Below are 72,089 nucleotides of genomic sequence, written 5' to 3' on the forward strand. Positions count from 1 at the left end.
TCATCTTCTTCCATTTTCAGATTTTCATACTTGACTTAGAAGCATTCCAGTTTTGCAATTTTGACTGTGGTATCACCTTCATTCAATGTTTCCAATTTATCCAAAATAGCTTTAGCAGTAGATCTATCTGATAATCCCATGATTTGCTGATTTGACAATGCACTCAAAGCTGCTTCTCTTACTTTGCAATCATTTTACTCATCTTTAGCCAAGGTTGGTGGATTAGGTTGACCTTGAGTAGGAATAGTATAGCCATTCTTTGTAACATCCCATATGTCCTTTCCAATGCAATTCAGGTGTGTCTCCATCCTAATCTTCCATATACCATAGTTGGTTCCATCAAGCTTCGGACTATCCTTCCTGAAATAGTTAGTAGACATTGGATCTTCTCAATTTGTTAAACTTCTATAAAAAGAGAACTAGGCTCTGATACCAATTATTAGGTCCCAGAGGCAACTGAGGGGGGGGGGATGAATCAGTTGTCCAATAAATACAAATCAAAACTAACTTAACCAAACTTTAATGTTGGTAGACAGTTTAATAGTTAATTGCAGTACCGGTAAAGTTTAATGCATGAAACAGAAAGACAAATAACATACACAACACATAACATAGTTATTTGTACGTGGAAACCCTGTAAGGGGAAAAACCACGGTGGGAAACCTTACCCACAATTAGATGATACTACAACAGATAGTATGTGTGTACAATATGGAGTCTGCACATGCAGAAAGGCCAACTGCCTAGAGCTCACTGCTTAATCACAAAATGGGAGTCAGACTGACTACAATTGGATGGTTAAATCCAATGATAATGTACTGCTCAAAATAGCATCTTCATATGTTGGATTCAGTACCGGTTAAGCTCTGATTTGCCTTCTTCAAATCTTCCTTCAATTTTGAATGATGTTTGCGTGTATAGCTCTACTTATATTCGCATATACCTTATTAAAATCCTTTTCCACACTCTCACACATAATCTCATAAATGAGATCTTACATATATACCAAAAGCTAAGACCAAATGAGTAGGTCGACTCACTAAGATATTACAATAAAATCAATTAAAAATGAATCAATATGTGATGCATGATGTTGACTCAATGCATTTACAATAATAATAAATAATCTTCATGATGTGTCATACTGATCTTGAATAGATAAGCTTGCCAGTGCATATCCTGGACCTATTTGCCAGTAACAACAAATATGCAAACCCGATTAGATCAATAATCAAATCACCAAGACCAAGTGTCCAAACGATGTGTTTGACATAACCAAGTAATCTTTAGATGATAACAGATCATCCTTAGTGTCGATGAACAATATAATCTTGCCGGTTAACTAGATACCGGTGACTATGGATAAGTCATTGATCATGTCGGTGAACATAACCAAAGATCTCCAAGTGTTCTCAAGTATTTGACAAGTGTTGACAAGTGTTGATATCAATGACAAAACCATATCAACATATCCAAAATAGCAACATGTTCTCTGTCTCAGTTAGCTACCGGATCAAGAATGTGCATGTGAAACTATGCCAAAATAGATTCTCAATCACCTCTCGCTCGCACACAATCACATCATACACCAAAAAGATCATCCAAACCAAACTTATATACTGACAATCAAAAAATAGGTCATACATGATGTCGGTTTGCAAGTGTAACTTGTATTCACATGTCGGCTTGACCGGCTAACCAAGGATAAATGTGGATCACTAAAATAATAATATAATTATGTGTCTAAGTTGGCCCAATCTTCCCAAACACATTTCAATACACCAAAATCACCAGAAAGATTCCGGACCCAAAGATGTTTTGTTCTTCCTGAAATATTGGTTAATCAGCTATCGGTTAACACCCACTTCTAGATAAAAAGAATTATGATCACCAGATCAAATCTCCATGAAGAGTTACCATCAATGAAAACCCTAAACCAATATTCAGCCACTAAAAATAACCAAAAACTACTGGATGAGTGTCAATTGCCAACATTCTCCCCCTTTGGCATTGATGGCAACACTTGTGAAAAATGACTAAGTCTTGGGTGTTGTACACCGGTTCAAAAGAGCCAAAAGAATTTCTAAGGCTCCCCCTTAGATAAATAATTCCACTCTTCAATATTGTACATTTTTTTCTGTACTTATCCCCCTTTGACAACAATGCCAAAGATGGGGTGTTGTCCAAAATTTATATACAGAGATATTTGTCAAAGGATTTACAAATACTTGAAGATGTCAGCATTAATAGTCTTCAACAATCCTAGGTGAGTATCCCACCCACTCTTCAAGTTAACCAAAACTATGATAAAACACTAAATATAGTTGTATGAATTTCTAATTCTTTTAGATCATATGGCACAGGTCGGGCCATTTCCTTCACACAATCTACCTTATTACTCAACATGATGTCCAACTAGGGGGCAATCAAGTTTCATAGTTCACCAACTTCTCTCAAAATCTTGTCCTTGTCCACTTGGAGGCTTGAGATTTGATCATTTAAAGCCATAATCTTTCGTTCAACACTGCTTTTTAGAGATACATTTGGATCAAAGGACTGTGAAATACTTATAAGCTTGTCTTGGCAAACACCTATCTGCTTGTTTATGTCTACAGTGAATTTGGACAAAATTAGACAAGACTTGTACAATTTTTTTCCTTCTGAAAATACATCAGAAATAATCAGTAGTCTATTATTTAGCCTCACTCTATCATCCCCAATCATCTTTCAAAATGCCTACATCCTAAAATCCTTAAATCTATCCAAAACTTTCTAAGTAGTAGACTTCTCTAAGGAATCAAAACTGGTATTCACATTGTTAATTAATTGCAACAATTTATCAGAGGGGCTATTATTGGAATCCAACTATACATCTAGAGCCACCTTGTGCAAAACATCTACTGACATCAAAATTATCTTCTTGTCCTCAAATTCAGACTCCACCAAATCCTGGCTAGCCTGATCTTGCACAATAGCTACGAGAAATGAGCTTTTCTACAAGAGACATTTGTCCAAGGCTCAGAAAAGCATATAGATTTATAGGGATTTGAGGTGGGGTCCCTATAATCAGAGGAGTGACAATTTTTGGATCAACTACATCTTTTCCCTTGTTAGACTCTCCAACCTTTGCCTCTACAGTCTCAGCATCCTTCTTCTTTTAACCACCCCCTTTATCTTTTGCACCGATGTTGCCACTTGGTGCAGCATCAACCTATTGGATCTTAGGGGATGTAGACTTTTCCACCACCCAAGGGGTATCACTGGTCTCACCATTAAATGTAGTGTTATCTTGATCTTTCAGATGATCCTCAGTCTGAGTTTCATCTTTCTGACCATCGAAAACACCTTTCTTTTCTTTTGGCTGAGACAACTTAAATTCATCCTTGTATAGGGGATCATGTTGAATGATATTTCTCCATATTGATGAATAATGATGAAAAGTAAATACCCAACAGATACTGAGAGGGGGGGTGAATCAATATGGACAAAAACTTCTTCAATAACTTAAACTACGAATACTGCACTAACTGGTAAACAATATCACCAATCTAAATCAAGGCACTACCGATAAAACACAATATGACTGTAAAAGACATAAACCGATAACATCTAGATCTTCTCAAAACCTAATATCTCATCTCAAATTCACCCATATGCTTAAGAAACTAATACATCAAAAATACAATGACCATTGGATCAGCTTGCATTACCACTTAATAGAAAATAATAAAACATCACATGAAAAAGTATCACACATAACACACTGGTTTTTCACGTGGAAACCCAACTGGGAAAAACCACGGTGGGGATGAATACCCACAAGTTATTCTTGAACTCTTCTGAAGTTCACTTTTTTAGGAGCCTAGTCTGGTTAAAGACTTTACAACTAGTTTTGCTAGGAACCAATCTTGCTAGGGATCACCCAATTAAGGGATGGCTAAATACCCAGTTAGAGGTTAAAACCCTGTTAAAGGTTACCTTGTAAGAGGATTTGAAGAACTCAATGATTTTGAGTCACCCTATTAAAGGATTTACAAAAAGTTTGTTAAAGCTACCCGATAAAGGGATTTTCCATTTGCTAAAATGGTTATAAGTCAATAGGTAATACACTGATATGATACCAACACTTAATGCCAAGGCAAATCCACTTTAGTTTTTTTACATCGGCAATCACACTCTATAGATCTCTGCTTACTCCTTAGGTCTAGCAAGAATCACCTCTCATACATTCATTTTCCAACAACTTCAAATAAAAATCATCATCGACCTTATAGACAACAATTAGGTTGGTGGCCAAAACCTAAAACCCTAAGCATCTAGGTTAACAATACAGTCAGTCCAATCCTGACTGTTTAAACACATTGCATACGGTAAAACAATCTTGAACAAATCTCAAGACGTTCTCCATCATCTGTTCTTCACTGCTTCTGGAAGTTGATAACCCATCACGCGCTCTCCACCATTTACTAAGATTTTGCACATTCCCGAGGTAAATAGAATCAATCTTCTTCATGCAAGATCCTTAAGGAGATCCTTCATGCGCACAAGGCTGATGTGGCAATGCAATCTAATCTTCATTTCAATGCTAACTCATCACAGGATGTCATCGTTCAAATCACATAGACTTGGAATGCATCAACCAGAAACCCTGAAGCTGAGACTACCAACCGGTAGTCATATCAAATGAAACCCCGATACAAACTTTGCATATACATGTTCACACTCCAACATACCAGTTCACTTTTTTCATATACCGGTTCATACCATCATACTAGTTCACTTGCTAGTTTGCTTACGTCAATATACCAGTTCATACTTCAGCATATTGATATCAATGACAACATGTAATCCCATCATGTCATCAAACTCTGTATATATGCCAACAATCTCCCCCTTTGGCATTTATGGCAATACACAAAGATATATCTACATCTTCTTCCATATTATATGTATTCAATACTGTAGATATCTTCTCTACTTCACATCTTCTTCCCCTTTGATAGCAATGCCAAAGTGGAGGCACAAGCATCCATGATCTACTATGTTGCTCCCCTTGAGGAGTAGTATCCTTCAACACATCAATCCTAAAAATATTTGATAATGTAATACCTAACTAATGTGGAGCATATACCTTTAGTTCACCTCTTAAAGGGGCAACACCCCTAATTCACCTCTTAAATAAGTAAATGTAGCCTTCAATAGAGGCTTAGTGAATATATCTACTAACTCCTCTTTACTGGAAACATGTTCCAATACAACCTCTTCATTCTGAACTTTCTCCCTCAAGAAATGATACTTGAGCTCGAAGTGCTTGGTTCTAGCATGCAATACCGGATTCTTGGAAATATTAATTGCACTTGTGTTATCCTAAAATATACTCACCGGTTCAGATACAGGGACTTTGAAACCACTTAATACATGCTTCATCCAAATTGTCTGAGTGTAGTTCATAAATGCTCCTACATATTCTGCTTATGATGTTGACTGAGAGCTACAACTCTGCTTCTTGCTCATCCATGAGACTAGTCTACCACCGAGAAAGAATGCACCACCGGTTGTGCTCTTCCAGTCATCCACATTACTAGCCCAATCAGCATCAGTAAACACTTTGAGATTCAAATCATTATTGTATGGATACCACAATCCATAATCTATAGTTCCCTTTAGATATCTAAGAATCTGCTTGACTGCTACAAAGTGGGATTCTCTTGGACTTTTCTAGAAACGTGCAGCAATGCCCACTGCATGTGCAATGTCCGATCTGCTATGTACTACATAGTGCAACTTACCAATCATTGACCGGTATTCCTTCTCATTCACCAACGCTGAGTCATCTTCTTTTGACAATTTACAACCGGTCATCATCGGTGTACCAACCAGTTTGTTGTCTTCCATGCCAAAGGTCTTCAACACCTCTCTGACATACTTGGACTGAGTGATAAAGATACCATCTTTCATTTGTTGAATCTATAGTCCAATGAAGAACTTAATCTCTCCAATTAGTGACATCTCGAATTCCTTCTTCATTTCATCTGCAAATGCATGGCTCATCTTGTCATCTCCACCAAAAATTATGTCATTAACAAACACTTCACAGATCAGAATCTGATCTCCTTCTATCTTCAGATAGATATTTCTATCTTCACTTGTTCTTTCAAATCCAATCTTCCCAAGATGGGAGTGTAAACGTTCATACCATGCTCTAGGTGCTTGCTTCAATCCATACAAGGCTTTATGTATCCTACACACCATATCACCATATTTTGATAGGGCAAACCCATCTGGTTGGTCTATATACATTACCTCTTCAAGTATTCCATTAAGGAATGCAGATTTTACTTCCATCTGATACACTTTGAATCCCTTGAAGGCTGCATATGCAAGTAGCATTTGAACTCCTTCCAATCGAGCTACTGGAGAAAAGGTTTCTCCATAGTCTTCTCCTTCTTGAGCATATCCCTTACATACCAATCTTTCTTTGTTTCTTACCACTGTGCCATCTTCATTCAGCTTGTTTCTAAAAACCCATTTGGTGCCAATAACATTTTTGTGCTCAAGTCTGGGTACCAAAGACCATGTACCACTCTTTTCTATCTAGTCAAGTTCCTCTTCCATAGCCTTAATCCAGTCTTCATCTTTGTGTGCCTCTTTAAATGTTTTGGGCTCAAATTCAAAAATCATGCAAGAATTCTCTCTGACCTTTCTTCTTGTAAGTATTCCTACATCCTTATCCCCTATGATCTACTTTGGATCATGATGCAACTTTACATACCTAGGAATGATCTTAACTGATTCCTCTTGATTTTCCTCTTCATCCTCATCTTCATCAGCATTCAATGGTGTAGGATCACTCTTACTTGTACTTGGTTGTTTTGCAACCGATTCCTAGAAGGTTACATCGGTTCATCTACCACTCGCTCGCTACTAGTTTCTCAGGTTTCTCAGAGGTTTCGTCAACTCTAACATTGCTACTTTCAACAATTCTCTGAGTCCTATTGTTAAAACACTTGAGAGCTTTGCTCTTGGTTGAATACCCTAGGAATATTCCCTCATCACATTTTCCATCAAACTTTCTTTGGTATTCACTTCTCTTGATATAACAGTTGCTACCAAACACTCTAAAGTAACTTACTATGAGAGTTTTACTGGTCCAATACTCATAAGGAGTTTTATCCTTACCTTTCTTGATGAGTACCCGGTTCATAGTGTAGACTGTAGTGCTCATCGCTTCTCTCCAAAATGTGTGAGCAACCTTCCCTTGAATCAACATCATTTTGGTAGCTTCAACTACAGTCCTGTTGTTCCTTTTTGCTAGGTCTTTCTGCTGTGGATTCCAGGGGGAAGATAGTTGCCTCTTGATGTTGTTCTCTTTACAGTACTTATTGAATTCACCAGAAGTGAACTCACCTCCTTGGTCGGTTCTAAGGCATTTAATCCTCTTACTATTTTCCTTTTCAACTAGTGCTTTGAAGGCTTTAAACTTTCCAAAATCTTGAGACTTGTCTTTCAAGAATGTGACCCACATCATTCTTGAGCAATCATCAGTAAGAATCATAAAGTACCTATCTCTCTGAACACTCCTATTTTTCATAGGACCACACAAATCAGTGTGCACAAGATCAAGTAAATTATCTACTATGAAAGATTTACCTTTGAAGGTTGAGGAAGACATTTTCTCTAGTTGACATTCTCTACACAAAGGATTCTCTGGTTTGTTTAGCACATGCAATACTCTAAGTGCCTTGATCTTACTGGCCTTCACAATATTATCAAAATTTACATGGCAGAGTCTCTTATGCCATATCCAACTGTCATCAAACTTAGCCATTAGACATTGACTGATATTTGCATTTAATTGAAATAAATTACCTTTGGTATACATACCAGTGGCCATCAGTTCACCACTCTTTCCTTTTATTTTGCATACTCCATCTTTGAATTCCAGAGTGAGTCCTTTATCATTCAGCTGGGCAACACTCAAAAGGTTATGCCTAAGACCTTCTACCCAATACACATTATCAGCACTACCTTTTCCATTTAGAGAGATGGACCCTTTGCCTTTTACCATACATGGTTCATCATTACCAAATCGGACTACACCTCCATCGTACTCTTCAAGAGATAGAAACTTCCTCCCATCACCAGTCATGTGGTGAGAACATCCACTATCAATAATCCACTCATTAGAATTATCAAAGTGGGAGACAAGAGCCTTCTTGTCTGACACATCTTCCTTAATGGCTACAAACACTATGTCTTCGCTTTCTTCATCTTTTGATACATCATCAGTGACACCTTCATCGACTGCAACATGACAATTTCTCCTATTTCCTCCTTTGAACTTCTAAAACTTCTCTAATTTGTCCTTATTATCACTGTTGGGACAGTTGACAACAATGTGTCCTATCCTATTGCAAGAAAAACATTTCAAAGGGAGCTTACCTCTATATTTTCCAGTTCCCTTAGGAAGTCTCTTGGCAAGAAGAGCTTCAAACTCCATCAAGATCTCCTCATCATCCATATCCCTACTTTGTTTGGGTTCACAGCTGGTACCAACCTCTTTTCCCTTTCTAGATAGTGCAGCAGATGCTCTAAAGGCTAATTCAGTCTTCTAAACACTTCCATCGTAATTGTTTAGCTCATATGTGGTCAACTTAGCAATGATGGAATCTAGGGATACCTTTGTCTTGTCAATAGATCTCAACTCCTGAATAGCGGCAACCCTTATTACATAGACCGGTAATAAGGATCTCAAAAATTTGCTAAAAATGGTGGAATTATCCATTGTACCTCTTGCACTCTTGATGTCTCCTACAACAGTTTTAATTCTTATCCCATATTGTTGAATGGTCTCTCCTTCAACCATCCGCATGTCTTCAAATTTTCCCCTAAGGCTCTCTTCCTTAGCTTGCTTCACATGCTCATCACCACCATAGATAGTCTCTAGGGTATCCCATACATCTTTGGGATTGTCTTTGTCTTGAACATCTATAAAATCAATATCAAATAGACTACTGATAAGAGCTTCCATGACTTGCCCATTCTCCTAAATTTCTCTTCTTTGATCATCAGTGAGAGTACCAGTAGGGACAACATAATTATTCTCAACATAGTTCCAGTGTTGAGCACCCATGCTTTTAATGTAGATCTTCATTCTATCCTTCCATATCTTAAAGCTATCTCTATTGAACTTAGGACCTCCCCTCTTCATCATTAGAATAAGATCTTTTCCTCAAGAGGTTAAGCTTATAACACAAAGGACCTAGAGGATGCTCTGATACCAATTGATGAATAATGATGAATAGTAAATACCCAATAGATACTAAGAGGGGGCGTGAATTAGTATGGACAAAAACTTCTTCAACAACTTAAACTGCAAAGACTGCACTAACTGGCAAACAATATCACCAATCTAAATCAAGGTACTACCAGTAAAACATAGTATGACTGTAAAAGACATAGACCAGTAACATCTAGATCTTCTCAAAACCTAATATCTCATCTCAAATTCACCCATATGCTTAAGCAAGTAATACATTAGAAATACAATGACCATTGGATCAGCTTGCATTACCGCTTAACAGAAAACACTAAAACATCACATGAAAAAGCATCACACATAACACACTGATTTTTCACATAGAAACCCAACTAGGAAAAACCACGGTGGGGATGAATACCCACAAGTTGTTCTTGAACTCTTCTAAAGTTCGCTCTGTTAGGAGCCTAGTTCGGTTAAAAACTTTACAACTGGTTCTGCTAGGAACCGATCCTACTAGGGATCACCTGGTCAAGGGATGGCTAAATACCCGGTTAGAGGTTAAAACCCTATTAAAGATTAACTTGTAAGAGGATTTGAAGAACTCAATGATTTTGAGTCACCTTGTTAAAGGATTTACAAAAAGCCTATTAAAGCTACCTGGTAAAGGGATTTTCCATCTGCTGAAATGGTTAGAAGTCAACAGGTAATACATTGATCTGATAACAACACTTAATGCCAAGGTAGACTTGCTTCTGTTTCTTTACATCTGCAATCACACTCTGCAGATCTCTGCTTATTCTTTAGGTCTGGCAAGAATCACCTCTCATACAATCATTTGCCAACAACTTCAAATAAAAATCATCATCGACCTTATAGACAACAATTAGGTCGGTGGCCAAAACCTAAAACCCTAAGCATCTAGGTTAACAATACAGTTGGTCCAATCCTAACCATTTAAACACATTACATAGGGTAAAATAATCTTGAACAAATCTCAAGATGTTCTCCATCATCCATTCTTCACAAGTTGATAACCCATCACGCACTCTCCACCGTTTACTAAGATTTTGCACATTCTTGAGGTAGATAGAATCAATCTTCTTCATGCAAGATCCTCAAGGAGATCCTTCATGCGCACAAGGCTGACATGGCAACATGATCTAATCTTCATTTCAATGCTAACTCATCACAAGATGTTGTCGATCAAATCACACAGACATGGAATGCATCAACCAGAAACCCTGAAGCTGAGACTACCAACTGGTAGTCATATCAAATGAAACCCCGATACAAACTTTGCATATACCAGTTCACACTCCAACATACCAGTTCACTTTTTGCATATACCAGTTCATACCATCATATTGATTCACTTGCTAGTTTGCTTACTTCAATATACCGATTCATACTTCAGCATATTGACATCAATGACTGTAGATGTCTAAAAATGGTCAACGCTTGCAAAGTCATACTTTAACATCTGCGCATTGCCTTATTTTAGGGTTTTTGCGTCACATTAACATTTCTCCTATGTTACGCACTTGGTCTTTATCATTTGCGAGCATCAAGTACTTCTTTTGCATTCTTCATTTGTCTCGCTTTCAAATTTGGTCTTATCGATAACAATCTTCAGTCATAATTTTGATCGATCTTATCCTATCGCATCAATGTGCATGCTCATTTGTCATCATTTTGGACATCGTCAAATCCTAATTAGGGTTTTGTCCTCTTTTCAATCCTGTCATTTTGTGATTGATTTGTCATTGATCATTGTCCTCTTTTCAATCTTGTCAACTTGCGATCGATTTGTCATCGATCATTGTTGTTTTCAATCTTGTCATCTTGCGATCAATTTGTCATCGATCCTTGTCTTTGTCAATCTCGTCAATTTTGCGATCGATTTGTCATCGATCCTTTTCCTCTTCAATCATGTTAATTGGCGCATATCAATTTGGTCTCTTTATCAATATTGGTCAATTTGTCAACCAATTTCAATTGTTTATCAATCAAATCATTTATCAAGTCAGAATCATGATTAAATCGAATCAACATCAAATCAATCTTACATCAAGACCTAATTGTCGTCCTTGCATTTCTAATTTATCTTCTAGGGTTTCATGATTTATTCATTTAACCTTGTTTGTCATTTTCTCTCCATTTTCTCTCTAGGTTAAATAATTTATTTATTTATCCTAAGTCTTCTTGTCACAATTAAATGTTTATTTAATTGGCTAATTAATTCCTCCTCTTTTTGTAAATTAATTAATGAAGGAGAAATTATTAATTAATTTACCTAATTTGCATCAATTTCCTAATTTCCAAGTCATCATTTCTAACTTAATTTTCTAATTTCTCCTAAATTCCTCAATGTCTATTTCTATTTCAAATTCTTGTCATAAATCCTTGCATGGCAATTTGTCATAAATTGTCATAAATTGTCATAAATCCTTGCATAGCAATTTGTCATAAATTGTCATAAATCCTTGCATAGTAATTTGTCATACACTTGTCATAATTTTGCTATTCCTGATTTGAATTTCCATTCGAATCATCTTCATGCTAATCTTTTCTTTTCTCCAATTTGTCTATAAATTGGATGAATTTCTTCAATCAAAGCCCCTGATCAAATCAATCACGCTTCTAGTACCCTTATGCTGTCGTCTCATCTTGTCTACTTGCTTTCACATCATGCTTATGCACTAGTAGGTGAGATCCACAAACAAAGCTATTTGAAGGAGAAAGAAGGACAATGGAGCCACATGAAGGATACATTCAAGTTTGCAATGGTTTGCGTTTGAATTGATGTCTTGTTTTCATGTCTTTATTGAGTGTTTTTAGGATTGTTATCACTGCATTTTAGTTTTCGTGATTGAACTAGGCTAATGTTTATCTTGCTTTGATGATTTCTAGATTCCTATCTACATTAATTGGTGAACCCAATGTGAACTAACCCCCTAACCATGCTTTTGAGTGCTTTTGAGATGATTTGCAGGTGAAAAACCCAAGAAACAGGGTAATGCAGGGCTTTCTGGGCACTTCTGCGCCTGTGTAGGAGAGTTTTGCACCTGTGTCAAGAAATATGCGCCTATGTCAAGGACTTTTGCACCTGTGTCAAAGGGATCTGTGCTTGTGTTACTACATTCTATGCCTGTGTTACTGCATTCTGCGCCTGTGTGAGACATTCTGCGCCTGTGTAAGGCCAGAAACAGAGGTAAAAGGCACTGTTTTTACTTGCAAATTGCTTTGTTTTGCATTATGTTTCTACTTTTTAGTTTTTTCTTTGGTATTGATTCTCTGTGTAGAACCTTGGCATTACACATGACAAAGACAACAAATGAAACTACTAACACATTGTATGCAGGTTCGCTAGTTAAAGATCAAACAAATCAAACTTCTGACTTGGTGGTTTTGCAGGTTGCCTTGGACTCCAACTAAACTTTGTGTTTGTAATTCCTAATCAGGCACCTAGTATGATTGCTAAATAGGATGGAATGAACATGTGTTTTCTTTGATTTTTGAGTTTGACATTGGAGTAGGAGAGTATGCTCTCATCCTTCTTCGGGTGATCAGAAATCCAGATCTTCGATACCATTCTCTTGGTTCAGATTGTTTGTTACCTTTAGAAGGCCTGCCTTCCCAACCATTTGCTTTCTTTTGCAAGCAAGTGACAATCATGAGAAGGGAACGACCCAAAGTGAGTAGGGCCTCATGGTCTAAATCATGCTTGTGAGACTACATTTGTTTGGTATCTTGGTGGGCTTAATGTCTCAATCACGCTTGCGTGACACCAAGGAGTAATGCTTAACAGAAATCCTTACTAAACACCTTGTATTTAGAGGCCAAAAATCCTTCTAGTTGCTTGAGAAGGACAAGTTCAGATACTTGGAAGAGATACTAAGTTTTCCAGGGGGAGATTTCCATGGGGACTGATGCTTGGCTGCCTTGAGAAGTGAGTGCCATGGAGGGGAGCCTGTGGGGTCAAGCATCTATGTATTCTCCTTGAATCTCATAACGAGTCTACCTCTCAAGTACCTACTGTCCTTACTTACCATAAGAAGTGTGTGAATGAGCATGATTGTTTTGAGTCTAAGTTAAAATATCTTGTCTTCTTTACTTGTCAAAAGTTGAGTTGTGTCTCATTTCAAAAAACAAGACAAATTGATTCAAAACAAGGTTAAACACAGGAGTATTTCATCCAACAAATTTCAAAACACCTTCAAACATGGTTGTCAAACATTTTTCAAAATCTTGTCTCAACATTCATGTCACTTAGGTGTCATATTGCATGTCCAACATTAGGTTCATCCTAGGTTTGCATTTTGCAAATTCATTGTCAACTACCAAGGTTAGGTTTCACCTAGGTCATACTCCTTTGCATATCAATAAGGGTCATCCATTTGCATGTGTCCTCTTGCATTAGAGTAATACCATTTCCTAATTCAACCTTAGGTTTTGTCTTAGGTTGGCATTGTCATACATTTTCATTTGCATCTTTGTCCTCATAACATTAGGTCACATTTGCATACCCTAGGTCTCTTCATTAAGCTTAGGTCATTATCATATCATATTAGGGTAATTTGTATAGTAATTGTCCCTTTGCATATAGTGTCAAAACTACGTTTTGTCATACTTGAGTAATGCAAATCTTTGATAAACCCTAAGTTATTGTTAGGAAGTCTTGACCTTATCAAACTTTTGTCTTTTTGTCATCAATGTCATTTGGTCAAACCTAGCTTAGTATCCAAGCATATTGGGGAGACATTGTCAATTTTTCCTATTGTCATTTGCTCCTTTGTCCTTTAAGGTCTTGGCTTCATTTCAACTTCCCAAGGTTGTGTCTTTAGCTTTGCATTCCAAAAAGTTTGTCCAAATCTTGAAAAACAACAAAAACATAGGTTGCATTCTTTCCATAGATTTCATTTTCATCCTTTTAGGTTGCATTTGTCAATCCCATTAGTTGCATTGCATAGTGACATGTTTGTTGAAATGAGGTCTCAACCTTCTTATGAAGCCATGTCATCACAATTGAGAAACTAATCATGTCAATCCAATCTCTACATGTTTCAGAACTTGGATCAAACTTTTTATGATGAAACAAATGTCCAAATACAAATACTAGAGGAGAAACTAGCTCAAGAAAATGAGATTTTGGAACAAAGAGTGAAAAACATTGAGAAGAATAGATCACAAATGTCCAAAATGTTTCAAAAATTTCCAGGTCAAAATCCAAAGATTGAGCCAATTGATGTAAGATCTCTTCTTGAACGATCAGACATACCAGCTCTCCTCTCCCAAATAGAGATGATGAAACAATTTCAAGAAAAGAGACAACATCAATTTCAGCATTATGTGCCTCCACAACAAGAACAAGAAGGTGTTTACTATCAATCAGATTTTCAACCAATACAACCAATGGTTCAATCAATTGTCCAACATATACAACCAATACAACCAATGGTCCAATTTCAACAATATGTCCAACCAACTATACAATGTCCACAAATGGTTCAACCAATGGTGGAATATCAATGTCAGCAACCACAACCAAACATTCAAAAACAAAGGTTACAACACACACCAGCCCAAGTTTCAAACATGTCACAACAATTGAACCAAGACCAATATCAAAACATGACATCAGATCAGAACCAACTCCTTGCCAAACAAGTTCAAATTCTAGATACAACTATGTCAAAACCTCGAAAGAAAGGTGGCTTTATTGCAATGATCTTAAGGAAATTACCAAGTGAGTTCTTTGAGGAATATCAAAATAATACACTTATGTCTAGCAATGCCTCATCCCCTCACAAGCAAATTGACTCTCCAGTGGCATCTATCCCTACACCTCTAGAAGTTTCACAAGAACCTTCCATATTGTCCTCATCAAATAATACACCCAAGGATGAAATTACCTAGGGGCTATCCATAATTGATTGCCATGATAATCCAATTCATGATGCACATCCTTGTCATGTTTTAGAAATAAAAGACCCAATGCCACCAAGCACTTTATTGCCATTACCTATTTTAGAGGACCCCATTCGAAGTCCCTCTTCCTCATGTTCAAGCATTGATTCCTTGCCAGAATCCATCACAAATGTTAAAAGTGCATTTCCTTCATGCCAAAACATTGATTCCTTGTCAGAATCCCCCATGCATATCCAAAGTCCAACCTCATGTCAAGAGGATAATTTAGAGCACGAAGAAATGAGTCCTAAAGAAAATCAAGATCAAGATCCTGAAACCTTATCATCCCATCCAATTGTTGACCAGGACCCCATGTTCCCAGACACTCACGATGATTCCCCTATTCTTGTCCATCCTATCCAAAGTTCTATTGACACTCCACTCCTTGAGCAAGATCAAGATATCCCAGTCCATCCAATCCCAAACGATCCCCTTCCATTTCATGAAAAAAATGTCCTTTCAAATCCCATTGACATTCTAGATATCCCTTCCATCTTTTCCGATGATCCCATTAAAAGTCCAGAGAAAAGAAACTTTAAAGAGGATTCCAATGATCTTCCTCCTTGTAAAGATCAAATTATTCCTTTAACTCCTCCACAAGATCCTTTTGTTCCTCCATCTCCTTGTCTTAATGCTCCATATACACTCCAAGATCGCATTTCTTTTGATGATCCCATTATTTCTCCCATTCCACCTCTTGAAGAGCCTATCATTGAACCATGTTCACTACACAATCCTAGTCCCCCTCATGATCCTAATCCCCCTCATGATTCTAACATGTCAGTGCAAGATGTTCATGAACCCTCGACATGCACAATGGGTTCTTCCACTTTGGTGCAATCCGATCCACTTCAAGATCTCATTATTTCTCTCATATCATATCCACCTCATAATGGACTCGCGTCTTCTTCCCAAAGAAAAGAGTATCCTACAAGTCAAGATATTCATAAAGGCAAAGGAGTAGATCTTCATAAGAAAGAATCCCTTCATGTTAAATAAAATATTAAGGGTCATGGCCTCAGTGAAATTCCTAAAGACATGGGTACCCCTACTAAATCCAACATCCCTTCAAAATCCAAACATATCCCTTCCCCTTCACACCTTCCATCCATCTTAGGTCCTTATATTCCTTCATCCTCTATGCAAGGTCAGAAAAGGCACACATCCTTGAGTAAATTTCATCAATCCAAAAGAACTCCATTTCATTCATATTCATCCATGCATTCCTTTCCCCCTCCAAGCAATTTGGATGCCAAGTATAAAAGTCATAAGTCTAGAAATCCACATGTATTCAAGGATCAACATGTCCAATATAATCGACATGTCAAAACAAAGAACAATATGATCTATAAAGAAAAAGAAATATCCAAAAGGCCACAAAGGCCCACTGAGCAAAATAAAGCAAAGTCAAAATATATATGGGTTCCTAAATCCCTTGTGCAAGCAATGCACTCCAAGGAACCACAAAAGCATGAAAAATCAAAAACCATGTGGATCCCTAAGCGGCTCCTTGAAGCACAAAATCCTAAAGAAACATCAAAATTGGCATCTAAAATTACTATTCCTCCATCCAAACCTCTCAAGTCTCATCACCTTTTTATCCATTTTGGGCCCTTATGTCCCAAAATCCCAAGCTATTCCTCCATCCAAATCTCACAATCTGAGATCCATTTTTCCTCCATCAGTCCATCACCCCTCAAGGTGTGTGCCAATGTTGATCTTGCCAACATTTCTATCCACTCAAGCATAGTTCTTCCAATAACCTATCCATTATCCAATGCATATTTTCCATCCTTCGATCCCTTTGATCCCATCCTTTGCATAAATTTTTGCCTTAGTTTCATCTTATCTTATTTTCCATGTCCTTATCCTACCAACGTCTTTGAGCATACTTTTAAAGGTCATGGTCCTTTTTTTTTCAAGGCTACTATCCAAACAAAAATATGCTTGAGTCCTTCCATCTCCTATCATGTGTCCATCTTCTATTGAAAAAGTCAAAATCCAAAAAAAAGTTAAAAAAAAGTGAAAAAAAAGAAAAAGAAAAAAAAAAGTAAAGCAAAAATAATTCGTCCACTGGTGAAAACCTGGCAAACAGGCACTTTGGGAAAGTACCCTGATGAAAACCTGGCAAATAGGTGTCATGTGTAATTTATGAACTTCTTGCACATTGTCGTGCCCAAACTTTAGGGCACAAAAACGGAACAACAAATTTTTTTTTTTGACGTCATGAACTCGCTATAAATCCTAATATATAACAACTGTATTTAAGGTTTTGTCTTTTCTAGGATGTAAATACTTACTAAGGTTAAGTTAAATAACCAACTCGAGCGAGCGACTTGTTTGGTTGAGATTAATTTGCATTGCGGATTAGTTAGCTAGCTCAATTACCTAAGACAAGTTGTCGCTAATTAATTCAAGGGATAATTGGTTATCTTAATGTATTAAATCATTCCCGGTCATATAATGATATTGTTATTGATTAACTGATGCTCAAATAAAATTTATTATACACATCCACCCGATGAGGGTTTTCGAATTTCTACAATGTCATTTGCCCACTAAAATCCGACAATAAACTAGGGCCAATTCTAATTTTCCCTAAATCCCCTGATTTTGTCAATTAATTTTCAATCCGACCAAAAAGTCGGTCTCAAGGGCTTAAGGTTCATAAATTTACAAATTCCTCCTTTTTAAATTTTCCTGACGTCCAATTACATGGGGGCGGTAAGTCCATTGATTAATTAAATATATTGCTGGATTAAACGTATAGTTTCTCCAACTATAATAGTCCTTTATTATTAACCCCCTTGAATTAATTGAAATTTAAATTTCTAAGGAATGGGAACTTATAATCATTCAATTACTAAATTAACCCCATATTTATATATATATTAAAATCAAAAGTCTAAAATCCCATAATAATTCAATTATTAAAATCAGGGTTTAAATTTCCATAATATTTCAATTATAAACTTAACCCCAAATTATATACTAAAATCTAACTTTAAAATTCCTTATATATATATATATATATATATATATATATATATATATATATATATATATATATATATATATAAAATCACAATATAAATTCTTATATACTAACCCTCATTGTGAAATTAAAAATCAAATTATAATACACCAATCTAAATCTCCCAAATATATATATATATATATATATATATATATTATTATTAAAATGCTAACCCTAACCCGAAATTGGGTTAGGGTTGCATTTTTATATATATATTACTCTTATTTTATTTTATTCATCATTTCATACCCTAACCCGAAATGGGTTAGGGTTTATTAAACCCCTTTATTTTATTGTTTGTCCCCCTTTTGGTTTGGAGATCGCAAGTACGGCGAAGCTAGGGCACGGCGGAGGGTTTCGCAGAGGGGGGAATGAGGGGAGGAGGCGGCGCAGGGCTCTCCCGATCGCCACTGTGTTTATACACAGTGACGGCGGTGCCGTCCACTGTGTATAAGCACAGTGGCGGCCGCGGACCGTCCATTGTGCTTACACACAGTGGCGGCACCCTCCGTGTCGTCCACTGTGGGTAAGCATAGTGGCGCGGCCTGAGCACCGCCCACTGTGTTTACACACAGTGGCTCGGCTTTCCCGTGCCGTCCACTATGGGTAAACACAGTGGCGCGGCCCGAGAGTCATCCACTGTGTTTACACACAGTGGTTCGGCTAGCATTATTATTACTAAATTTTTTTTTGTTTTTATTTAAGTATTTCGTGGGGGCATAATTTATGTGATGTGTTTTTTTTTTTTTTAAATATCAAATGTATATTATGTATATTATATATATATATATAATATGCACAATATCATTTATGAATATGAAGATATTTTCTTCTACAGGCACCCACAGAGCATGACTTTAGATTGCAGAATATATATATATATATATATATATATATGATTAAAGAGTTTATTCTGCATTATATTTTATATGTTTGAAACAGAGATGCACAAGTTCAAAATGCATCCTTTATTTTGTTGTTACAGGGGTATGCACATACAGGAAACTTATATATATATATATATTTTATATATATATAGGTATATATTTTCAATATATATACTTATATACATATAGAAATATATATGACTAAATGTTGAAGTAATAGGGTTAAAACCCTTATATTGATTTGGGATTTTCAACTATTTACATTCTGTTTTTAGTCTTCTTTCAGTGTTTAGAATAGGTCTGTTTTCTTCTCCCTTTTATTTAACTATCTACAGAAATAAAACAATTCTGGTTCTCCTCTCTCTTTTTTTTAAACAGTCATAAAATTTATAGAATTTAAACTATGCAAGTAAATAATAACCCTATTGCATTTCTTTTTTCTTTCTATAACATTTGCAGTAAATAAACTAGTAAATAGTAAATAAGGAATCCTAATGCATTTTTCTGTTTCTTTTCTTTAATATTGCAGTAAATAAACATGTCACAGACCAGATTTAAATGTAGTCTACTACAACACAATAGGCATCAAAACATAAAATTAAATTTGCATTGTTTTTCCAGAATGATAATTACAATAGCCCATATATAAAAATGGGTAAATAATCCAAACAGTCATCTTTCTCTAATTTTTTTTACACAGTAAATAAAGAGTACATTAATTTAAACAGAAACAGAATCATTTGAAGCCCTATATTTACATATGCACTTTCTCTTCTTTTTTTTTTTTTGCTACAATTCACAAGGTTACAATTTCTTTCTGCTTTTCTGCATTTAAATAAAAATCAGAAATCTGAATAGAAGTCTGCAACACAAAATCTGCAACTCCTAGTCTTTTTCCCCAAGCCACCTGCAAGTAAAACTTAGGACTGTGACCATGGGATGCTCACCTCCCAGCCTAGGCTTACCAGAAGCCACCCCCGAGCTAGGAGAATCAAGACCTAGATGGGTTACAATCAGGCAATACAACACAACAATAGGGCAAACACACAACACATACACTTTCCCATCCCCAGCTACACTATCACCACATTTGTGGAGATCAATCTATGGGTGGAAGTGGACCAAGTACCATTGGGGAGACTGCAGCCAAAAATATAACACAAGCCACCTCATGGCAACACAAAATACTCAACAAAATTCATCCCACACACCTTATGCCCCCAAAGGCTCAAAGCCATTTCTCTCCCCTTATGACCCCCAAATGCATACACAAGGCCTATGCAGCAAGGGTCACAAAGGACACCCTTGAGATCACTCTCCTTAAGGAGAGCCTCTCACCCAAGGCTGTCATGCTTCTTCCACCCCAAGATCATCCTACTCTCCCAAGAGTAGAAGATCTTGGACACTCCCAAAACAAGAACACAAAACAGAAAAACATAGAAATGAAACTACACATTATTTTCTTCAACAACAATTTACATACACACTTTCTTTACAAGCATTTCTTTCCTTCAACAAAACAACATAACTAACATAAACAACAAAACCAAGAGGAGATAACCACCAACCTTATTCTGCCAATAGTTATGCTAAATTTAGTTGGAGATGAGCTGCCCAATCCACCCAACTTTCTGCAATCCTTGGCCCCCAAATTCCTCTAATTCCTAAAACTGGTTTTCTTCCTTCCAAGTTTTTCCAAAAATCTCCAAAAATGGAGAGTGGGTGATTAGCTCACTAAGCTTCCATTCTTAGCCTAAGAAGGCCTCTCTCACTCCTTCCAACCTCTTGGATAGAGTGAGAGATCTCCCATTGGGTTGGTCTTCCCTAGGTCTTACACACTCCCTAACCTAGGTGTCTAGAGAAGGGAAATGGAATGGGGAAGAGGGATTACTATCTCCAAGAAGGTTATCCTACCAAGGAGGGCACTCCTATAGATGGAATTCGTCCATCTTGGGAAAACCACTTTTTTGGGTGGTTAAACAAGTCCTAAGGGAAAGACACATGACCAATTTTGGCCTTCACCCATAGGTACCCCATGAGGCCTAATAGAAAAGCTCTAAAATTGACTCTAGGAGTTGATTTGACCTTCAGAAAGTCCACCTGAAGTTAACCTACGGGTCAACTCTGAGTTGACCTTCCTTGTGGCTCTCTAACCTAGATTTCTTGGTTCCTTCAAGGATAATTAGGGGATATAACCATTAACAAAAATAAAACTTTCAAAAAGGTGACATGACAATTGCCAACACAACATACTACATAGGTGTCAAGTGACACTACAAAATAATTCCACATCACAATAACCACATGGCAATTGTCCCTTAAACAATTTAATCAATCCAATAAATACAAATTACACTCATGCAACATTTTACATTTACGAATAAAATACAGTACATACGGGGTGTTGTCTCTCCAAATAGACAACCCCTGGTTTTACTAACGCACATTGGCCTAGGCTTGATTCTCCCTAATATTTCCATGGTCACATGGATATTTTCCTGCACATCTCAATTTAAACATTAGTACTTCCCAAATAGCCTCATATAATATATAAAATCACATAATCAGAATACAATACATTCATTCTGCAAAGACTTGACATTATGAAATATGATTTGTCACAAATCAAAGCAATTTCCTCATAATCCTCAAAATTTGATCCATCTACAATATATGCAAACATTTTCCTAACATTATATCAATTCCTAAAATTCAGATAATAACCTGCATCATCACAACATTACCCTAATCTAGAATCATATAATATTCTATAATCCACAAGGCATAGAAAGGAAGCATCCCCATATATCAATGTTACCAAAATCGCGGAATCACGAAAAGTTCTATATCCATAGTGTGTCAAAACTAGCATCCAAACTAGTTCCAAAATAAAAATAGCTAAAGAGATAGGATGGGTCGGGGTAGGGCCTCACACACACCACACTTGGGGGCAAGTTTCCTCCTTCATATCCTATTGCCCTTCATTATCCTATCGAACCCCTATCATTACCCTTTATATCCTATTGTCCCTCATGTCTAGTTTCCCTTTCCACCTTTGATCTTGACAAGGCTGACAATCTTCATGAGCATCATGCATCTTGTTTGTAGCTTTCAGTCTATCATAGCTTTTGGTCATTTATCCATTTGCTTATTATAACTTTTCATCCATATTCCCTCGCTTATTGCAACTTTCTGCCACTATCCCTTAGCCTAGCCCGACCTTCAGTCCATGTCCCTTATCCATTCTTGGTCTTGCTTATCCTATCCATATCTTATCACTATCCATACACTCTTTTTCATTCCTTGATCTTGATCTGACATAACGATGCAAAATTTAAACATGGTTTCAAAAACCTCTTGACATGTCCCTCATGCCATGTTCCTGCTTTACATTGTCATATCCAGTCTCTTGTCCCATCACGCCATAGCCCTTGAAAATTGCATCCATATTGTCTCCATGATAAAAGGCCTTTGCCTTCCCTCTATCCACCATCATTTCAGCAAGCCTATTTATTCACCTGTCATATTCCTTGCCTTGCTAGACACTAGGGGCAAAATCAAAAAAATTGAAAAATGTCCTAAAAAAATCCCTAAAAATCGCATAATGTCCTGAAAAAATACAAAAAAATCAAATAATGTCTTGAAAAAATCATAAAAATCAAATAATGTCCTGAAAAAATCATACAAAGTGAAAAATGTCCTGAAAAAATCATAAAAAGTGAAAAATGTCCTGAAAAAATCATAAAAAATCAAATAATGTCCAGAAAAAATTCCAAAAAAAAATCATATAAAGTCCTGAAATAATCCAAAAAAATCAAATAATGTCCTGAAAAAAAAACTCCCAAAAAAATCAAATAATGTCTTGAAATAATCCAAAAAAAATCACATAATGTCCTAAAAAAATCTCTAAAAATCAAATACTGTCCTGAAAAAACTCCCTAAAAAGTCATATAAAGTCCTGAAAAAATGAACACAAAAAAAATTGTAAAAACTCGAAAAGCATTTTGTCAATAAAATATCCCCTTTGTGCATAAGACAGATCACTGAGCATACCTCCAACAACACGCAATCACACATTGTGCTTTAATGGAATCACGTATTAACAGATGAACTTTTTCAATCAAACCAGACATTCAAACTGATCACAATTGTCATATCAATCAATCAACATCAATATCATTGGTCCTTGGCACACTATCATGGGTCTTATACAGGGTGTGGTATACTCGAAACTAGACTGTGTCCTGTCTTAGACGGGGTACCGCATGTCCTGAAACCAGACAGCATGATCATCCTATCAACACTTTCAACTTTTGACAATGAAGATCAAGATGTTTGTTTGACTTGTTGGAATTAGCGAGTCTTATTATTTATTGATTTATCTTTACTCATATTCCTATGTTACTCGATGATGTCACTAAGTGATTTAGAGTGACCGGGATGGTTCGTGGTCCCTTTCTTTTTGTTGTGATTGCTGTTTGTGGAATGATTGTCGCAAACTAGGGCAACTATATCATTGGGTGTCTGTGATAAGTACATTCGCTTTGTGAACGCCGCACATACCTCGACCCTTGATTTAAGCACCCTAGGATGCTTCACTCATTCCTTGTGTGCGATGTGTTTGTCTTTTGCAAGAAGGGTTGCATTTCAGCTCTGGCCTTCAATGCCATGATGCTACGCATCCATTTTGCTACATTAAATAAAGGTTCTCACCTACAAAGTGCATTAGTGAAAGCAAGTTTTCTTCATCTCTAACTGTCCTTTGTCTCATTTCTTCTTACTAACATTTCTTTCGTCAATTCGGGTAGTCAATTTAGTCTAGTTCTCTGATTTCCCCAAACACATATGCTGCATCCTGCATCCATTTGGTTAGTACATTTGCATTACATCAAGCATCACATCAAGCATTTTATCCATTTCATATTATAAATGCATCAAAAACACATCAAAATGTATCCATACATGTTCCATAATAAACAGTGCATACGATATCTATGCATGGAAAGTAAACATATGGCATTACACATTGCATCCCATCATATCGATGCATATCATATCATATGTCAAAATAATATCAGAGTACAAAATTGGACTGTCTGTCCTAAGTATCACCCGCAGGCTGACTATATAATATCACACTACATAATGTCAACTATCTGTCATAAAGAGCACGTGCCTCTATCACTGGGTGCTCCCTCTATCCTCCTCATCCCTGCCATGTCTCAAGGATGATGTCCCTCTTGTCCCAGGTCCTAGCTGTGGTGGTCTCATAGGTCCAGTCACCCCCATGCTTCTCATTGAACTCCGCGAGCGTGGTTTGCTCTCTGTCCTCGATCGTGCCTGATATGACAATGCTCTCTACTCTGGTGGAACTGCACTCTCATATAGTGTCCTCCAATGGTGTATCTTCTCTCCGATCTCTACCAACATCTGTGCCATCTCCCATGCACTAGCATCCCTAATAGACCCAATATACTTGGTGACTCGTTGTGCCTGAGCTATTGTTGTATCTCGAGCCGCTGTAAGTTTGGCTATCTCCACTCTGAACTAATCCTACTCTGTCCTCAAGATAGCATTCTATCTCTCTAATGTCGCAATATGATCATGCTGACTCGCTATGGTAGCCCTACACATCTCCATCTCCTCTATGCTAGCTGTCTCCGGCTCTATGGGTATATCTTGCAATAACTTTTGATCGACTGAGTCTGGCTCATAATCATCATCGCCCTCATCATCATCTTCATCCTCATCATCCCCCTCATCCTCATCACTGCCCTCATCCTCCTCATCCTCATCATCTCCCTCCTCCTCTCCTGCGAGTGGGAAGTCCTCCTGTCTCCTCGGTACCGGAATATTAGGATCTGTCAATGGCACTGGCCGTTGTCGTGCAAACCATCTCTCATACTCCTCTGTCGTCCCGGCATCCACCACATCTGATCTCCAATCCCACTATCTCAGTTGTAGCTGTGTGAAATCGGCATAGGCTATGTGGGGCTGAATCATCCTCCCCCACTGACTCGTCTCTCTGTGAGATCGGGCAAAGTGTGCAGTCCCTCTCGGTACATCCTGCCTCTCTCCAAACTGTTGTCTGACTCTCTCTGGTAGGTACATCTCAATCACTCTCTGGTGATTCACTAGTTGCCCAATCAAGTATCTCTCCTATCTGCAATACGATAGCTCATCACTATCATCTGACCATCCAGGGCAATCAAGATATGGCCTCCATGTGAACTCTCTCAATCTGTCTAGCTCATGTCGCCAATACAATATGTATCCAAATGGACCCTGTCTCAGTGCTCCCCTATAGCAGTACACATATGGTTGATGTGGTAATACCTGTCTCTCTGCAATCGGTTGACATATGGCTATGTTCTCAAAGGCCCATACCTATAACAGTGTAACCCCACAGCTCAAAGTCTGAACTCCCTGATATGCTATTTGATGCAGCTAAAAATATAACATAGCAAGCACACATGGTCTCCATGCATACACCATCCCCTCTATCGCCATCCGCTCTAGCACTCTTCCCCATCCAATAGGGAATCCATGTCCTCGTTTGTCCCCTGCTAGTAGGCATGCTATCACCACTGCTATCACCACATATCATCGATCATAATCTGATGCCATGGTCTCCTAGCCAATCTCCCTCTCTACGATATCTAGATCATCTGTGTCGCACTCAAATAATCTGCACAAAGCATCTCTCCCTGTCACTAGGTCATACTCTATCATCTCTCCATGAATCGGAATGCGGAGGATACGCCATACATCCTCTAGTGTCATAGTCGCCTCTCCAGTCGCCAGATGGAATGAGGAGGTCTCTGAATGCCATCGCTTTGCCAGTGCAGTGAGTAGTCCTGTGTTTTCCCTAATCTCGGGCATGAATGTGATATAGTATATTCCAAGTCTTGCTAATGTATCTCTATCCATGCTCCTGAGTCTATGTCGTAACATGAAGCAGTTAGGTCGGTTCTCCCATGTGATCAATGGATACTGTCAACTATGCATCACAATTGGGGCACATTTTGTCAGTTTTAGGGTTTGCTCCTACAGGCTGCATTTCCTTGTTTCATGTCCAAATCAGGGTGTTTCTAATCTATTTTGACCTATCCTATTCTTATCCCTCCTTTTCGGATCATTTGCATAATGTTTTTGGCCAAATTAGGGTTCCCAATGCACAACTGCGCCTGTGTAGCAACAACTTGCGCTTGTGTACCCTACACAAGTGCAGGATACCCTACACAAGCGCAGGATGCGCTCACACAAGTGCAGAAGTCAGTTTCTACATTCCCTGTGGGCCCCGCAATGTCTCGCAAGCAATCAAAATTCATAAAATTGACAATATGGGTTTTTGAGACATATATCGCTGCTCCCACATCGTCCAGTCATCTGTATGTGCGTACATGTTCTCCGAGGTGATTTGCCATTGGAATGTTTGCCATCTCTCTGCAAGTGTCCTTTTCTAGAGCAACAAATTCTCCTCTTTGGCTAGTGCAAATGAGTTCTTTTCACTCTCTTTGTCTCATTTATAGATCTTTGTCATTGCATAGATGGACGTGCACTCTCTCCATCTTATGTTGGTTGCGGTCTTTTGCACCATCAATTGCTTGTCCTTTGTGTATCCGATCTCCGATTGTTAGTCTGTTTGATCCTATCATCTTCTATCATTCTTATCGATTAATTGGCCTCTTTTTTGGAAGTTTCCGGCCAATTCCTCGAGGGGCATGCATATGTCATTGTCAGTGTCTGGGGCATTTTCATTATCATTCTTTGAAACAACGCTTAAAATCGCATTGTCTCAAAGAGGGGCAAAATGTAGATGTCTAAAAATGGTCAACGCTTGCGGAGTCATAATTTAACATCTACGCATTGCCTTATTTTAGGGTTTTTGCGTCACATTAACATTTCTCCTATGTTACGCACTTGGTCTTTATCATTTGCAAGCATTGAGTCCTTCTTCTACATTCTTCATTTGTCTCGCTTTCGAAATTGGTCTTGTCGATAACAATCTTCAATCATGATTTTGATCGATCTTATCCTGTCACATCAATGTGTGTGCTCATTTGTCATCATTTTGGACATCGTCAAATCCTAATTAGGGTTTTGTCCTCTTTTCAATCTTGTCATTTTGCGATCGATTTGTCATCGATCATTGTCCTCTTTTCAATCTTGTCGACTTGCGATTGATTTGTCATCGATCGTTGTTGTTTTCAATCTTGTCATCTTGCGATCAATTTGTCATCGATCCTTGTCTTTGTCAATCTCGTCAATTTTGCGATCGATTTGTCATTGATCCTTTTCCTCTTCAATCATGTCAATTGGCGCATATCAATTTGGTCTCTTTATCAATATTGGTCAATTTGTCAACCAATTTCAATTGTTTATCAATCAAATCATTTATCAAGTCAGAATCATGATTAAATCGAATTGACATCAAATCAATCTTACATCAAGACCTAATTGTCGTCCTTGCATTTCTAATTTATCTTCTAGGGTTTCATGATTTATTCATTTAACCTTGTTTGTCATTTTCTCTCCATTTTCTCTCTAGGTTAAATAATTTATTTATTTATCCTAAGTCTTCTTGTCACAATTAAATGTTTATTTAATTGGCTAATTAATTCCTCCTCTTTTTGTAAATTAATTAATGAATGAGAAATTATTAATTAATTTACCTAATTTGCATCAATTTCGTAATTTCCAAGTCATCATTTCTAACTTAATTTTCTAATTTCCCCTAAATTCCTAAATGTCTATTTCAATTTCAAATTCTTGTCATAAATCCTTGCATAGCAATTTGTCATAAATTGTCATAAATCGTCATAAATCCTTGCATAGCAATTTGTCATAAATTGTCATAAATCCTTGCATAGTAATTTGTCATACACTTGTCATAATTTTGCTATTCCTGATTTGAATTTCCATTCGAATCATCTTCATGCTAATCTTGTCTTTTCTCCAATTTGTCTATAAATTGAATGAATTTCTTCAATCAAAGCCCCTGGTCGAATCAATCGCGCTTCTAGTACCCTTATGCTGTCATCTCATCTTGTCTACTTGCTTTCACATCATGCTTATGCACTAGTAGGTGAGATCCACAAACAAAGCTATTTGAAGGAGAAAGAAGTACAATGGAGCCACATGAAGGAGACATTCAAGGTTGCAATGGTTTGCATTTGAATTGATGTCTTGTTTTCATGTCTTTATTGAGTGTTTTAGGATTGTTATCACTGCATTTTAGTTTTCGTGATTGAACTAAGCTAATGTTTGTCTTGCTTTGATGATTTCCAGATTCCTATCTATAATGACAACATGCAATTCCATCATATCATCAAACTCTGCACATATGCCAACACATATATCATATGTCTCTTTCCTCACCTCTTCCACATTTCCAATCATTAGCATGTTCACCCTGTTCTTACTATGAAATTATTTCTTATTTGCCTCCTCAATTAGCCTCTTGGCTTCATCATGACTGATAAAGGTACAGAGATTTATTAGCTCTCTCTCCTTCATCTCCTTGTCAATCTTACTTGTTGTCATTCTCCTTGCATCTATAAGGCTATACAAGTCCTTAGGAATGGTCTTCTCCAATTCAATTAATTTCTAAAATTGTGTAGATATAATACAACTGCTTCCTCTATTTTTCTTTGTTCAACCTCATCTAAATTCTCATAAAAAGCTCCAATATTCTTCAAGTTTCCATCAACTATTATTTTATCTATTAGCTGATCTATTGACAATGGAGGAACAATTATGTACTTACCTTGTAAGTCACCAGACTCAAGGTCTTTGTCAAGTTGACTTTTGACTTGTCTACCTCTTCTGGATCTTCTAGTAGAAACAGGATCAGATTTTTCCTTCTTGCTCTGCTGGGCTCCACCAGGCTGCGGCTTCCTCACCATTCTCACAAACTCACCTTTCTTCTTCACCTTTCCTGCTTCTTCCTCAGAGTCTATTTCAGAAGCTACCAAAGATACTATAACATAGGTCTTTTTAGGCTTCTCCTTCTGCTTCAACACACCTTTCTTAGATGGTCTAGGTCTTACAAATTGTGCCACCCAAGCAGGAGCAGACTTGGTCTTCTTAGGTTTGACCTTGGAGGGAACCAGATCAACCTTAGGTTTCTTAGTTTCCTCTTTGGCCTCCTTCTATGCATACCTTTCTCTTTCTTTATTCACCTCCTCTTGGGTGTGTTGTTCACCAAAAGTGATAACCCAAGAACACCTGCAAATCTATCTATGAGATAGCCAATCTCAATTAATGAAACACTTCAGGGCTTGGACAACATAACATAGGCTCCTAATGATCCTCCTACACTTCAGGTTCTGCTAGACCTAGGGGGGACACCCTTTTGATGCATGAAATTAACTCATTTATTCACCATGACAACATCAATGAAGCAGATAAACCATTCCACAAGCTCATCCAATTTAGAAACACACTATAAATTGGCTAAATCTGTATAAACCATAAATGAAAATAGAGCTTGGAATGAAAAGAACACACCCCTAAACATAAAGGGAAATAGATTTGTCTTTGATTTTTATAAATCTGAAACTATCCCCAAATCTGCAAGACCAGTGCCTTGTTCAATGGGCAACAGAGTCACACAAAGAATTGCAAATGTGTATCTTAGTCACAAATTGGTTTTCCTTAAACAATATTCTTGTATTAACACCTTATATTAATACGTTACTCAATTCCATTCACAGAATTATCAGATTTGGGACACATTCCATTATTCATGACTGATTACATAGTTTAAAACCTTCATTGAAGGATACCTATAGACAATCACACAATCTCCTTGAAATTGACAAACTTCATCCTCCTTAAGGATTCATTTCATAATAATGGAAATAATACACAGAGACAATACTGTTGGAAATTTACTCATGCCTGACACAAGTAAGATCTGCAACTAGAAAACATTTGTCATCCTGCAATGTAGCCTCTATACCCTGAAAAGATCCATAGAATTGTACACATTTGGGTCAATAATTTCAGAAAATAGAAACCATGAAAACTGGAGCACTTTCTCCAAAATTATGGAACCCTTACAAATGAGAAGAATTGAGAATAAGAAGAGGAGGGAAAGATCAGATCTGCAATCGAAATTGCCAAGTGTCTATTTTCTCTAACTGAAATTCTTTTCCTCCTTCTTTCTCATGGAAACTACTCTTGAAATATCTCATATTTGTTAAAATTAACTACCTGATCAGATTCCTCACTCCGAGAGATTTCTGGAAACATATAATACTTCATATTTTGGCCAAAAATTGAGCCCTGAGCGAATTAATTCTTCAAGTGTGCACAATCATTTAAATTTTTCCTTTATTCATATAGTCTGAACTATATATTAAACTGATTTTAAATTTGATTTTTTGCTCCTTTGTGCTCTGACGCCCTACCACATGGTGGGACCTGATTGGTTGATGGGGTCCACTGGGTGCCACCTGGGATGACACCTCATCACCCTACCACGTGTCTGCCACATCACCGCCACTTGTCTATCCACCTGTCACCATCTGTGCACCACATCATCGCCACCTAGGCGCCATCAGGACGGGACCTGCCTGCTAGATATCTGATTGTACTTGCCATGTCATCACCACCTAGACTTCACCATTTTGCATTTTGCATTTCGCCATTTTGCGGCCTCTAACGTTCATACATCTCGCCTTCGCGAAGCAATGTGGATCGTCCGATCTCCTGAAACATGCACGATCTTTACCCTGCTCAAATTTTGGAAATGCTTTTCGCCATTTCACGGCCTCTAACGTTTGTGCATCTCGCCTTCGTGAAGCCGCACTGATCATCGATCCATCTCGGACATGCTCGCTGGTTAAGTCGGCCTTTCTCTGCAAAATTTTGCTTGTTCACCTTGAGAAGCGTGCCTACGTGGGGTCCACCTGTCGCCACCTGTCACCTCCTTGTTCACCTTGGGATCCCCACCCATGTGCATGGGGTCTACTTGGGTGCCCAACGAGCACCGTCCATCAAAAGCCTTGATGGCTTTGACATTATAGTATGGTGGAGTCTTATATTTAAATACCAAAAAGTTACACTTCCCAGCCAATGTGGGATAAATACTTTTAGCCTAGGAATGCCTTTTTGAAGCTTTTCCTGAGTGTTAATGGCTGCCAATGGATTTGTTGGAGTTTAAATGCACCTTGCTTCCAACAAAACACAGAGGAGAGACATTGGATGCTTCAAACCCGTCCATTACCATCAACTTCCATATTCCATGCAAAGGAGGGGGAGTGCTGGAGTTTTTTGAATGTTGTTCTTTGGTTATCCACACAGAGGGGAATTTTCCCTTTGCTAATTGTTTCCAAAGCCTCCTCCATTCACCACATGAGCATTGCTGAAGATGGCTTTACACCAGCCAATTTGGATTTGATTGGAAGTTTAATTAAAACCTTCCCAAACCTGGCACCACAGCAGGCAGGATTTGGATAAACACAACAATTTGCATTGCCTTAAGTTTATGATAATTAGTAGAAAATTCTATTTTTTATACTCCTTAGCACATGGAGAACTTTGCTGGCAATACATCTGCTGTTGCATAGCAATTTATTTAAAAGTTTCTGCAACCTTTGCAACATTCATGTGACAGGAAGGAGATTGGCATTATGCATGCCCATTGCATTTGGTTCAAAATTTAAAATGTTGCTGCTCCTTTGCATACCACGTGAGCTTGGGAGGATGCTGCCTTTGACTGCCAATAGCATTTGCTGTAATTTGAAGACCTTTACCTCCCATTAAACTTTCAATTTTCTGCTCACACACCATGTGCCATGAAGAGGGGAGGATTTTGGCTGGGCCTTATGGCTGCCAATGCATTTGTTGAAATTTTAATTATCTTCAACAACACATTTCACTCCTGCCAATGAAATTGCTACAAGTTTCAATGCCCAGCCATTGCATTTTCTCCATGTTTTAATCGCTGCCCCTTATATTCAAAAAATGCTACCAGAAGGTGTGGAACTTGGCTTTTACGCTTGACACTTGCATTGTTTGAAAACTTTTGCTCTTTATCCAGTCAGAAGAATAAAATAAAATCCTCTCCAAATCAAAATGTCAATTATAGTCGAGCTGGTATTGATATGCATTACTCTGAATTAAGACTAATTCGCCATTAAAAATAATGCACAAACATGAGCCAGGTCAGGCCCCAAAGTGGGTCCGACTAAAAAAAATTTCATTTTCGTGCAACTAACCTTTGAAATGCTTCAGGAACCTCAAAAACACCTCTGGAAATGATCGACATCATTTTCGGATCATTAAACTACGTATCACGACTTTCAGGCAATTACGCCATATTTTCGCATTTAATCGCGAAGACGTAATTTTCAATGTGGTCAAAACACCTTTCTGGACTTTGCCATCTGACAGGCATGTAATCTAATATACAGGGATGAAATCTACCAAACGGTTTCTCAAGAGGAGTCCCGAGCAAAGAGATATTAATTTTCAAAAATGCCCAACTGGCTTTGTCGACACTGTGGACCTGATGAAGTCAATGTTTTGGCAACACATGGTGACTTTCTCAAAAATACCAAACGACCTCCGTAGGTTCTCAAATTTGAAACATAGGTACCTTGAAGTACATACTAAATCTTTGAATTCTCAATTTGATCACAAGACTGACAGAATTCAAATGGTGCGCTCATGAAAATGGCTACATTAACTGATATAGCACTGAAAGTACGGATAACTAAAAACGATGGCTAAATGAACCCTTTTGAAAACTGATCAAACGGATTGACAGAGGCTTGAAATTTGAAAGGTAGCTCATAATTTATACCAATAATAACCTAGAACAAACATTCTATCATGACTCACTGAGGAAAATTTTACACTTATGTGAAACAGGGCTCCGACTAGGTGCTGAAACAGGGACTTGTCAAAACATACAAATCACAAACATATTGAGCTTTGAAAAATGAGCAAATGAATTCATGAAGACTTGAAATATTACACGGAGGCACACTTTTATGCATAAAATTCAATCCATTTTGAATTTTTCATGACGATCAACAGGGCAAAAGATATAATCGCTCAAAGTAGGCTACTCAATAAAATCTGCATTTGTGCCTAAAATGCACTTTCAGCTCACCCCTCAAAATAGGTACCTGGTAAACTTCTTTAAACTGAATTCTAAAAGTTGCACATCACTTCATAGGGACAAATGAAAGGTGTAGGACATGTCTTTCAAGCCTTACCCTCTGAAAATCAACCGGCTCCATTTTGACCTCTCACAAACTAGGCCATTCAAACTGACTCATTTAGGTGCCTTTCTGACATACAGAGCAAAATTTTGAAATGGGCCTCTAAACTTGACTCAAATTTAATGAGTCCCAACAGGGTGAATCCCATTTGGGCTGCCACCTCCTCAACCATATTTGTAGCTTTCCTTTTCCTAGCAAGTGCAATGAATTGATTATGCAATTCAAGGTCTTTCTCCTTGAATGTTCTGAATCTCCCTTTCTTTGGATCCATTGGTTGACTCAAGAGATGTTGGGCATATGCCTCAAGTGTGATAGAGTCAAATTCATACCCCATGGGCATGATCCACACTATTCTAGGCTCTACTTCATCCTTCAAACATTGATCTTTGTCGATCATGAAGCATATGGTTTTCTCATACATCTCCACAATTTCCTTAGGAATCCCCTCTCTTATTTTCATTGCTACTTGGAAAGATTTAAAGTATCCCTAGAGAGAAGATATTCTCATTTTTGCATCTCCAACTCCCCATAATCCCTCTTTGATCTTAATGGACATTGGTCTATCATAGGCCCATTGGACCTTTCCTTTAATATTGGGTATCTCATTCAGGAAGTGTAAAGCCAAGCAAATAAGAAGAGTACCATATTTGAAAGTGTTCTTTTTATCCTGCTTGATCTTCTTCAAATTGCTCAACAACTCATTTAGGAGCGCTGAACACAGGTCTTACCTCTTGTTATCCTTAAGCATCTATTATGCAGAGTAAATGGCAATACCAGAGATACAATTGTACTTTCTTGATTGGTAAACCTTGTAACTGACCACCATTGATGCAAATTTAACATTATTCTCTAGAATGTCATTTATGGTCATCGATCTACTGTCAAATTCGGAGCTAGTGGTCACTATCACCGTTTCGTTTGATACTTTCCTCAAGCTAGGTACCTCATCGGTTTTAGCTAGGCCTATCATGACTCGGATCGGTTGTTTGGTGATCTTGTGTGGCCTGTCAAGCCATATAAACTCATCATGAACATGAGAAACCCTTGTCTTGAACCACCTTGTATTCGGGTTTGAGATTTCCCAAACCGTTAGCCAAATGTTTGTTGTATAGGTCCAGCATATCCACATTTCCAAGCTCCTCAAGATCACAGTATATGTAAGCCCTAATATCTTCATTATGGAGAATGTCATAGGGGACCAATGAAAATGGACCTTCTGGATCATCCTCAATTGACTTGAAAGGGTGTTTCTTGAAAACAGGTTTGGCCCTGTCCTTGATGTCGACCACCAAAGGGGTAGCAATACTAGAAGTTGAAGCCATTTCAAATGCTAGGGTTTACAAAAACTAAAAGCCTGAACATATAAATACCTTGATTCACAACTGGGCACAAAAATTCACTTTGGAATCGCTGAAATTATAGTTGAAATTGCCAATTCGCTTGCTCTTCTTCTCTACACTATTCACTAGATTGCATTGTGACAAATGAAACTTTGAAATGCACTTTTATCCTTCAAAAACCTAATTTTCCACTATAATAAATGCAACCGGTTATCATGAGTTTCATGAAGTCACATATCGGAGCATCAAATCCTTTCTAAAACTTTCAAATAACTTCTACATATCTGATCTAAGACTTTTGCAACCTTTCGGAATCGATTGCAGACCATCGAAGAGGGGGTTCTTAGAACCTGCATGAAAAGTTCCCTTTGAGGCATAAAGCCCTAGTTACTGGATGAAGATCCTGCACTAGATTCAGGTGTAGATTCATTTTCTCCTTTAGACTCATCTTTTCTAACCCACATCTTCTCATGTTTGTCTCTGATCTCTTCTACCTTCGCTTTTCCCTTCTCACCTAGTTTACTCTTGTCTACCAGAACATTGTTCTTGCTTCTGCAGTACTTTACAATGTGACCGGTTTTGTTGCATGCACTACAAATAACATTATTCTGCATAGGTATGAAGTTCATCTGATTTGGTTTCATCCTGCACTAGTTAGAGATATGTCCAAACATCCCACAAGCATAGCATCTTTTTTTTCTGGAGGTTATTCATTACTGCCCTACACATATTTGACTTGTGACCAAAATTATTGCATATGAAGCATTGACCAGTAAAGGTAGGACATTTTTCATGTTATTCAATTTATTATTCATCCTACTTCTGCATTGATTTTCCATATGACCAATCTTATTGCAAGTAAAGCATCTACCATTGAATTTATGTGCATTAGGCTATCTTACTGAAGGATTCTCACTCTTCTTCTAATCAGGTTTTGCATTGCGTTGTCCAGATCCAGAGCATTCACCTTTCTCAAATCCAAGTCCTCACATATCCTTTCCATGTCTTTGACTTTCCAACATCTCATCAAGCCTTGCTGAGCTAGCTTTGAATTTTTCTTTGTATTCATTAGCAGTAGCAAGTTCATCCCTTAAGGTAGCAATCTGTCTTTCAGGTTCTTGACCATTATTCCTTAACTGTGTCAATTCAAGCTTCAATTGATCATTCTCATAGGTAAGTTTGAAGCAATCATCAACTCTTTCCTTAAATGATTGTGCCAGATTCTCTTCATTCTTCTTACAGTCCTCAATCTCCTTAGTTAGCCTCATCACAATAGATTGCATCTCATTCTTCAAAGCAACATTCTCTCTTTCAAGCTTGTTAAGTTTGTCAACTTTACCCTAATATTTCATGATCTGATCTTCTTTCTCCTTCATCTTGTCCATAAATTATTTCCTCTTTTCTCTAGAAGTGCTCACTTGATCCTTCAATTCATTAATGAAATAATCAGTAGCATTTAGGTTCTTCTTCAAGGTACATATCTCATTTCTAGTTGCATCAAGATCCTCAAGTGCCACACTGAGCTGTCTCTGAAAACTGAAATCCATTGATTCAATCTCTTGGACCTTCCTCATTTGGTTAAGCTTCCCCAAAATAACTAAGCTTTGATACCAATTGTTGGAATCAGGGATCACTAAGAGGGGGAAGTGAATCAGTGATCTACCGGTTAACAGATTTTCAAACTTAATTTTAAACTACCAGAAGAAAATACTTGAAACTGAAATGTAGAAACATAAAACAAACGACCACAAGATCATAATACTGGTATTTTTACATGGAAACCCAAATAGGAAAAACCACAGTGGGATTTGAACCCACAATATTATTCCACTATGGCTAGTAGAAAAACAATATTACAAAATGGGAATGCATAGGCATTTAGGCACGCTACTTAGAGCTCACTGCTCAATTACAATAACCCGGAAGGATACAACCCTCAAGGAAGTCTCACTAACGTACAAGATAGTTACAGTGATGAATTACAATGAATGAAATCTGAAATAGCATCTACAATGCTTGGATGAGTTCTGGTTGAGTGCCAAATATATTGACCGACTCCCTTCTATTGATCTGCTCTATTCTACCCTGGTCTTCATCTCATTTAGCTACTAGATCAAGAATGCACACGTGAAACTGCACCAAAATATTTTTTTGATCACCTCTCGCTCTCACATAATCTCATCGTACACCAAAAAGATCATCCACACCAAACTTATATACTGACAATCACAAAATAGGTCATACATCATGTTAGACTGCAAGATTAACATGTAGTCACATGTCGGCTTGACCAAATCACCAAGGGTAAATGTGGTTCACTAAAACAATAATAAAATGGTGTGTCTAAGTTGGCCCAATCTCCCAAACATGATTCAATACATTGAAATCACCAAAAAGCTTCCAGACCCAAAGATGCTCCGTTCTTCCTAAAATACTAGTTAATCGGCTACCGATTAACACCTGCTTCTGGATATGAAGAATTATGATTACCGGATCAAATCTCCATGAATATTTTCTATCAATGACAGCCCTAAACCAATATTTAGCCACCAGAAACCACCAAAAACCACCAGATGAATGTCAATTGCCAAGAAGGAAAACTATAGAGGGATTAACAAAGATATCAAAAGAGATGATAAAGATAAGCAAAAGAGATTTTTTCATTCAACAAAGGCCTGATAGACTTATAAAGCATTGAGAGGGGGGGTGAATCAGTGACACCAAAAGAAATACTACTTTAAACACTGACTGATAGATATACTTAACAAGTTTACTCAACACTATGCATGCAATCCAAAATGATATCAAAGCATCCATAATAAGCAAAACATCCACCATAACACAAGTGTTTATATGTGGAAAACCCAAATGGGAAAAACCACTGTGAGATGGGACTCACAAGTTAACTATCTACAGTAATAGGTAACTGACTGGTTAAGGTCTACAAAAGTTCTCTGCTAGGAGCGAATCCTATTAAAGATCCCAAAGATTTGTTAGGAGCTATACCCTATTAAAGGTAGTACCCTATTAGGAGTAACCTCAGTAGAGGATTTCTGAATCCAAACTAATGGATCACCTGGTTAGAGGATTTATACAATGAAGCTTATTAGAGCTTACCCGGTTAGGGGATTTGACTGTTGTAGTGATTAGAAAACAATAGGTGGTGTGATCTAGAAGTAGCACAACTTTCTTGAGTAGATCCTCTTCTGTGCACTCAAAACTGCATTACCAACATATTTTGTAACTTAACACTTCTATCTTCGCATCGAATCATCTCATATCATGTCTCTAAAATAGTTCATCATAATGTCATTATATAGACATTTAGATTTCATTTTGGCTTGGAAATCATATCACAATTTCTTAGGTCCAGTGTATCTGGACAATCAAACATAAATCATCACAAATTACCGCCAAAATTTCTTGGTTAGGATAACTCATCACGACCAGTTGATAACTCATCACACAATCAATTAATACCGATTGGAACACCAATATCGGTTAGAGTTAACCTCTATCAACATGTAAATAAATTGTCCTCCATTGCATCTTTGATAATCTCCACTGGATCTTCAAGTTGATGTAAAGTTATCTCCTACATATACCGGTTGCCTCCATGTATCGGTTGGGCACCATCATAAGAAAACTTCTAATACCGGTTGCAATACAAATAATCTTTAGAAGTAATACCTGTAGTTAATGTGAAAATATGTGTGTGTACATGTTTCATCAATGACAACATATGAATTCATTCATTACAGTCATCATCAAGCCAACAATCTCCCCCTTTGGCATTGATGGCAACACTTAGAAAAATTTCAAATTATACAACTAAGTATGCTTACAAAAAAACTATACCAAACATATCACAATACATGCTCCCCCTTAATATGTACAAATTTTTTACAACACACATACATATTACTACTCCCCCTTTGACAAAAATGCAAAATTGAAAAGTAAACTATATACATATATAGCAAAAATTTGCATCAAAAGTTTACATATACAAAAAACTTGAAAATTTGAATCAAGTATTATTCAGTGCAACTCTCAGAAAAATGTCACTAAAAGTATGCTTCAATTGAGAAAAATCATTTTCCCATGTCTCCAGCAATGTTTCAGTGATCTCTATTGTAGTCATGACCTGTGTACAAAATTCTTCCATTAAATCAAGTGTACACGTCTTTGGAGTAGCCAAAATTGCTTTTTTATTCTGGTATGCTTTTTGTAACATGTCCACTTTTGGTTTGAGTAAATTCTTCAACTCCTTCAGAGATCAGAGTCTTTTTGCATGTTCACAATCATAGATATCTAACGAGTTTTTCAAATCATCCACAAATTTGCCAAAAGCTAAGATTGAGTCATTTAAAGGTATGTAAGCTTTACATATCTTTTCTAGTTCTTGCTTGGTCTTTTTTTGCCTTTGATTGATATTAGTATAAAAGAATGAAACATTGGATGTAAATGCAAGAATTTTCCCTCCTATTTCAATAGCTTTTCTTAACAAATCTTTATTCAAGGATAGGGCAATTCACCCTGTATCAATATCCTTCATGATCTGTTCTCCTCGCTTCTTCCTATAGCTCTTCTCTGCATAGGTCTGTGCTGCTTCCTCAAGGGACTTAAGTTGGTCAGAGGCATCAGAAACCAACTGTCCAAGCTTGACAATGGGAGTTGACAAGTTCCCTGTAACAGTTTCCAGTAGAAGGCTTGACAGAATATCTACAACATTTTGAATGGTTTCAACTTCCATTCTCTGTTCCTTAAGCCTCTTCTTTTAAGCTTTGGATTGCATCACATTTGCAAAATCCAACAATTGTGATGCACTCATATTATCAACATTTATAGGCCCTTTGATGTCAAATGAGTTATCATCATCATCATCATTTTGCTATTTGACTAATGCCTTTTCCGGTTTAGCAGATTTCTCCTTCTCAATTTTCTCTTCCTTATGCTCTTTTTCCTTCTCCTATTCAGAGGTCTATACAACAAATTTTTTGGTAGGTTCCTTCTGAGTAGCCTATGAAACTGGTGGGAGTTGTGATTGTTAGGATTCCCATAGATATTGAGAGGGGGGGGTGAATCAGTATCTAACTGGTGTACAAAATTTCTTATCTTAAAACATGCAGAATATATTATAATAGTGTACCGGTATGCAAGAAATAATGCAATAAACATAATCAAAAACATCCACATGAAAAGTACACCATGACACAAGGATTTAATGAGAAAACCCGGTGTGGAAAAAACCTCGGTGGGATTTGTGACCCACAATATCCACTTACTAGCCAATAAGAGAATATTACTTACAATAGGGGCCTGCACATACAGGAAGGCCAACTGCCTAGAGCTCACTGATCAAATGGGAAGTCTCACTGACTTACAATGTGGATTATACAAATCCAGTATCTTGTATTGCTTTATAATAGAATCTATAATGCCTGATTCAGTACCAGTTGCTGCTCTGCTTCTTACATAAACCCTTTACCCTATATTTCACATAATAGGTCTTCCTGCATACATCACTTTCTTCACTTTCTTTCTTACTTACAAAATGTCTACAATGATCTCTTTTATATATAAGAGTCATTTTACAACATGCCAAGTTGGCTTACAAAGTTTTTACAATAATAAACAAAATATAATATAACAAAATCCTGTCGGCCTCTGTGTCGGTATACTTCCTTTTTCTGTGCCAGTGCTGGTGTCCTGAGTGCCAGTGTAGAGTCTGATCATTGATGCCAGTGCACTAACTTGTTGGTGTAATGCCTTGCCGGTGCCATAGGATTGTAAGGTTGCCATCAATGACAAAACCTTCAATCACATACAATGTCTCATTGGAGTGTGCATATGCCAACAATCTCCCCCTTTGGCATTGATGGCAACACTCATGAGAAATTTCAAAAGTGTATCCAAAAATGTGAAGTCCAAAAATGTTACCAAAAATGTGTGGGCTCCCCCTGAGCATATGATTCCTGTGAGGTTGAATTTTCTCATCCCACTACTCCTCCTTGGGCATCAATGACAAAGGTTGTCAAGATGTCAGTAGAGTTAGTAGTTTCAACCTTGTAACTGGGTAGTTACAATTTGAAATAGATCCACCAAAATCAAGTTTATACTCTCCATAAACTTTTTACTATCTCTTATTGTTGTCTCTGTTCTTTTAGCTGTACTGGTGAGATGCTGCAAATGCTCTACCAGTGTTTTTTGTCCCTGTATTAGTGCCTCAGATACTATTCTCTCTTTTTCTCTTTCCAATTTAAGTAATTCTTCCTCAAAATTTGTTATCTTTTGTTCAAAAACTGGTAATGTATCAGGTGAGTTAACAAAATTATCTGCAACTTTATTGATTTCATCTTGTACCTTGCTCATCTTCTTATCTATATCTATAGTTAAAAGGTTTGTCTTACAGGTGTCTTTATATAGAGTTTTGTACTCTTTTAGTAAATTACATAGTTTTGGTAGAAGTGTGTCAAAATCTCTAGTACACTTCTTTATCTGCTTATCAAAGAATCTTTGTTTTTCAATTTCTACTTTGTCCTTCAATGTCTCTTCCTTTATTTTCTCAATGTTCTCTGTGATATATTTACACAAGGTATCAAGTTGTCCTAAAGAATCTTTATTGCCTATATTACAGTTAGGAGCAATTACCTTCAAAATTGGTATGGTGTCATCAATTTCCTTATAAGCTTGTGAGCTACAATCTGTTGTCTTTTTAATTGAATCCAAGAGTACCTCAGTCACATTAGTTGATTTGTAGCCTGATGATGAAGCAACATTCTGAGTACCGCCAGTGGAAGTAACCAAGCTTGTATTGACCTCTGGTAGGTCTGTTTGTGTTTGCATTTCCTTAAGCAGTGGTATTTCTACTTTTCCAGTAGTCAGTGGCACTATTTCCTTATGAACCTATTCCTGTTCTTGTTGTTGTTCCTATTCAGGAGCCTTTTGCTCTGTTTGTTTCTCTATTTTTTGCATTGTCTTAGTTTGAGTCTGAGTTTCTACCTTTTGCTCTTTGTCATCTATCGGTTTCTCTTGTGTGTTATCAGTTTGCTTAGCTACCGGAGGCTCACTAGCCATGTCAGTCTTATAAGTTGTATCTTTGTCTACCACAATGTTGATCTTTTGAGTATCAACATCCACTATGTATAAGACTTCAGGATTAGGATTGACATCCTCTACATCCATACTTTCAACTGTTGGTTGATCTTTTGTAGCTATTGTTTTTACCACTGGAGTAATAAAAGGATGTGAGGGTAAGTTGTCTTTAACCTTGATACTGGGTGGTCCACCAACTTTACCTTTACCCTTGTCTCTTTCTTTCTGATATACCTTTATAGGTTTGTGACTCATGTATTCTTCTTGTTTTTCTTTTTCCACTAGGAAAATGTCCCATGCATTTTCTATCTCCTCAGTCACCTCATTAACTCTTCCAACCATTAAAGCAATGTGCCGGTGTGTAGTAAAAAATACTGACCGGTTGGCTTCAGCAATTAAGTCATCAATTTATTTGGGTGAATTCACTAGATATACAACAAGTAGCTTTTCTATCTTTATTTTCTTGTCAAGTTCTACTACTGCTTGTCTTCTTGCTTCCAGTCTTTTAAATATTTCATCTGGTACTTCATCTACTACTTCCATAAAAAATTTCTTATACATATCCATATGCAATATAACACTGTTTTCTACTTGTTCTTTTTCATCAGCTGTTAGAGTATCATATAGTTTCTCTATATTCTTCAATTTCCCTTCCTCTATAATTTCATTCAACAGTATGTCAAGAGGGGCCAAGTCTTTATTTGTTCTCTTCTTCTTCTTGGGTGTCAGTTTCTTCTTCTTTGGTGTAGCCTTTCTTACCGGAGATCTCACTGCTTGTTGTTTTTGTCTTGTCCTCCTAGGTGAGGGTGTGGTTGCCAGTGAGGGATCTCTTTTTCTTACAACTCTTTTGAAAGTTGCAGGCATGTCATTCTCTAAAGATGTGCCTACTGGTGATAGATGAGTTTCAGGTTGTGGAGCTGCTAACTCATCATCTATTATACCGGTTTGTTCCATTACTTTATCCTTGATCTCCTTTGCTTGCCTAAAACCTTTTCTTACAACTGCCTCAACCTTTTTCACTCTTTTCTTAGATTGTATTTGGCTTTCAATAGTTTTTGCACTACCAAATATTTCTTGCTTAGGTTCTTTAGGGGCTTCTAGAAGTGCTTTAGCATATGTTTCAATTATATGATCATCTATTTCGTAGCCCATCTCTATTACCCAAACAGTCTTAGGGATGACTACTTCCATCCAGATCTCATCCTTCTTGATTACAAAGCATATTTCATCCTTATATTTGTCAACAATCTTTTGTGATAATCTGATTCTTTTCTTCATTTTGGCCTTTAGTGCTTGAAAGAAATCATGGATATTGTTTTCCTTATCTTCTCCCACATTATTGAATAGTTCTGTTAGTTGTTTACCTGCCGGTATATCATATCCAAGTTCTTTGTAGCCTATACCGGGAACCTGTTTGGTTATATATAGCATCAGACATACTAACAGATTTCCAAATTTAAAAGTTCCTTTCTTTTCCTTCTTAATCTTGCCTAAGTTGTCAATTAATTCATCCTTCAACCACTCACATACATCAATCTTTGCATTATCCGTGACCATATCATAAGCACTCTTAATGCATAAACTTGAAACTGAATTAAGTCTATTTGTATGAGTAGCTTTATATCCTAATATCATGCTGATAAATTTCACATTAATATTTGTTACATCATTTACTCTTAGGGACCTTCTGTCAGATGTGGCACCAGTTAATTGAGTAACTAGGTCATTGGAAACCTTCTTGGTTTTGTCTAGCCTTTTACCGATGGTTGGTAACCCTATGACAACTTTCATAGCTTCCTTAGTGATTTTGTGAATTGCATCTAACAAGAAAAATTCACCATGTACCCTCCTTAAGACTATCCTAATCACATCCTTGGGAAATTTAGGAATGCTAAGGATCTCTGTAAATCCTAGGGTTTCAATGATCTTGTGTTCATCTTTTACATTGTCGGATTCATCACATATGATAGTTTTAAACATGGTTTTAATCTCTTCATCTCCTAGTTCCTCGATGTACAATGAAAGTAAATTCTGGGGTCTTCAGCATAAACAACTCCCTTAGGAATTTGAGAAAAAGCACCTAAGGTATCATCTTTCTTTGCTATCTCGGGAACTAATTGAAATATGGGCCTAGGTATTTTTATAACTTTGACAATAGTAGGGTTTTCTATATATTCAATTGCAGAGGTGGATGCCATGATTAAATACCTTTTACTGCCTTTAGGATGGATGATTGCTTGAAGTGTTCTTGCCTCTTGCTCGAACTTCCTTAGCTCGGAATCTTCGCACTCTTCATAGGTTTGAAATCTTAGTGAAATGAAATGGAGCCAAAACCTCAAATTTATAGTGTCTTTTCGCCATCTACCACATTAAATGCATGTCGTTTAAGTATTCACTTAACATTGTCTTCTGGTAATAGGTAATTTCCAACTTCTCATCTCTAACCGAGGGAATAATAGCACATGTGTCATTAGATTACCAAACCCTCAAGGAAAATTTCTTCAATTAGATGAAGAACTTCCTACCGATGGAGCACTGCTCTATCTTTCTAGTGAAGCATTGACTAGTTCTACCAGTGGAGGAGTATTCCCAATATTTAGATCAGCTTTTCTAATCCATTGTTTTGAGAATTCTTTCTTAACCTCTTCAACCTTTTCTTTACCTTTCAAGCTAGAACTTTTGTTGTCTACCGGTGATCCTTTACTTCTATAGAATTTTGCAATATGCCCAATCTTGTTACATGCATAACAAGTTACATTATTCTTCTGAATAGCTTTCCCATAACCTATGCCGGTTTGTGTTCTGCATTGATTGGATAAATGTCCAAATCTTCCGCAAACATAACATTTCACATTCATTCTGCAATTTTCAGAGTTGTGACCAACTTTGTTGCATTTTGAACATTGATCGGTGGGTGTGTTGATATTCTGATAATTTCTAGATCTACATTCATTTGCTCTATGACCATACTTATTACAGTTAAAGCATTTTCCATTGAATTTATAAGCATTAGGTTGTCTTACTAGTTTGTTGTGATCCTGAGTATTTGCAGTACTGGAGCTTTCACCAACTTCAAAGCCAATTCTAGAAGTGTCACCTTTAGGTTTTTTATTCTTCAGTAAGGTGCTAAGTTCCTTTGAGCTTTTCTTAAATTTTTCTTTATGTTGATTTGCAGTTTCTAGTTCTCTTTCTAAGACTTCTTTCTGTCTCATCGGTTCATTTGAGTCATTCTAAGTGTGTATTAGATCTGTCTTCAACATGTCATTTTCATAGCTAAGTCTTGTGTTCTCATTTGCTGCATCATTTAGTCTTCTGGTCAATTCTTCTTCATTCTTCTTCCTATCCTCAATCTCTTTACAAAATCTCATAGTCATATCCTACATCTCATTCTTTGTTGTCATGTTTTCTTGTTTCAACTTGCTTATCTAATCATTAAGTGATTCCTTTTCATCATTCTCATTTTGCTTCTTTTCACAAAGTTCTCTTCTCTTATTTCTTGCAACAGTAAGATTCTCTTGAAGTGCCTGAATGATATCCTGAGATGCCCTTAAATCATCTTCTAGTTTGATATTTTTCAATTTCTCGGCATCATAGTCTGAAAGAGCTCCTTCAAGTTGCTTCATCAAATTTTCCATCTTTACCGGTGTCAAGATCTTCCTCAAGTTGTTAGGCTTCTGAAAGTAGAGGACCAGGCTCGAATACCAATTGTTAGGATTCCCACAGATACTGAGAGGGGGGGGGGGTGAATTAGTATCTAACCAGTGTATAGAATTTCTTATCTTAAAACATGCAGAATATATTATACTAGTGTACCGGTATGCAAGAAATAATGCAATAAACAGAATAAAAAACATACACATGAAAAGAACACCATGACACAAGGATTTAACGAGGAAAATTGGTCTGGGAAAAACCTCGGTGGGATTTGTGACCCACAATATCCACTTACTGGCCAATAAGAGAATATTACTTACAATAGGGGCCTACACATGCAGGAAGGCCAACTGCCTAGAGCTCAATGATCAAATGGGAAGTCTCACTGACTTACAATGTGGATTATACAAATCCAGTATCTTGTACTGCTTTATAATAGCATCTATAATGCTCGATTCAGTATCGGTTGCTGCTCTTCTTCTTACATAAACCCTTTACCCTATATTTTGCATAATAGGTCTTTCTGCATACATCACTTTCTTCACTTTCTTCATTTTCTTCCTTACTTACAAAATGTCTACAATGATCTCTTTTATATATAAGAGTCATTTTGCAACATGCCAAGTCATCTTACAAAGTTTTTACAATAATAAACAAAATATAATATAACAAATCCTATCGGCCTCTGTGCCGGTATACTTCCTTTCTCTGTGTCAGTGTCGGTGTCCTGAGTGCTGGTGTAGAGTCTGATCGTTGATGCCAGTGCACTAACTTGCTGGTGTAATGCCTTGCTGGTGCCATAGGATTGTAAGGTTGCCATCAATGACAAAACCTTCAATCACATACAATGTCTCATTGGAGTGTGCATATGCCAACAGTGATTTCACTGGTTGATCATTTACTGGTGGGGGTGGAATATCCACACTTGGTTGAGTTGTTAGTATCTCCATTGTATTAACATGTGAATTAGTAATTTCAAGTGGTTGCATTTCTAGTGCAATGATGTTTCTAGATAGATCTATTGTATCCTGTATATCATCAACAAAAATTACCGGTTGGGAAGTAGTGTCATCCTTCTCATTGATAGGATAGACAATATCATCTTGCACTATGTTTTCCCCGTCCATTTCCAGTATATCCATAGTATCTTTCTCATTAGCCTGTTGGGACTCTATCAGTTTACACATATTCTAAATTTCCTTTGCTATCTGATGAGTTTCAACTTCAACAGATTGCACCTTTCCACTTAATAGCCTTAATCTCCTTGATTTAAAAGGAAATTGAGTTTTGTAATTATCAAGCAATGCAATTAACTCATCTTTTGACAAATTAGGAAAATATTGTATAAACACATTATCAACAATTTCTTTATCTTTATTCATAGCTTCTTCCCATTTATTCAAAAGAATAATATATAAAGAATCATAAATATCCTTCTTAAGATCATGAGGTAATCAAGTGTAATGACACAAATGGCTGATTACCTGTTGAACAATTTGTTCCTTCTAATCTTCATCAAATGAATCAAAAAATTCCTTGACATTATCAAATCTATTCCTTCCCAATGTCTTTACTGTTCTCTCAAAATCAGTCATAGGCTTGCAAGACAAAGCATTTATAGGAATAGTTTACTGGGAGGTGGCTTCAACTGGTTTGGACTTCTTTCCAATTGCCTTTACCTTCTTTAGTTCTTCCTCAATATCAGTATCATCAGATTCTGCTTGAAGAATCAGTTGCCGACCTCTTTTCTTTGTTGCAGTTTTTTTCTTTATGTATACCTTAGGTGTCGATTTCTTTTTATTTTGGACACTTCATGTCACTCTAGTAATTTTTGACACCGGAGGCACTTTCTCAACCTTCTTCTTCTTTCCTTTACCACTACTAGTTGGAGCACTACTGGTTTCAACTTTTGTAGTTTTCTCCTCAACAGTATTCAGTCTTTTCTTCTTCTTGTCCACTGGAGATGCCACCAGGTTATTAGCATAACCAATCAATAAGTCATAATTGACTTCATAGCTCATGTCTTCCATTTCATCTTCTCTAGGTTCAATAGCTTCCTTCAGATAGAAATCAGTGGTGAATGTGAAAATGATGTCTTTAGCAAAGTTTTTCACCACATCCTCAGGTAGCCTTACCCTCATACTCATTTTCTTCTAAAATTCATTGAAATATTTGTTCATTGCAGTAGAGAAAGTGTTCTTAATGGCCTTAATGTTGTTTTTGATCTGAGCAGTTACCAGTAGGTCTTTAGACCATTCAAGATCACCAATTCTTGGTAGGAAATTCTGAAAATAAAAGAATAAACCAATCAATAACTGACCAAATTTGAACTTCTGACTATTGTCCTTCTTGATTGACTGTAGATTCAACATCAATTGACTCTGTATGGCCTCACATAGGTCATTATCTACATTCTCAATAATCATTTTATAGGTAGTATGAACTGCTACAGATGGTACATTGTTCATTCTACTGGAATGGAATATTTGGTAGCCTATAACCATATTAGCCAGTTTAACCACTAGGTCCTTGATGTTATTAATAGAAAATCCATGCCCATTAGAGGTAGACGAGGTTAAAGTGGTTACAGTTTCTTTAGAAATTTGCCTCAGCTTAGGAACTTCACCGGTTGACCAAAAACCAGTCACAGCTTGGATAGCTTCCTTGGTTATAGTGTGTGTTCTTTCCAAATACATATTTTTACCATGAACATGACTCAGAATGATTCAGATATTTTCTTCTTCAAAATACTCAATAAAATAAGCTGCATTATGAAAACCTTTCTCATAAACCCTAATATACTTAGGTTGAATCTTTCTGCTCTTATCGCAAAGGGATTTCAACTGAGAATAAATTGACAATGATCCTAAATATTCAATTTTATAATCATTGTAGCTAGACAAATCACCTTTTACAATGACACCATCAGGAACTTGAGATAAAGAATTATAAGACACAATTTATTCTGATTCTACAACCTCCATAGGTTTTGATGTGATCATTAGCCTCTCTACTTGCTTAGAAGATGAAGCCATTCAGATAAACTAGATTTGAAGCAGGATTTACAAATAAACACCTTAATTCTCATGCACTGCCTCAATTACCGGTGTTGGCATTACATTAAGTTTGTTGGTATGATGATATTGAGAAGGTTGTTGGAGATTGATGATATAATTGATAAAGGATGATTACTGTCTTAATAATATTATTTTGTCATTGATGTCAAGCAATTGATTTTCTGATTTAGTATGATGTTGCCATATCTTAAAGAGTATGTTTTGATGAGTATAAAGATGTTGGTAAGTGACACAGAAAGAATGTGAAAATGAAGGGGAGTAATAAGTTATTCAATGGGCAACTATTATCAAGTTAGACAGTGATGAGATTATGATATTTTGATTGTTTTGATATCCTATATATGTGTATTCGAAGATTGAATAAGAAGGAGAAAAGATTTCATGCAATAGAATGAGTAAAGGTTTGATACTATTCTATTTTACCGAGCAAGGAGCTAGTCAGTAAACACCAAGGTTATCAGTATCGGTTAAAGAAGAAAGAAGTTACCGAGTGTCGTCAGCAAGAAAAGCTAGCGAGATAGTAACCAAGATGAATACAAAATGTCTACTGAGTAAAGTTCAGTATTTACCGAGTATCAATCGAGCAGTAACAAAATGCATTGGATGAATAAATACATTATTAAATGAAGGATGCCAATGAGCTGGAGATTTATAGAAGATTGGAATGTTGTGCAAGAAGTTTGTTAAGGATCAATGGCAATAAAAATTCAAGAGTTAGATCTACAACACAAATTGAACGGTCATAACCAAGCACAAGTACCAAGGAAGGAATACAAGTTTCAAGGCAAGATAAAATGTTTTCCAGTTCGAAGGATTCAATGAACCTAGTCAAGTTTGAAGATCTGATGGCTAAGATTAATCATGGGAAATGTGATTAAGGAGATTAAGCGGTTAGGAATTGCTTATAAATAAAGAAAAGTTGATGAACAATGCATGTGGGAAAATATAAGAGCAGTGATACTGCAGAAGTGATTACCGAGTACAGAAGATTGAAGATCTAATTGAAGAACAGATTGAGGAGCCCATCAAGGAGGAAGATAAGTATTATGACAAGATTATTTTGAGCACATAGAGTCTGCTTTAACATTTCAGATGTGAAGTTGCAGATATATTTTATTACTATTATTTATTTTGTAAGTGACAGGAAATCTCTTAACCGAGTGGACCTAACAGTCTTATTTGTAAATCCTCTAGCAAGTTAACATTGTGACTAAGTGTTTGAAATACATTGACAAGGTCACTTCTAACTTAGTGCAAGATTCTGATAAATCTGAGGGAAATCCCTTGACTGGGTCACATCTAGCAATGTGTTTATGTAATCTTTAATAGGATTGGCTTTTAACCGAGCATACTCTAGAAGAGTATATTTTCTTAGTGGGTCCAAAATCCCACAGTGGGTTTTCCCTATTTGGTTTTCCACGTTAAATCTGGTGTTAAATGTGTTTTGATGTTTCAAGTTTATCAGTTTATGAGTTTGAATGATTTACAGTCATAGTTGCATATCAAGTAAGTTCTACCAAGGTTGAATCAAAAGAATATATTGAATTGTAAGTTTATCTGATTCACCCACCCCTCTCATCTAACTAACAACTGGTTGATTACTCGAATGCACACTAGTTCAACTTTCACTAACCTTCGAATCAACTTCAATCACACAAATCACAACACAAATTTGATTAAAACCAGCTAGCAATTCTCTCTTCGCTCTGCAAGTGCTCAAGAATTCTCTTTCAAATGAATTTAGGGTAAAAATAACATCTAGTAAAACTTGCTTTTATCCTTTTTACCTATTGCATGAAATGCTCAACCACTGGGGTTACAAACCCTAATACACCGCTTAATGATGCATACAATATTAATAGGTGTAAAACTGGTTGATAAACATTTGGAAAACCGATTGACAAAAGATATCAAGATTTCACACATAACAACTCAAAATTCAAACTTTCTTACCACTCATCTTTCAAGGGGTCTAGAAGTAGATTTACCACTATGCTCCCCTTAGCCCTGTTGAAAGGCTTAGTTCATCGGTGCAAGATTCTCCACACTGGGTGAAGGATTAGGTTCTTCTGCAAGTATATCATCACTCTTCTTTTTCTAGATTTAGTTCATCTCTTCTCTGGTTTCCTCAACATTTACCTTCTGCTTTCCTTTTTGATCTTTAGAATGATTAACCGGTTTGTTCTTTTTGGATCTACAGAACTTTGTCGTGTGTCATGATTTATGAAAATGATAGCAGGCCATTTCAAATGATCTCTAAGGTCTTGCATTTCCTCTTCCAGTTCTCCTTCTGCAATTCATAGCCACATGACCATAATTGTTACAAATGGTGCAAATGACATTAGTTACCTTTTTCGTCTCAAATGGACTAAACCAGTTGACATAGGGTCCTTGTCAGTTCATGTTACCCCAGTTATCATAGGTTCTCATCTAGTTACCATTAGGTCTTGGATTCATGTGAGATACTGAATTATTTGCTCCATATTTGTATTCAACTGATCTATGTCCATACATTTTGTATGTGAAACAATGACCTTCAAATCTCTTAGATACATAACTAGTATTTGCATTGTAGCTTGTATTTCTATTGGGTTTATTTTTACACACATTTTTAGTATGTCCAAGTTTATGATAGACAAAGAAAACAGGTTTAAAAACTTTCTTACCGGTAGGCTTGTTAGCCTTAGGAGCATATTTGTCCTTATGAATGTTGCTCTTTGTACCTGAAGACTCTCCTTTGTCAGATATGTTAAAGACTAGTCCATATGTATCACCTTTCATCCTTTGTGATTGAATCTCCTCATCCAGCATGGTAGAACTTTTGTTGAACTTTTTCAACTTTCCATTGGCCTCAATGTGTTTTGAAAGAGTCTCTCTCAGAGATGATGCCATTTCAAGATCTAGCTGCAAAGCCTCTTTTTCTTCTTTTTCACTATGCCAATGCTCATACAAAGTTGCATTCTCTTGTTTGATCTTAGAAATCTCATGATCTCTTTCTTTGGCAAGATCTTCAACTTCCATCTCTTGACTCATGTGGATGGTTAGGGCTTCTAACTCTCTTCTTAGATTTAGCTTCTCACCATTCAATTTTTCAACTTCTTCAGCTAATGCATCAATGTTAGCTTCACCTAAAGAACTATTATCAGATATTTCCAATAGTTGTTCAATTAGCTCTCTCCTTTTGACTTCTGAATCTTTGAATCTGACCCTTAGGGTTTCAAGCTCATTTTTAGTAGCTTCAAGCACTATAGCCATCTCAAAGTAGCTCATATCCCCCATTGTGGCTTTAGGGTTTCCTTCTAAGAGATTAAGCCTTAAAGAAGTGAGGCTTTGATACCAATTGATAGACTTATAAAGCACTAAGAGGGGGGGGTGAATCAGTGACACCAAAAGCAATAATACTTTAAACACTGGCCGGTAGATATACTTAACAAGTTTACTCAAAACTATGCATGTAATCCGAAATGATATTAAAGCATCCACAATAAGTAAAACATCCACCATAACACAAGTGTTTATATGTGGAAAACCCAAATGGGAAGTGAGATGGGACTCACAAGTTAACTATCTACAATAATAGGTAACTGACCGATTAAGGTCTACAAAAGTGCTCTGCTAGGAGCGAATCCTGTTAAAGATCCCAAAGCTCTGTTAGGAGCTCTACCTTGTTAAAGGTAGTACCTTGTTAGGAGTAACCTCAGTAGAAGATTTCTGAATCCAAACTAATGGATCACCTGGTTAGAGGATTTGTACAATGAATCTTGTTAGAGCTTACTCAGTTAGGAGATTTGACTTTTGTAGTGATTAGAAAACAACATGTGGTGTGATCTAGAAGTAGCACAACTTTCTTGAGTAGATCCTCTTTTGCGCACTCAAAACTGCATTATCAACATATTCTGCAACTTAACACTTCTATCTTCACATCAAATCATCTAATATCATGTCTCTAAAATAGTTCATCATAATGTCATTATATAGACATTTAGATTTCATGTCGGCTTGGAAATCATATCATAATTTTATAGGTGTAGTGTATTTGGACAATCAAACATAATTCATCACAGATTACTGCCAAAATTTATCGGTTAGGATAACTCATCATGACCGATTGATAACTCATCACACAATTAATGAATACCGATTGGAACACCGATACCAGTTAGAGTTAACCTTGGTCAACATGTAAACTGATTTTCCTCCATTGCTTCTTTGATAATCTTTGTTGGATCTTCAAGTTGATGTCAAGTTATCTCCTGCATATACCGGTTGTCTCCATGTACCAGTTTGACACCATCTTAAGAAAAAATTCTAATATCGGTTGTCTCCATGTACCGGTTTGACACCATCATAAGCAAAACTTCTAATACTGGTTGCAATACAAGTAATATTTAGAAGTAATACCAATAGTCAATGTGAAAATATGTGTGTATATGTTCCATCAATAACAACATATAAAGTCATTCATTACAATCATCATCAAGCCAACAAGGCCTACTCATCTAAAGAAGAAGAGGAAGCAAATGAAGAATACTTGTTCCTAGCTTTAGAAGAAAAGAATGATGGATGGTTTGGAAATTCTAAAGATAAATCTACTTTACATGCTAAAGTGGAACCAAAGGCATGGATCGTCAACTCTGGGTGTTCTAATCATATGGTTAGTGATAGAGATAAATTTATTAACCTTAAAAAATATGATGGTACATCATTCAATTTTGTTGGAGAGGAAGCTGCACCAATTTGTGAAAAATGAAGCATATCATTTGATGGTCAACATAGAAATGATGGTGTTTTCTAGGTCAAAGGTATGTGAAATAATCTATTAAATGTAAATCAAATGTGTAGCAAACGGTATAAGGTCATATTTTATGGTGGAAGCTCTAGAAGATTGGTTGAAAAAGCTACAAGAACGAATGGTAATGTTTACTATGTAAAGGAACATAATGGAGGTAATTGTTTATTGGCACAAGTCTGTAATCAGACCGAGGATGTAGCTATGACTATGGGTATTCCTACTACTATCATAAAGATAAATATCTTAGAAGATAAAATTTGGTCAAAGATGGTAGAAGAAGAACTAAACTAAACAGAGGAAAGAAGGACATCAAAACCAATACCTAACCTTGTTGATTGGAATCTAGCAGAAGATAGCCAAAATGAAGTTGGAAGAGAACAGTTCATGAATGAAACAAGGAATCCTTGTCAAAAAAAAATTCCTCATATCCTAAACAAAGATATTTCCAAGAGGTCTCCTACTCAAATAAAGTACTCATCAACTTTCAATGGTAACTGTTTTTCGTCCAATATGATTGGATATAGAGCCAATGAATGCAAAAATCAAATCAGATCTGAACTATTCAATGGTCTGCGTTATATTTTTAACAAAGTTGTTCATAAGGCTAATAAATCCAGAAGTGGAATAATAAGGAATTGAAATAGTAGTGTATACACCTAAAAATGGTCTGAAGATAATTAATTAAATAAGCAATTATTTAATTAATCTCCCTCCTCAATTTAATTGAATTCACTGAGTAATATAATTAAATTCCCCCTTTCAGCTACTTATTAATAAATCTAAGGATTTATTTAATAAGTTCATTTTCATAATCCCCTTTAATTAATTAATTCCCTCCATCAAATTCATCATCAAATTCATTTCTTCTAAATCCCCTAATTAATTAAAACAAATCAATAATGAGTTGTTGTGATTAATTAGCCTTTTCCTATTATTTGAAATTTTAAATTCAAATTCTCCTAACTTCTAACCACCTAACCTAACCCCTTCTAAACCTTACTCATTCCATCTAACCTTGGGTTTAATTAAATCCATCCCAGCTTGCACATCCTAACCACCATGTCCCCTTTCCTTGGACACTTTTCCCTCTCATGAGCAAATATTTGTGACACTTGTCACTAAGTGTTCCCTTTCATCCAACCCCTTCTAGAAGCTTCTTGACACTAGTCACCATGGACATGACAATGTTTCCTTTCATCCAACCCCTTCTCCTCCCAACCTCCAAATGTTCCCTTTATTCCAACCTCTTTGCCAACCTCCTCCAATTTAACCATTGATATCTTCAGACTTAATCTTGACCGTTGATTCCTGCCACCTCACCCCTGGCCTTGGAAATCCTATAAATAGACCCCATTTTGGATAAATCCTGAATCCCATCTCATTTGCATTCAAGCATTGTTACTATAGGCATATGCAATTTTAGTTTACCATTTTAGCATTGTTATCATGTTCAATTTTAGCTTAAATCTAGCTTATTTTATAGCATGATCATAGACTCATGTAGTTTAATCATTATCATTTCTAGATTAAATGCATCATTTATCATTTAAATCCTCCATATAAGTGTAGTCAAGTCACTAAAATTTGCATAACCAAATCTGAGAGCAAAATTCATACTTGCATTTACTAGGAGACGATAGATTGCTTAGCTATGGTTTTATCTTTCTTTGCTTTAAATTCATTAACCATGCTTGTAATGATCTATTGAGTGTTTTGTGTTGTAGGAACAGGTATTAACTTCATAGACATGACATTTTGGTGCCCATCGTGGGGTAGGAATTATCATTTTTGGCCTCTCAAGCTTCATCAACATTCATCTTTATCGGGTCTGAATCAAAATGTCGTACGAACTCATTTCTGGCCTAGTACGACATGCTTTGTGAGCTAGAGCGACAAGAGATCCTAACTTGTATGATCCTGTAGGAAAACTTTTAATGTCGTACTATCTCTCATCCTAACTCGTACGAGCTCTCATCCTGACTCATATGGTCTCAGAAAGATACTCGCACGAGTGGGTAAGGTGTGTCGTACGACACTCTACCTCTGTAGTTTTTTTAAATTGATTGCATATTAAGGGTTTGATGCTTGTGAGGCCTCACCTCGACTCAGTCTGACATTCAGAGGATTTTATATTTAGACTATTATGGATACTTTATTTTGATGCATTTTGAGACTTAGAACTTATATGATTTCAGGATTTGGATAACATTGCTATGATTTGATGAATTACTTATATGCTTTATGAGATAGAACACTACATGATTGTTAGATAGGATGATATTGCAATAATAGATGTCGTTATTGAATTTGCAGGACTTTACTATGAATATAGAACTATGATGTATGGTTAGTTTATGTGAATTGGGGATGAAATTGCTTATATGAATTTGCTTGATAAAAGATGTATTTAATCTGTGCAGATGAAAATTGTATGCAAGTAATGATGTGTATTGTTGTATTATTGAATTATATTATATATGGATATTTGGAAGTACTAATGTGTAAATTGAGATGCGCAGGAAATTTACCATGTGACCATGGAAAATTACGGAGAACCAAACCTAGACTTATGTATGTTCGTAAGCCAGGGGTTGTCTATTTGGAGAGACAACACCCCGTTTGTGTTGTATTTTATTCATAACAGTACATGCTGCATGAGTGTTAAGTGTTATTTAAATTTAATGTGTAAAAACCACAAGAGACAATTTCATGTTTTATTTTGTAAAAGTGTTTTATTTGTGTCACTTGACACATGTGTGGATTTAAATTTAAATGTTTTATTTTTGTCTCTTGGTGGGAAAGTGTTTAACTATAGTTTTTCTTAAATAATATAATGTGTTGTCATAAATACTTTGGGAATATAATCTTTGGGGTGGTCAACATATGTTTGACCCGAAAATAAACTTCAGAGGGGTTTAAAATGGGTTAAATGAACACCTAGGGGTAGTTTAATAGGGTTTCCTAAAGCCCATAAGGTATACCTAGGGGTTAGGGGTAATTTTAGGCAAGTTTCTACTTTTTAATGCTTTAAAAATTGGCTTTTTTGAGTTGTGCGAAAATTGAAAATTAGAAGTTCAAATCTAATTGAGATTTTTCCTTTGGAATGAGTGTCTTTTTGCATTCTGCTTTTCTTTCCTTTTTGGTTTTTAGAAACTTGTGAGAACTCAGGGAATGAGCTTCTTAAGCAAGATTTTTGGGAATTGGAGGGTAATCACCCACGCTCCATTTTTGGAGACAAGAGAAATTTTGAAAAGAAAAGAATAGTGTTGGAATAGAAAATTTAACTAAGGGTAGAAGGAAAAAGATTCGTGGATTGGACAGCTCTTCCTCAAATTTCAAAACTACCATTGGGCAGATTAAGGTTGGTTTGATCATTCCTTAAAATGGTTATTTTCTTGCATGTGTTTGAGTGTATGAATGGTGAAAGAAATCTATGTTTTTGTGTATGGCTTGTTTTAGAATTTCATTTGAAAATCCTTCTTTATGCTTGTTGTGTTTGGGAGTTTTCTCAAGACCTCTTACTCTTGGGAGAGAAGAGGATCTTGTGGGTGGTAGCAGTGACAACCCTCGAGTGAGAGACTCTCGTTTGAGAGTGATCACAAGGGATCTTTGTGTGACCCTTGCTGCATGGCCTATTTGTGCAATGGGGGTCATAAGGAGGGATATAAGGCTGGAATGCCTTTGGGGGGGCATAAGGAATAAGGGGTGAGATTCTTGATATGTTTATTGTGCCATGAGGTGGCTATTTGTTTTTCCATACTTGCAATTCTCCTCAGGGTATTGGTCCACTACCACCCTTTGAAAAGATCATCACCAAAGTGTGGTGCTGTGAAGCCAAGTTGGGAGTGTGTCTGAAAATCTGTATGTATTTTGCCTTCTATGTGTTTGCCTATTTGTTACCCATCTAGGAATTGGTTCTCCGAGCTCGGGGGTGGCTACCAGTTAGCCTAGGCTGGGAGGTGAGCACTCCGTGTTCATTTTGTGATTTATTATGCAGGAAAGTTAGGAGAAGAGAATAGGAACAGTGAAAAGATGCAGAAAATTATTGTTGAAGATACTTAAATCTATATGTAGTTATTTGTTTAAATTTGTTAGTAGAAATTTACCTCATTCATTGAATGAGAGGCAAGTTGTAATTTTGAGATAGGACATGTGATTTAATATTGTGGATAAATAAAGAAACATCTTGTAATATTTGCAGAGTATTGAAAGAGTTGTAAAAAGCCAGATATGTTTCTATTTTTATTTGAAAAGTAAAGGGATTGCTTGATTTGCATGCAAAAGCTTCTTTTGTAATATAAAAAAAAAAAATATATCAGTTTTATTTAAATCTGAGATCTTCTTTTTAGCTGAAAATCTATCTCTATTTTAATTGCAGAAAATCATGATTTGTGTTAGCTGTTAGCATGTAAATCAATTAGTTGTTTAGTTAGTTGAGAAAACAATGAATCTATTTATTATAGAAAAATATATTGTATTTCCTAGATTGCATTTCTATACTATATTTCAAAATAGTGTTGATAAATAGCTTAGCAATAAATTTACTTCACTCTTCTTTTTATCAGCAATTTAAATAAATAAAAGAATAGAGCCTAAGCTTATTTGCAAATTATAAATATATATATATATATATATATATATATATATATATATATATATATATATATATATATATATATATATATATATATATATATATATATATATAATATATATATATATATATATATATATATAAATATATACATTTATATGTGCGCATGTAATTTGATTTTACTCAATGTTATTCCTTTGTTATTTTTTTTTTTAAAAGAAAAATATATATATATTTCCACACTTATAATTTTTATATTTATAAATTTATATAAATATATATATATATATATATATATTTATATATATATATTTATATATATATATTTATATAAAAACAAAAAAATAAAATATTTTAAAAAAAAAATTTAAAAAAAAAGGGGGCTTTTGGTTGCTCGCGGACCACTGTGTGTGTACACAGTGTCGGCCGCGGCCACCACTATGTGGACACACAGTGGTGAGAGCCGCCAGCGGCTCCCACTGTGTGGACACACAGTGGTGCTGCGCCGCCATTGTGCGTTCACATAGTGGCGCCCTTCCCCGCCACCCTTCTTCGAACCTGCATCAAAAATGGCCGCCACCGTCGTTCGGCCCTGTAAAAAAAGAGATCAAAATAAGGGTGAAACCCTAGCCCGGGTAGGGCTGGGGTGATAAATTATAATAACCAGTTTAGTTGATTTGGTTTTAGAGTCATTTTATATAAAATTAAAATCCCTAATTAGGGTTGGAAAAATATTGACTATTATATTGGAAAGTTATTATTTTTAAAGGATTAATATATATATATATATATATATATATATATATATATATATATATATATATATATATATATATATATATATATATATATATATATATATATATATATATATATATATATACTAGTTGTATTTTGGAGTAAATATTTAATAGAGGTTAAAATATTTAAATACCTCCGTTTGAATACCAAATAGAAAGTAAAAGGAAAGTGAATTATATAAATCTAAGATTTTAAGCCTAGCCTTATAATTTTATATGTATTTAATGTGATTATGCCCTAGTTAATTTAATTAGAGCATTAAAATTTAAAAATGGATGTTTAGACTATATAGTCATATTGGAGATTGAATTAATTTTCCTCTCCTAATTTCTTTATCGTGATTGATTTAATAAAAATTAATGACTAGGTATCTCGTGGAGATAAAATTAGACCAGTTAGATTTCCACAAATATAATTAAACAATAATCGATGCTTGGTTCGTTTCAGAATTCGCTCGAATATAATTATGGCCTATTCATTTACGCTTGTCGTGTGAGCGAACATGTTAATCAATTAGTATTTAAAAAAAAAAATTCGTTCCGTTTTTGCCCTAAATTTTTGGGCATGACAATGCTTTAATTGATTATCACTAATGCTAACATTGTTCTATTTATGAGATTTTTGGCAGCCTAACTCTTTTTTGTAGGACGATTGTCGAAGATACGCTAGTTAAAGACCAAATTCAAAATGCATCAATGACTACTAATGGATCTATTTTGTAGGTTGCCTAAAAGAATTCAACAAAACTTTGTGTATTCCTTAAAGTTTTTTAAGGCACACTTATCTTTTGCTAAAGGAATGAACAATCATGTATTTTGTGTCTTTGATGATAGGCGAGTATGCTCTCACCTTTCTTAGGTGATCAGAAAGCCAGACTCATCTTTTGATTTCATTAGTGTATTTCTTTAGCATGCCTACCCTCCCAAGGAGTTAATAACTCTTAAAGCCATTACAGCCAGTGTGAGGGGAATGACCTAAGTGGGAATGGCTAATGCCAAGTAATCCAACCCACTATAAAATAAATGTGATTTGATGAAAATCAAGTCCATGGCAGTGCTCGGGAATAGCTCTCCTTTGTACCTTCGGCTATATAAAAGCTTGGTTTTCAAGGCTGGGAGACCTCTTAATTGAGTATTATACCCCGACACACCGAACAGATCCCTTACTAGTTCCGGTTAAATTAGCAGCTACCCGATTCACCTCTGAAAGGGTGATAATCTTTGTGCAAGTGAGATAGTAACTCTCCCAAGATACTTTCCATATCATGCTCCCATTATCATTTGGAGTCGGATATTATGGCATTGAGAATCCATTGCGTGAGACTCAGCAACCATATTCTGATTAGCTATTGGGTGTGTACCTAGTCTTGCAAGCAAAGGTTTTCTCTCCTCAGCCAGCTTCCTTAGGGTTAGCATTCTTGGAGTCACTTGTCACATCATGTGTTTGCTTTGTATTCATCCCAAAATAAAAAATCAGACATCTAAAACTGGAAAACATAAGCAAAACACCAAAATTCACTACTCCAAATTCGGCAAAACAAACATTTTGTATCTCTACTCTGTTATCTATCGTATGAGTTAGGTGATTTCTCGTACGAGGAATCCGTTTTGTTGTATGGTTCATAAAGTTTTGTTGTACGAGTCTCTGCTTTTTCAAAGGAAATTTCTGATTTGTCATCTGGTCTTGTATCTTTTGTTGTTTGGGGCTATGTATTCTATCGTACGAGTCTCTATATTTGCCAGTCTAGAGCTATGTCCTGCATGACTTTCTCAGGTCTGTCATTTTGCTTGATCAATTTGTAGTAATCATAAATGTCTGTTCTCTATCATTCTGTGTTGGGATTGTCTCCTTTGTTCTCTTGGTCAAGTTATCATCCGTTGAAATCACTCTAGAACGTAAACACCTCAAGATTTTCAAGTTCTCACCCTCAACAAGTTCAAGATCTAAACATCTCAAAGTGCATTATCACCCTCTTTGATAAACTAATCACTCAAACATAGTTTCTCATCGGGATCTATCATCCTCTATCATGAAACTAAAACATTTGGTCAGGATAATCTTGTCCCACATCATAGGATATATCGTTCCTACTGGACTTGGCTCTTATCAAATCATCATCATTGCACTCTGAAACTGAAGATCAAAAAACTTGCAAAACTTTAAACACTTGAACCATCTTTTTGTGTCATATCGCGCTATCACATTCACCTTGACAATTGATCACTTATCAAAACAACCTTCTAGACAATTGAATCCTAGCCAAATAACACACACATATGCCCATTTTAACCAGAGCTCAGAGACAAAGGGTTGTAGAGACAGAAATCAAAACATTAGAAACAACTAAAGAGTATATAACCATGGAACATGAAGAGGAAATACAAGTTGAAGGAGAAATAATAGAACAAAATATCAGAGACATCAAGAAAGATCCTCAATTCAACAAATTTATGCAGAAATTATTAGAGGAAGATAAAGAAAAATACTTGCTAATGTTAGCCAAATCTGGTGCTACACTCCCCCAAGATTTTTATGTGAACAAATTAACACAAAATAAAAGTGATCCTCCTCTAATAACGAAAAATATGAGGATATTTTTGGTTTCCGCATGAATGACACATCAATTCCTATTAACACCAGAACCACTGAAGAAACTTACATACTCAAAAGAAATGAAGTAGAAATTATGAATAACATTCAATCCAATGAAGATACAAGAAGGACTAGAGATGACACCAAAAGAGATCCAGATCCTCCTAGAATACATAATTATGGTCATGCAAGAACAAATAAAGTTGATAATCCTATCACAACTCTCACACAACAACTACAAGCAATGCAAACACAAATTCAAGATATGCAGAGAGGAAATGTTAGAAGATACTCACTACAAGAAATTTGTTTTTATCCATTCAACAGAAACCTAAACATGATACCATTTCCTATAGGTTTTGAAACTCCTAGATACGAAAAATATGATGAAAGCACTGACCCTCAAGATCATATATGGGAATTTTGCACAATGAGTATGGATTTTGCACATGAGGATACCTACTTAATGAGATTCTTTCCGAAAATCTTAACTAGACTAGCTATGGAATGGTTCTCCAAACTTCCACCTGGAATAAAATCATTCTCAGAATTGGTGGATAAGTTTGTTTCTTAATACTCTTACAACATACAACATGAAGTAACAATGCTAGACCTATGTAATGTCAAACAAAAGAGTGGAGAACCTTTCATGACATTTTTACAATGATGGAGATGGTTAGCTTTGTGGTATCCTCATACAGTGCCAGAATACGAAAAAATGGACATATTCATCGATAACTTAAATGATCAAATGAGTTATTACTTAAATATGAAAGGAAATCAAAGTTTCAGAAAAATGATTGATAATGGAATCATAATGGAGGAAGCCATGATAAAGAAAGGTGAGTTGAAAATATACAAAGAAGGAGTCCATCCTCCTAACAACAACAATAACAACAATCACAATGATAAACCAAAGTTTTTGAATAGAAATTGAAATGTCTTCAACAATGGCATAGTGGATAACAATAATGTGAAACAAAAACAACCAATTTTTAACTTATCCACTCACTCAGGAGTGGCTCAGCAAAACAAACATCACCAAAAAGCAACTATCAAAACTTTCTTTCGAAGACAAATTACAAACATTGGTGAATCCCTTGGGTCAGCACTAAAGACTCTTCTCACAAACAAATTGATCACTTTACCAGAAGAAAGGAACTACGAACCTCAAATCAAACCACCTTGGTGGAATGATAACCATTATTGCAATTTCCATTGAAACAAGGGACATCACATAGATAGTTGTCAGAAGTTGAAACATATCATACAAGATATGATTGATAATGGAGTAATAACTGTGGATGGGAATACAACAAATGAATCTCATACAACTTTTAAAACTCTGCCTCCAAACTATGAGAAAGGTGAATCATCAACAACAAACAATGGTAAGGGTAAAGCAAAGGTAAACTATGCTCATACCTATCATAATGCGGTAAACGTGATTGTAGTTAAAGAAAAACAAAATCAAGAACATGCTCATGCTATCACAAGAAGTGAAGCCAAAGTTGTTTTGCCAAATCCTATGACAAACACATCATCCACTACCAAATAATACAGTCTAGTGTAGCAATTGCAGAAAAAACCTGCATAAATATCCATCTTAGAACTGTTAAAGCTTTCACCTGCACACAAAGAAATTCTTGAACGAGCATTAATTGATACAAAAGTATCCAAAGATCTTGATATCGATCAATTCCAAACCATGGTGGGACACCTCATAACCCCTCACTGCTTATAATTCACTGAAGAAGATGACATGTCCTTACAACATCCCCACAATGCTCCTTTGCATATTGAAGTCCTCATTCACAAAATGCACATTAAACTTGTTCTAATAGATGGTGTAGCTGGCCTAAATGTCTATTCATTGAGTCTTGTTCATGCCTTAGGATATTCGGAAGATGCAATTGATGTCCGGAAAAGGATCACCATAAAATCCTATGATGAAGAAGAACGTTCCTCCAAGGGAATTGTGATACTATCCATCAGAGTGGGACCTTTGTAGAAGGACACAACATGCCAAGTTCTAGACTTGGACTTATCATATAATGTACTCTTGAGAAGACCCTGGATACATGACTTGCAAGTTGTCCCATCAACATATCACCAGTATGTAAAATTTCCCTATAATGGGTAGGAAATCATAATATTTGTAGATTCAAATCCATTCCAATACTGCAGCAATCTAAAAATGACCCAAGAAGTCATTGTTCCACATAATAGGGAGGCATCATCTTCGAGCACACAATCCAAAGAACAATCATTTGCCTCTATTCTATCAAGTATGGAAAAACAAATGCAGCTAAGAGATAGAGGGAAAGGAGAATATTCAATATCACAGTTACCACTCTCTCCTAAATTCTTTGGAAAACCATCAAATTCTAAAAAACAACCAATTGTAAAATATCTTCTGATATTTCATGGAGCATTTGTTAGTGTTGGAACCTTATTAGAGGAAACAGAAGACAAAGATGTGTTGCAGTGGCTATACAAGGATGAAGAATGTCAACAAAAGATCAACAATGTCAGAATACCTACAGAAAAGTATGGAAAAGGATTTAACATTCTCAGAAGAATGGGATACACTGGAACAGGTCCTATATGAAAGAGAAAAGAAGGTATCTTAGAACCTATTCAACCTTACACTCAGCAAACTACTGACAAAACAAGCTTAGGGTATGGACAAGTCACTCTACCATAAGACACATCTTCTAGTCAACAACAAAAGGAATATGAAAACAGACAAGAACAACTGGAAATTGAAAGAGAAGAAACATCAGCTAAGAAACAAACACCAGCAAACATGAAATGGGAAAAGAAGCAAGCTTCAAATCAATAAGAGAAACAAACTAAAAGCACCTCTCAAGCATCATTAAATCTCAATCAAAACAAGAAAGAAGCTAATATAAATCTAGGAGAACTCATAGAAAAGTTGACAAAACTCAATCTCAGTCTTGAAGAGGTTGAATATGAAAGAAGAAAAGACATAGCTAGAAAAGAGGAAGAAATGCTATATGACCAAATCTGTAGATTGCAAGCTGGAAGTGATATAGATTCTAATGAATTGGAATGGGATTCCTATCACTCTGAAGAATCAGCTGAAGAAAATTGCTTTGAAGGAGATGTAGGAATCGATGTAGTTCACACGTATGCAGGACAAACGTCAGGAACTAGTTCACTTGAATTAGAATCACATTCGGCTGATTTGGACTTAACCGAGGACAATCAGGAATTTCCTATGTGAGGTCTTTCTAATGAGAGTACCATTCTAGACACCGACACACATATTGAAAATTTTGATAGATCCATCATGACCCTTGAAACCCTCGAAACATCTCAACCTGAAGATCCCTTACCTCTAATCCACCCCGAGCTTATTGATTGGGAAAATGAAAGGCATACCACCATTGATACCTTTCCAAATGACCATTCCATATCTATATATCTTAATGCAATCGAACCTATAGCAACTCTCACCAGGAATTTCAGCAATGCATTTTCCAGTCAAGTGGGTGCCAAATCTCCTAGTTGCAAAAGTAAAAATAAAGAAAACAATATCAGGTCTAATGCTGAAAACCATTTATTGGCAACATTAGATTAGAAAAAAGTAAAAAGAAAGGACACATCTAATGGTGAAAACCTTCTTGAGGCACCAGAAGATGGGATATTTGACACTTTACCTAAGCACTATCAAGAAAGGTCATCCATTTTGATCGAACCAATAGAGGTAGTTAACATTGGCACAACGGAGCAACCAAAGATTCTTCATCCAACGACTTCTCTATCAGAAGAAGAAATGCAACAATCTGTAGAATTCTTTAAACAATGGCAAATCAATTTTTCCTAGTCATATGCAGACATGCGAGGGTTAGATCCAGAGCTTATTATGCATCACTTAAATGTTAGTCTAGGGGCCAAACCAATCAAACAAAAGTTAAGGAAAATGCATCCGCATATCACTCTCCTAGTCAAAGCAGAACTAAATAAATTATTGGATGTAGGATTCATCAGACCTGTAGCCTATCCTCAATGGGTATCCAACATCTTTCCTATTTCAAAACCAGATAAAAGCATCAGAATATGCACAAACTTCAGAGATCTTAATAACACATGTCCAAAGGACGACTTTCCTTTGCCTAACATCGACATCATTGTAGATTCAACTACTGGACACCCATGTTTTCTTTAATGGATGGTTTCTTTGGATACAATCAGATCAAAATAGCACCCAAAGATCAAGAAAAGACAACTTTCACATGTCCATGGAGTACTTTCTACTGGAACATCATGCCTTATGGATTAAAGAACGCAGGTGCTACATATCAAAGAGCTATGACAACTATATTTCATGACATGATGCATACATTCATGGAAGACTATGTGGATGACATATTGGCTAAATCATACAACAAAGAAGAACATATAGAGATACTGAAAAAGATCTTTGACATGTTAAAACAATACAAGATAAGGCTAAACCCTAAGAAATGTGTGTTTGGTGTTACTTCAAGAAATCTATTGGGATACATTGTTTCAGCTAGAGGTATCAAAGTAGATACAGCTAAGGTCAAAGCAATCATGGAAATGGCATCTCCCAAGAATATAAGTCAACTCAGATCAATCCAAGGAAGACTCCAGTCAATCAAAAGATTTGTTGCTCAACTAGCAAATAAATATCAACCATTTACTCATCTATTGCACAAAAATGTTCATTTCAAGTGGTACCATCAATGTGAGGATGCATTCAACAAGATCAAGGCATATCTCATGCAACCACCTATCCTAATGTCACCAATTCCAAGAAATTTGTTGTTACTCTATGTATCAACCACCGAAGCATCATTAGGAGTTTTTCTTGCACAACAGAATAATGAAGGAAAAGAATGAGTCATCTACTACATCAACAGAACACTAGTAGGATATGAGATCAACTATTCACCAACAAAAAAATTATGCTTGGCAGTAGTGTTTGCTTCTCAAAAATTACGATACTATTTACTATCTCACTCCATCAAGTTAATAGCTAAAATTGATCCTCTGAAATATTTACTTAGCAAAGCAACATTAACATGACAACTAGCAAAATGGATCATGATCCTGAGTGAGTTTGATATTGAGTATGTTGACAGAAAAGATATCAAAGTACAAGTTATTACAAACCAGCTAGAAGAGGCACCACTTCAAGATGATCATCCTTTATAGATTGAATTTCTTGATGCTGATATCCTAACAGTCACAACAAAAACATGACAATTATACTCTGATGGTTCATATACACAACACGAATCAGGAGCGAGCATTCTACTCATCACACCACAAGGTCATACAATCCCAAAAACATACAAATTAAGCTTTCCATGCACCAACAACATAGTAGAGTATGAAGCTTTGGTTACAGGTATCAAAATGGCTATAGAATGGAACATTACACAACTTCAAGTCTTTGGAGACTCTCAACTCATCATCAATCAAATTAATGATGACTATCAAACCAAGGATGAAAAGATAATACCTTATAAAAAGATGGTTGATGATATCAAGAAATACTTTGTAGAAATAACTTTCCAGCAGATCCCAAGAAATGACAACAAAGCAGTAGATGTCATGGCTACACTTGCTTCTCTCCTTTAGACACAGGAAAATCAACAACCTTATGAATTCCTGGTGGAAGAGTTGTTTTACCCCGCTTATAATTGTCCTAATTCCCAAACTATCTGTCAACTTGTGGGGCATGATTCCTCACATTACGGCCAAACTTACACATACCTGAAAGATAGCACATTACCTCCTGACTTATCAAAAAACCAAAAGAGAAACTTTATTCGCCAATCCTCCCATTTTACCCTCGTCACAGATACCCTATTTAAACGATGTCTAGATGGTAATCTTTTAAGATGTCTTGAACAAGAAGAATCTGAGAAGGCCTTACATGAAGTCCATAATGACATTTGTGGCACTCATTCAAGTGGTCTTACCCTTTCGAAAAAACTTATACACTTGGGCTATTATTGACCGACCATGGAACGAGATTCTTTTCAGATAGCTAGAACATGTAAACAATATCAGATCCATGGGAATTTGATTCATGCACTAGCACAAGAACTTCATGCTTTGGCAACATCTTGGCCTTTTTGCCAATGGGGTCTTGATCTAGTAGGAAAGATAAATCCTTATTCATCTAATGGTCACAAATTCATCCTTGTAGCTACATAATATTTCATAAAATGGATTGAGGCAATACCTCTCATAAATATCACAAGAAAACAAATTGTTGCATTTATCTTGAATTATATCATATGTCGCTATGGAATACCAATGACCATTATCACTGATAATGGGTGACCGTTCAAGAATCAGGACGTACAAGAGCTATGTGAGAAATTCAAGATCCAGCACAGATTATCCACACCCTATTATCCACAGGGGAATGGGAAAGAAGAAGCATCAAACAAAACTATTCTAAAAATCCTCAAAAAGATAGTAAACGATGCTAGGAAAGATTGGCATATCCAATTGAACCCTGCTCTATGGGCCTACATACCAGTATTCACACACCAACAGGTGCCACACCTTTCTCTCTTGTTTATGGATCAGAAGAAATACTGCCAATAGAAGTAGAGATACCTTCTCTACGAGTATCATTAAAAGGTCTCATCCTAGAGGAAGAACAACGAGTATCTAGATTACAAGAGTTAGAACTGATCCAGGAATCAAGACAAAATACCTTTGATCATTTAAAGGTATATCAACAAAGAATGTGTCGGAGCTATAATAACAGGGTCAAACCATGAATATTTCAAGTGGGGGAACTAGTACTAAAACAAAATCCATGCAACCAGGCAGACCGAAAAAAGAAAGGAAAGTTTGAACCAATTTGGTTAGGTCCATTTGTGATCACAATAGTATTTGGATCAGGAGCATATTAGCTATCAACACAGGACAAAGATCAGCTTGAGGAACCCATCAATACCATGCATCCAAAGAAGTTCTATGTCTGAAAAAGTAGAAAAATCCAAAAAAAAGTGAAAAAGCAGAAAAATCCAAAAAAAAAAGTGAAAAAGAAAAAAAATCAAAAACAATGAAAAAGCAGAAAATCCAAAAAAAAAAATCAAATATGAGAAAAAAGTGCAATAAAAAAAATAGATGGTGAAAACTTGGCAAACAGGCGCTATCTGTCCACTAGCTCTTCCATCTATTAGTTTATGCATCCTTCCACTTGCATTCATTCATTTTCCATCAGCATTGTTCATATGCATAATAAAGCTTTTGTACATACATAGGCATCACAGCTGCTCTCTCACCATGGTTTGGATCAGGGTATATCATAACGAATTTGTTTCTAGGCTTGGGGCAAAATCCTGCACTTAGCAAGGGGCAAAACTTCTCAATCTTTCTGAGCTTAATCAAACAGGTAGAAGAAACATTTAGACAACTCTTGACAATTAAAAACTAAGAAATATCCAACATGGAACACGAGATCAAATTATCAACCATCACACTATCACAAAGTTAGTCTAAAAACATGGATGATATCTTTTGGATAATGATTTTAACATGATTGTTCAACTTTTATTTGCTATATTGATTTTTTTCTATCATGATTTCTAAGTGACTCCAAGATGTCTTTGACTAGAGGAACAAAGAAGGAACATGATATTTTTCTTGTCTCCTGTCTAAAAATTGATCATTAATATGTGCAAATTTGTCTCGGGACATGATCATCAAAGTATCATCGAAGAGATTTCTAATTTGCATATTGAAATGATTAATACTTCCTATTTTACGCAAGCAACACTTAGGTCATCTTGGTTAAATTATACCTCGATTCTTGTGCTAACTTGCCATATCAAAATCCAAGAAAGCAGTGCTCAGGTCATCATGGTTAATTATACCATCGATGTTTGCACTCACTTCCCACATTTAAAAAGCTCAATGACGACAAAAATGCAATAATCCAGTGACCGGTCCGCTCATTGCATTTGCATTTGCATTTTAGCTTGCATTTCATTCTTGCATGGGATCTTGCATGCTCCTTTTATCCAAGGTTAAATCTATCACAGGAATCGTCAAGGTATCATCACAAGTGTATACGCAATCAGAATTATGACTCATATCTCTCTAGATATTGTCAACCCAGTGAAAATCTTATGCTACCCTCTCATCAGAACTAACTTCAGCATATCCAAATATTTCTGCAACTTGATATCAACAAATTGTCAGTTCTTTATCCAATCAATCGCATCTAAATTGATTTTCTCATGTCTTATATAGGATGTATCTTTCTTGAAACCAGACATTCTGATCATGTCTTATACAGGATATATCATTCCTGCAACCAGATGCTTTGATCATTTTTGTCTTATACAGGAGGTGTCATTCCTGAAACCAGACCGAATCTCGATCATATCAATCTAATCAATCAAACCTTATCAATCATCAAGAACCACATCATTGTGATCATAGAACTCGCATTTTCATCAACCACAGTTGCAGAAATCAAATCAATAATCTATCAGGATATCAATTTCACAAAAATTCAAAAAACTCCAAAGATTAATTATCTCAATTGATCTCCTGAGGGGCATCATCATACCACAATATATCAATCAAGAGCTGAGGCATCCTATCAAATCAATATCATCATCAAAATAAGATTATTCTTTGAATCAATGCGTCATCACACCTCACTTCAAAGAGGGGCATAAAGTATACACCTAAAAAATGGTCTGAAGATAATTAATTAAATAAGCAATTATTTAATTAATCTCCCTCCCCAATTTAATTGAATTCACTAAGTAATTTGATTAAATTCCCCCTTTTAGCTACTTATTAATAAATTTAAGGATTTATTTAATAAGTTCATTTTCATAATCCCCTTTAATTAATTAATTCCCTCCATCAAATTCATCATCAAATTCATTTCTTCTAAAACCCCTAATTAATTAAAACAAATCAATAATGAGTTGTTGAGATTAATTAGCCTTTTCCTATTATTTGAATTTTTAAATTCAAATTGTCCTAACTTCTAACCACCTAACCTAACCCCTTATAAACCTAACTCATTCCATCTAACCTTGGGTTTAATTAAATCCATCCTAGCTTGCACATCCTAACCACCATGTTCCCTTTCCTTGGACACTTTTCCCTCTCATGAGAAAAGATTTGTGACACTTGTCACTAAGTGTTCCCTTTCATCGAACATCTTCTAGAAGCCTCTTGACACTTGTCACCATGGAGATGACAATGTTCCCTTTAATCCAACCTCTTTGCAAACCTCCTCCAATTTAACCATTGATATCTTCAGACTTAATCTTGACCGTTGATTCCTGCCACCTCACCCCTAGCCTTGGAAATCCTATAAATAGACCCCATTTTGGAGCAATCCTGAATCCCATCTCATTTGCATTCAAGCATTGTTACTATAGGCATATGCAATCTTAGTTTATCATTTTAGCATTGTTATCATGTTCAATTTTAGCTTAAATCTAGCTTATTTTCTACCATGATCATAGACTCATGTAGTTTAATCATTATCATTTCTAGCTTAAATGCATCACTTATTATTTAAATCCTCCATTTAAGTGTAGTCAAGTCACTGGAATTTGCATAACCAAATCTGAGAGAAAAATTCATACTCACATTTACTAGGAGGTGATAGATCTCTTAGCTATGGTTTTATCTTTCTTTGCTTTAAATTCATTAACCATGTTTGTAATGATCTATTGAGTGTTTTGTGTTGTAGGAACAGGTATACACTTCACAGACATGACAAGTAGTAATGTTTAGACTTTCAATGGACGTTGTTATACTTGTAACAATATGGTTGATAAAGATATTGAGTTCAAAAGAGTTATCAAAAGAAGTGGAAGCACCAAAAGAGACATGAATGCTAGAACAAATAGAAGTACTTAGTAGAAAGGTGTGGTATGTTATAATTGTAATAGATTTGGACACATTGCCAAATTCTGTAGAGAAAAAATGGGAAGAATGGTCTGGTAAAGAAGATTGATATCAATATAGAAAAGGAGAAGATGCAAAATATGTGGGTGAAAGAATCAAAAGTGGAGGAAAAATGTGGGGATGGATTCACACCCTTTGGTGGTGTTGATTCTTTTTCTAGTAACTATATAGTATGCACTATCTTAGGGGGAGAGCAAAATGAAAATCTTATGACTCCTCTTGCAGTTTATTACTAAAGATGTTTTCAACATGTCAAAGATTCTTGTGTTATCTTCTTCATTTGTGATGTTTTGGAAGTCTATATAGAATTGTCCATACATATAGATGGAAAAATTATTTGGACTCCTAGATGTTGTTGGGTTGCAGCTAGTTTGGAAGTCAATACATACATGGTAGAGGAAGAAATGACTAAAGATAAAATTCAAAAATGTTTGGTGACAAAAAGGGAAGGTGTATCTATCCAGCGGGAGCCATTTGTCTCAGCTTTTGTTTTTTGGATTTGGTGTTGTTTCTACCCTAAAGGGAGCACATAAGGATGATGTTTTAGGTATCCTTGTTAGGGGGAGTAATCTTGTTTCTTGATAGTTTTTAAGATATTTTGTTCTCATTAGGAGAAAGAGTTTCAATCATAGGAAGAACTATTTAGAGTTGTTCTTTTTGTCCTTGATGTCAAGGGCGGAGAAAATTTAGTATGATGCCATTTGTCCTTGATGTCAAAGGGAGAGAGATATATAGGTTGATTTTATTTATATTTTCTATTAGCGCTACACATGTGTTTCCAT

The sequence above is a fragment of the Cryptomeria japonica genome, chromosome 3, assembly GCF_030272615.1.
Source record: "Cryptomeria japonica chromosome 3, Sugi_1.0, whole genome shotgun sequence".
In the NCBI taxonomy this organism is placed as follows: domain Eukaryota; kingdom Viridiplantae; phylum Streptophyta; class Pinopsida; order Cupressales; family Cupressaceae; genus Cryptomeria; species Cryptomeria japonica.